This window comes from Vigna umbellata, chromosome 2, assembly GCF_029865625.1.
Source record: "Vigna umbellata cultivar VRB3 chromosome 2, Vumbellata_1.0, whole genome shotgun sequence".
Lineage (NCBI taxonomy): Eukaryota > Viridiplantae > Streptophyta > Magnoliopsida > Fabales > Fabaceae > Vigna > Vigna umbellata.
In genome coordinates, this window is record NC_142166.1 from 46,938,157 (window position 1) to 47,009,633 (window position 71,477).

Genomic DNA, 71,477 nt, shown 5'->3' on the forward strand with positions numbered 1-71,477 from the left:
ATTTGTAACAATCATTTTATTAAATATTAAATATAGATATATCTTTTTCATACTTGACAATCATTTTATTAAATATTAAATTACACATCCCTTTATTAGAAGGCGTTACAAGTTTTTTAACAATATAATATGTCAAAACTCTCTCACACAACATCAAACTTGTCTTGATTATCTCATTTATCTTCAATTGAACAAAAGGTTTAAAGATGGAAGATGGAAGAAGAGAGCTTAATTTGTTTGATTAGAGTCTTATTTGAATGATTTAAATATTAGGGTTTTAGAAAGATTCATAAATTCCAATTTTAATTGTATGAATAATTTCCTAAAAAGTTTACTTTGGTAAAAGATTTTAGTGTTTCAAAATTGCTTGAATTATCAAGTAAAATTAAAATTGGGTTCAAACTAACGGGAAAAGCTAAAATGGTAATGACTTGTTGATGTATGACCTATTAATTTTAATAATATTTTGATGAGATATATTATTTTATTAATGTATAGAATATTATATCTTTAATTTGTTCATATTAGTACAATAAGTTGTTATTATAACTATAATTTATTTAATATATTTTTATTGTACATTTTATTTAAGGATAAAATTACATAAAATTTAGTATTTCTCTTATCTAATTTATTTGTCAATTATTTTTCCTCAACATGGCAGAAAAAAATTATAACATCCCACAAAATGTTAAAAATAATAATTATCTTTGAGTAATATATCTTCAAGAAATAAATATACTGTAATGAATAATAATAAATGTATAATTGTAATTGTACAAGGCATTTAATGAATTATTTAGTTATATAATGTTTTTATTATGAAAATTAATGAACTAGTTAATTTTAATAGAATAAATAGTTCATTACTATTAAAGATTTTGGAACTTTTATTAAATTATGAATTAAAACGAAGAAGTTATGATGTAAGACAGTTTGACATCCTGTTTTATAATAAATTATAATAATCATTTGAAAAGCTCCAATAATATAAATAATAAATGCAGGACAATTAAATATAAATAAGAATATTTTTAATATACATTATATATATATATATATTATGAATTTTTTGTTATAATCTAAAGAGGATTATTTATAAATTGAATAAATTTTTAATAAAAAAAACTTTCATATATTTAAGTAAGATCTATATTAAAATGCTACTAAGTTTGCATAAATTAAGAACGAGTTTGTTTAATGTTTTCTATATCATAAAAATAAATAATTTCTATAATTTTTTCTAATCAAAATTATCAAACATGGGCAAAAAACTTTACACATAAAAATAGGAACATTTAAAAGGAAGCCTGTTAGTAATTATTTTTAAATAATTGAGATTGTTGATAACTTAATACTAAATAAAAAACAGTACCATTATATATAATATATACACTAATTAATTTGATATAAAAAAACAATTATTCTAGAATTAGAGTTACTCTTCATTTAAATTTTTATACTTTTTATTTAATAAACATTACAGGATTAAAATAACTTCCTTTCACTTGCATTAATTATATATAATAAAATATTATGAGATTTTATTAAATATTTAATGTACCAGTTACAGAAAAAACCATGTGTTCTAGTGGTCCCCACCGAGACACTTAGGAACAGAAAAGATAGATAAGTCACTGTGCTTATCATAATAAGTTATTTTTCCTTCTTGTCCACCTGCTACTGATCCTTATATATTAACCTTGGTGGTTTGGCCAACATTTCTTACACAAAGGTTTATTTTCATAAAAACCTTCAAAAAAACCTTCTCATGTTTTCTTCTTAATTTTCATCTCTTTTTTTCTCCTTTGCGCTGTGGGTGAACCTTTGCACCTTTCTGTGTTTCATTTCCGATCCCTTATTTTTTTTCTCATTTTTTTAATAGTGCATGCAAATTTTCTATAGTCAATTAGTTTGTCATTTCAATAAAAGAACTGTTCTGAGTATTTGAATTGGACAATTATCATGATTTGAGAAAAAGTTTTGATTTTTATATAATTATGATGCAGGATTGATAATATAGAAAAGATACATATTTGTAATGGAGAACTCTGCTCTAAGTAAAGATCTTGTTTTCTTAACCTTACAATTTCTCAATGAAGAGGGGTTGAAGGAAACTGCACAAAGGTGGGTTATCCTCTGTATGTAAATCCAGTTCTGAGTTTGGTTTTCACCATTGATCTTTTTACATTTTGTTTCCTTTAATTTTTTATTCTTTTATTCATAGGCTTGAATGTGAAAGTGGGCTATACTTCAACATGAAGCATTTTGAGGAGATGTTAGTTGTTGGAAAATGGAATGAAGCAGAGAGCTATCTTTCTAGATTTACAAGAATAGATGACAACATGCACTCAACCAAAATATACTTTGAAATCAGAAAACAAAAGTACCTTGAAGCATTGGACATGTAAGCTTTATACTGTCTTAGAAATTGGATGGACCTTGTCAGTTTAAGAAAAACCTCATTGGGCTAATCTTATTATTCTCAAAGAAATCCTAAGTTTTCATTTAGGGATAAATTTCCATATCTATGTTTCTTGATAATTAAATTGTAAAATAATTGTAGAGGGCTTGATTACACTCTCAATCCTTTATTTATAAAAATAAATTGATACAAGAGTACATGATCATTAGGATAATCCTAGACAAAATATAATCATGATAATTAAAGTAATTCTAGACACAATATAATCATGATAAATAGGTAACTCTAAACACAATATAATCATAATAAATATGGTAATCCTTGATACAATATAATGATGATAAGTAGGATAAATATCCTAACACTCCCCCTCAATCTGGATCATACAAATTGTATGTACAACTATAAACTGTAGAGACTAAATTGACATCACTGACTGATGGGGCCTGTAATAATTGGAAGCAACAAAATTACAGGAACTATCATCAGTGACTGACCAGGTGATGGGGCCTGCAGTGGCTGAAAGGACAAAACTGCAGGGACTGCCATCACTGACTGATGGGGCATGCAGTGACCCCTCACAGCAAATGACAGAAATGACAATGCGCCGATGACAAATCCTGAGGGTGGAAGATCGTAATGCTCTCCTTTATTCATCAAAGCATCCAAAAACAGATCTAACAAGTGACTAGTGAAATTGTTTGACTAAGATTCTGAATCTTTCCAGAAATAGACTCCTTTCATGCCATGAGGAACCTTCAACCTATGACTTTGGTGTTGAAATTCCTTGGTGTTAACCAGCTAATAGCACTGATCCTCCTTGGAGATTTGTAAATAAATGACGCAAGCCATCAGGAACATCACAGGTGCTAAATATGCAAAACACACATTATGAAAGAGGCTAAGGAACAATGCTGAAATAAAGAATTTTTTTTTTCTTTAAGTCCAGCGAGACGAATGGCAGTGGCACGATATGATTCTAACATTGGAAAGGTGACTTGTGACACACACGTGCCCGAAGCTGATTGGAAAGGAGTCGTTCGTGACGGTGCGTGTGGAGGAGAATGAGGCAGCGACCTGGGTTATGCTCCTTGAGAATGAGGCGCGTGTGGCGGTGCCTGGATGAGAACTAGCCCTCAACACCGGCGGGATTGGTCGCCGCTCAAGGAGGCGATCCCGATTGACTGGTCATCAAACTATACTAAGGCAGTGGATGGTGGCAGATGACGGTGGAAAACTGCTAAAAAAGGCATTGGAAATATATGATATTATTAGGAGAGCAGAGCAGGACTATTCATCGAGATATTTCAGAAAAGATGAAATTTTTAAGAGACAACAAAGACAGAGTAGGAAAAAAGTCAGACAACCTGCTCTGATACCAACTTGAGAATTAAACTGTAAAATAGGTTTAGAAGACTTGATTGATCCTTTCGTAATCTTTTATTTATAAAAATAAATTGATACTTAAGTAATCCTAGATACGATATAATTATGATAATTAGAGGAACCTAGACACAATATAATCATGATAAATAGGATAACTCTAGACACAATATTAATCATGATAAATAGAATAACCCTTGACATAATATAACAATGATAAATAGGATAAATACCTAACATCTCTGAACTGTTTGTTTCATCTTTCATTAGTCACGATCGTGGCAAGGCTTTAGATATTCTCCTTAAGGATGTAAAAGTCTTTTTTCCCGGGCACGAAGATCTGTTTAATGAAATGACTCAGCTTTTGACAGTCAACGATATAAGGTACAACTCAATTTTCAGTGTTCTAATTTTACATGTGAGGTTGATGTGCTTTAAGGTTAAATTTTTTCTGGGTCTGATCAGGGAGCATGCATCACTTTCAACGTATGGAGATGCAAATTCTGTGAGGAAAATTGTTGCAGATGGTATTATAAAACTCGTTGAGGAAAATCCTCAGTTCCATGGAAAATTGAAGTTTCCTACCTTTAGAAAACAGAGATTATATTATCTTCTGAACCAAAGGTTTCACTATTTTTTCCAACTTAGAGATGATAATAATATACATATAGCAATTGTGTTTGCTTGTTTCTATTCTCGACATAGGCCTGTGCTTTTCAGCTGTTGGTGTAAAATTTACTTGCTGTTCATTCTGTCAGTTTGAATTGGCAACATAAACTTTGTAAAGATCCACATGGAGTTTCTGACATGAAAACCTTTCTGATGGACCGTGTTAGCGGGTCGAGCTTGAACCCTTCACCTTTGCAATCAGAAGGCAGTGATTCAATTGAAAACTTGCAATCTGGTATGCATCTCTCAAATAGCAATTCTAACTCTTATGCTTTAATTGTCTTTGTGGCATTTTGTGCTGTATTAGCAAATCTGGGTGCTCTTGAGATTTTTTCTTGCTTAATGAAATCATTTCAATTATTGTCTATGATGGTAATAATCCATGTCCTTTCTCTAGAAACTACAATGGAGGATCATAATGTATTATCACTGCAGGGAAGACCCTCCCAGGTGTCAAAGGAGGTTAGTTGGATTTCTTTTGTTAAACACTGTTGATTATATAAAAGATATAGGAAGGTTTGAGAAAAAAAAAAAACCAAAAGCATCTCCAACAACATTGTTTTTATCCATGATTACTGTTATGACTATTGTTTTTGCTGCTTGCTAAACCTCTAATCTTGGTTTTGTTATTATTTCCAATTTTCAATTTCACTTGAAAAGCATTGTCACATAATATAATTTTTTTTTGTTTGCCCTGATTTCAACTTGGGTTTTGTAAAAGAATGGGTATGGAAAAGGCTTGGAAGATAGGAGGTCAAATTCAATTGAAGAATCTCATAAAAACTCAAAGCTTTCAAATTACTTAGATATTTGTGAGTCGTCCCCTTGTCAATTCTTGGAGCTTCCAACTCATCCCAAAATATCCAAGGTATGACCTTTTAAGGCAATGCTTTATAGGATTATTGCTAAAAGTTACACGTATTATCACTAATTTTAAAAGATAGTTGAACATGACATCCTTTATTGTATATAGCTCTATTTGAAATGTTTAACTCCCCTTTCACATAAATTTTCAAAGATAATTGCCATCAAACATAACAATTACTACCGGATCACATGGATTAATTACATTATTGTCACACATACTAAGTTGAGAATGAAAGTTTTAACAATTTTTCACAAACAGTTAGAACTTGTCGGTTCCAAAAAAAACAAGAAATTATCATTAACTTCTGTATGATAAAACAGATAGTTAGACTGACTTACACCAATGAGGGAAATGGCATTTTGGCATTGGCATCAAATGGTAATCATCTACTTTGGAAGTGGCCATGTAATAATCTTAACCCGGATGGCAAGGTAAGTGGAAACATAAAATCCATTTTATTTTATTTTTTAATTTTCCCTTTTCCCATCCTACCTTCATATCTTTAGTTTTCTTACTTTGTAGTTGAATTTATCATAAAATACAAGTAATCCATGTAGGCAACTACACAAGTTTCTCCTCACATTTGGCAACCAAGGAGTGACTTTCAATTGATGAGCAATGAACTTGCAAGTTCATATAGTGGAGACCCAATTTCTTCTTTCTCCTTATCAAAGAATGATTTATATCTCATCTCAACATCTGGGGGACCAATCTCCTTCTTCAACATGTTCTCGTTTAAGGTAAACCAAAAAGATAAAAAATTATTATATCAAAGAAATGTTCTTCATTTATATGAAATTGTTTAATCTTAATATTTTGATATTATTATGGAAGGTTTGATTCTATTTATTCAAGTATAAATGAGAGAGTTAAATAATATATAAGAATATAAAAACCTACAAACATTAAATATTATGATTTTATGTTAAAAATAATGGTAGTTATTTAATATAAGTAACTCTTATCATATCAAAGACGATCAATATTTTTAGTTTCTTTAATAAAAATCTCAACTATCCTTATATTTATAAGAGTTGTAAAAGCTATCATTATGCATAAACTTTTTCCAGAATCAAAATAATTGATTTTTCATTTTGTCATGACGTTGTATACCTCTTTTTCATCCTATGCTCATTCATGTTGTATACCTCTTTTATTATGCTCATTCATTTATAAATATTACCCATTTGTTATTTTTGTTTTTTTATTTGACATTACGCTACCATTTATAAGTTTGCTAGGACATGTTTACTATGAAACTATGATTTGTTTGATAATATATGTTATACATTGTCAAATAAATACAGAGTTTGATGACTATCATGCCACCACCACCTATGGCAACTTGTCTCGCCTTCTACCCTCGTGATTATAATATACTCGCTATTGGTTTGGATGATTTCAGTATAATTATATACAACGCTAGTACAAATAAGGTATACAAGTTTTATGTTGAGAAACATATGTTTCATGACCTTTCTACTTAAAAGAGGTTCAAGGTATAACTTTTTGTGTCTTATTTTTGTACAGATTATAAGCAAACTTGAAGGTCACACCCAAAGAGTTTCCGACCTTGCATTTTCAGTTAGTTTTGATCTCCTTGTTTCCATTGGTGTAAATGATCAGGTTAGTATATAATACCTTATTTTGAAATTATTTTTATATATTAAAAATAATTTAATAAGTGTGAAGGTAAGTCTCATATTAGATAAAAATAATAAAATTAAGAAAAAATTCCTAATCTCAATATCTTATAACATATAAGTTAGTCTTTTTTTTCTGTTGGCTTCATATTAACTTGATTTGTCATTTTTTAATTATCACTTGTAGATTTTTGTATGGAACACCAATGAATGGAAAAAACTGAAAGATGGGTACTTGAAAATATATGGACAAAGAGTGCCAGATATACCATCTGAGACACATATTCAATTTCACCTATATCAGAAGCACTTTCTTGTTGTACGAAGTGATTGTCTTGCAATGTATGAAGCAACTGATCTCAAATGTTGTAACCAGGTTTTTCCTTTTTCCCTTCACTTATGATATTGTTTTCTTCGTATAAAGCGATTTGTTTGTTACTAAATAAATGTACAAACTTTTTGTTTCATGATAGTGGGTTCCAAGAGTTGCAGGGGTTATCTGCCAAGCAACTTTTTCATCTGATGGTCAAGCTGTGTATGTCAGTTTTGTTGATGGAACTGTGGCAATACTTGATACTTTAAAGTTTCAACTACGTTGTAAGATCAGTCTCTCAACTTACATTCCTACAATTCCAAGGTATGTTTTGATGAGTTTATTTTATTCTCCGTATGTGGTTATGGAGTTATTATGTATTTTAATTGTTATAAGAGTTTAAGTGGTCACCATAATAAATTATCGATTCTGATATCAGTGTTGGTGAGAATTTTTTAAAGTTCATTAGGAAATTATATGCATCCTCAAGATGCACTTGTCTTCAAGGTGGAAATCATGAAAATGCTCCTTTAGTGTAGATATAGTTTTTCACAAATTTAAAAAGTTTGGAAAATCCTTTCACCTAATAAGAATTTTGAGATCCCCTTGTTGGTTCCTTCTAACAGTAAGCGCTTTTCCTGGTTGAACCTTCAATTCCCAATCATCTGCTGAAAATAGAGGTAATGGTTGGTTGGTGATTGTTGCAATGATCGATTTCTTCAGTGCATAAACATGGAAAACTGGGTGCATTTTGCTTCCTATATTCCATGACTGCCCAGTTTGCTTAAAGCTCAACAATGACCCAAAACGATTCTGTACTAACTTTAGTTGAAACCTCTGAATTACTACCTTCTTGAACTGGACCCAACTTGGTGAAGGTGTTTGTTCCTCCCACTGGTACCAATTCAGTGTCTAATGCTACTAATACCACACCCAGCTTCTCATAGTCATCCATTTCGTTTACCTTGAAGTACCGATCGACTTTGATAATCCATCCATAAGCATCTTCTTCAAAAAATATTGAAATCTCCAATTTTCTTCTTCTGTAATTCCCCTTCAGTGGTCAACTCTCTTTCAAAGAACTACGAGTTCTGGAATAGGGTTCAGAAACTTGTGATGAAACAGTTCGATTTTTTGGTTTCTGTCGCACTGCATTGTGCATTGTCTCGCCACTAGTTCATTGAACCTTGTTCGTACACTCCAAAAGAAAATTAATAACAATTTTTTCAACTTTTACATATTGCATACTCCTTGGCAGACATTATAATTATATTATTTGTTATTTTGTTTATTGCAGTTCAAGCATGTCTCCAATAGCTATTGCTGCACATCCACATATCCCAAGCCAATTTGTTGTGGGGCTAACAGACGGTAGAGCTTTTGTGTTTGAGCCTCGAACGTCACAAGATTGGAGCAGGTTTAGCATTTGACAATGCAACACAAGGATTGTGAGTGACAGAAGATTAATAGAATAGTAAACAATAAGAGAAAATAAAAAACAATAACATTGTTTATTGGTACTCTTCATTATCTATTGCTACTTTTTTTATTCATTTTATGTTAAATTTTCCTTAATTACATGATTGTTATATGTTTTAATTATCATGTTATTCTCTAAATTTCTCATTATTTAACTAAACTAATTAATATTAATTGTAAACATTAATTTAATCAAATCTTTGTGTTATACACAATTATGATTTCATTATCTATAAAAGTGCGTAATGAAAAAAACAAATCTTTTTCAAACTATTATTTATTTTCATCATTTTCTTTCACTTTAATTATGAAATTGTTCAGGTAAATATTTAATAGAATTTTAAAAAAATAATAATTAAAGTATTTTATTGTTATTCATATTTTTATGAATTATTAATTTTATAGGTAAAAATTATTTATGAGTGAATTTTTTTTATAATATTATATTTATTTTAGTTTAATAAGATTTATTACTTGTTTATTATTTTATTTTAGTCATGTTTACTCATATTTAACCTTAATAATAATACACTGAGTGATAAAGCAGATTAATTTAATTTTAAGTTGAAATGATTATTGGGATTAAAATTATACTGCGTGAAGTATTTTTTATGGCACAAAGTTACTCTGAACTATTAAAGGTCTTCCTTTTGTAATTTTATCCTAAAAATATTATTTTATTTGTTCTTTTTTTAGTGTATCTCTCAAATTAAGACTTAGATAATTTATCTGTAATCACAGTGATATTAATTCTAAAGTTTAAATTTTTTTTTCTAATTAGTTCCTAAAAAAATAAGTAAGTTTTGGTTTAGACGTTTTCTATATAAATTTTATTTTCTTTTTTGTGCCCAAAATTGAAAATTGTTACTTTTATTAGACTATACTAATTAATATTTGTTTGAAATGAAAAGTTAAGATTAAGACACACTGCATATAAAAATATAAGGGATGACTCTTGAAATTTGTACAGTACATATCATTCATTTGCATATTATTTAAAAAATAACTGTACGTCTCACGCTTTATACATCAAATAAAATTAATTAATAATATTAAATTTATAGTTAAATATATTTTTAGTTTTTAATTTATTTTTTAAATAAATGTATATTTATTTTTAAAATAAGTGTATATTTATTTTTTCATTGTACTTTATAAAAAGAATGTAAAATATCATTCTTAACAAATAATATGTAAAATATTTTTCATGAGCACAAAAATTTTACACTAACTATAGTATAACCTTGATATTTTTTGTGAAAAGTATTTTTGCATGACTTTAATAAAGTTTTTGGTCAAAAAAACATGTATAAATTTAGTTTAAGAATGATTGGATGTACCTAAGATTAATACATCTACACAATTTAGAATACAATTTTCTTCTTGCACCTAATAGATTTGACTAGATGACTATTTCACATTTATGGATATAATTAATAAATATTTAAATTATTTTCAAAATCAAAAATATATTTTGAATTATAATTGCAATAAAAAATATTATTTATTTATTTTAATCATAATTAAATTTTAAAAGTCAAATAATTCATAGTTATTATATTTAATATTAATGACTAATTTGTCAATTCAAATAATTTATTAATTATTTATTTTTATCCAGTTTAATAGTCCATTTAACCTAGACAATTTGATATTTTTTTTACTATTTTAATTTCATTTAGTTAATTTTTATAAAAAATTATTAAAAAAACAAATATGATATTACAAAATATTCAATATCTAAAAAAATATAATTATATAAATTTTAAAGTAAATTATCAAATATCAATTAGATATTAAAATAATGAAACTCTATCATAAAAAACTATTTATATTAAAACCATTTAGTATTAAAACAATCTAGTTTAATTATTTTTAAATCACTTAAAATGTCATTTTCTAGATTTTTATAATTGACCAAGATACATCATAATTATGCAATAAATATTAATTAATAATTAATAAAAAATAAAGAAAAGAACTTGATTTGCAAAAAAAAACATTAATAATTTGATAATAAAATTTAGAATTCCATGCAGAGAACAGTTGCCAGAGTTAACCATGACAATTAATCGACCATGAAAAAAAAAAAGATACTAAAATCTCAAACTCCAAGAGAAATAATCATACTGCAAGCAATCATGAGTGTAATTTCAATGCTAAATATCCACATATGTACATCTACTGTGTATAAATATAAATAACAGTAAACAAAATTGTATTTAGCAAATAAGGAAAAATGACAATATAAGTAAACTATAATGGCTATTACCCTGCTAATATGCTACTGAAATGATTCTCTTTGCTAACACATGAATAACTAGTTTATAGCCAAAGTATTTGCTGACATGTATGGTGAGATGCATCCCTGAACCTGAAAATAGTCATTTATTGTATAAGAAGAAACATACATTTCTTAATCATGAATTCCAGTCAGAAATAATGATAATTATCGTGTTAAATATCTGCTCGTCTATTAGCTGCCATCAGCAATAAAGAATAAACCTACTAATATAAATAACTGAACACATTCTAGCAACTACTAGAAAAGGCTGAGACAACAGAAAGAAAGAAGAATGAATGAACTTCAACATATTATCTTTCATTTCTATAATATTATGTCAAGAAGAAAGAAAAAGCATGTAAAACAATATCTTGCCTGCAACAAACAAGAGGGAATTTGAATATAACCCTGTAGCAAGAGGTTGACCTTTTCCAAGGAACTATGTGGCACAGGAGTAATGACATAGAGCACACGTTTTACTGTGTCAATGCCCCTCACAATCCCTGAAACATAAGAAATCAAGATGTGTTAAAAAATGAATTGCTTAGAATTATCAAAATGCATAACTACTCAACTAGAACAATAGCCTTTTTGATTTGTGACAGTCATATTCTTGTTTTATTCTTTCTCTTCAACATCTTTGGAAGCATGATAGCCTAGATAGGTAGAGATCTCTCCAGATATACTACAGTTTATATGTCATTGCAAAACTGAGACAGTGGTAAACTTCTCACAACCAATAGACAGATATACAAGATAAGTAAGCTAACTCACAAATGCACATTTAGTCCACAATACTTTTGTCTTAAAAAATTTGAAATTGGTTAAGTTCAATAATACTATTTCTTTCAAATAGCATTACCATTTTGTTTACAAGGCATTTGATGTTTTCAAGACTTGTAAAACATAGAATGGACATTTTCAGGTAGTTTGCTTTACTATAACAACCTTATTAGCTTTTTAATCCAAAATTTCAATGCTGCAGAAGTATTTCAGTAAAAAATTATCCGCTGTTTCAGAACAGAATATAATGAAACACTTCAAATTCAAGAAGTTAGTCAAATGACCTACCAAGGCCAAAACACCAAGGTAAATTTTCAGGTCCTTCAGAATCAACAGCTAAGCCAACAATAGTAGCATTCAAACCGAAGAATATTTCAGAGCTTGGGACCTGCAAAGATACTGGTAGATCATTAAAATTAAAAAAAAAATGGAACGAATGCATCAAAAACCAAACTCATTAAGGGCAACTCATTCACAAGACTCCACTGTTGTAGTGCCTGTGAAGGTTTAGATATATGCAAATTTAACTTCTAAATCATAAAGTAACAAGGTAATGACCACACTGAGGTGTGGTATGACTCAATCAGAACAGCTACCAAGCAAAACTTAAGCCAACCTCACAATGAAGATGCCTAATCTTTATGCTTGCAATGGGAACTTCATAAGGACAGTGAGAGGCCAAGGCATGTGCAAGTTCCTTCATAGTAGAAATATTTAAATTACTAGAAAAGCACTGTCTGAAATAAGCCATTATTCGTAAATCACGTAGGGGACCGGCATCCTTCTGAAAAAGTACCCTGGGGAACAAATAAGGATATTATATGTTACTTAAAGCATAAAAATGGTAATTAAAAGGCCAAACTAGTAGCGGCAATTGATAACTACTTTCAATCAGATTTGAACTTACGATCTATTTAATGAATCCTGATGAGCTGAATTTATCTCAATTAGGTTGATTGTTCCATCATGTTCTTCATCTAACCAGAATTCTCCAGCAGGCAGATTCTTATTTTCACTGGATGTGCTTATCTTAACTACATGTGTTGGCGAAATATAATTCAACATTTCCACTAATACATCATAACCAACACCTGAAATGCCAGAAAAACCATGGAACAAAGTACCATAATAGAGTACATATCACTACAATTCTAGGAAAGAAATAGTTTCAAGTACAAATGCAGGATTAACAAGAATCAGACTAACAGCTGAAAAAAGTGAGCTTACCTTTCACCCAGCCAGGAGTATTCACAATAAGAGGCAACTTGATACGACAAGGATTTTCTCCTTTCACAGAGATGCCATACTCCTTTTGGTAATAATCATAAATGGCAAAGACATAACTTAAGTATGTTGATGGATCTCTTTTACAAGAAACGTCACCAAAGAAAAGACACCTGTTACAGAAAAAATGACAGATAGCCAGCAAGTCCATCACATGTTTAATCATGGAATACCCAAATTGGCTGACAAATACAGGGTTGAACACAGATCCAAGGCACAAAATATGTCATCCAACTCTGTTTATAAAAAATTTCACAGCAATCAGAAATGACCCCAATCCCAACCACTCCATTCCCTAAAAAGAGCCACAGAGAATAATGCCTGAGACCCTAGACTTTTACAGCTTTCTAAGAAAAAGGAACAACCATGTACAAGACAAAATCATATGAAAAATGTCAATGTATAATATTTTTTCTATTTTTGTATGACAGAGAGATCTGTTGTCAAGATCGGTTCTACTTAATCCAGAAGCATGAAATACACATCTGTAGCAATCATCTTGACATAACTGCCAATCGGAGAATACAACATGCCAAAACTTTACACACTCCAATTCACATGAATACTGAATAGATGTTAAATCTGTCACAAATCAGCAGCCTTGTCAAATGTTTCAAAGATTCAAAGTAACATAACAAAAATTAAAAAAACACAGTTTCAGCTCCCAAATTATTGAGATGAGATAGCACCATACCTCTCTGGTGTTTTCAGGCATGGAACTGTCAAATCTAAAATAATTAAAAAAAATGAATAATTTTGAAATAAATTGTAAAATACTTTTTTTTGCAAAAATTAAGATAGGGAATCACAAACCAACCTGGAGTTACTTTGTGAACAATGGTTAGTGATAGAAAAGCAGGAGGAGTAAACTCAGGTTGGCCAACATCAGTATCCAGATAAGCTACTTTGGTGTATTTGTGCAAGAGCATATTTAGGAGATAGCGGGAAAAGGTCGTCTTCCCACAATTTTTGGCACCACATATAAAAACAATAGGAGGTGTTGAACTGCAAGAAATGGATTCTGCAGCCTCTGACCATTGTTCCGGAATGTATATGTTCTGTGAAGGAGAAGAATCCATCTCTTTCTCTCTGTAAAATTGCAAGACAGCTTTTATTGATTAGGAAGTTCCTTTTTTGCCAGTGAGACATGCAAATTTCTAAATGGCACAATCTCAAAATTAATTTTAAAACCAACATTCCTCAAAAAAAATTTACAACACTTTCTTCTCTAAAATTAGTTTTAAAAGAAATAAGAGTGAAATATGGCATGCGTTGATTTCTTAGACAAGATTCAATCCTAAAAGTGGTTTTAATATAACTTCACAAAATCGCCAACAAAACTAATTTTAAATCAAATTCACATTTCAAACTCCCTGATATCCAAACAGATGCTCAATGTGAGCCTAAGAGTCAGATGACTTGCAAAATATCTAGCTGTCCACCTTAAAACTACATGGAATTAGGGCATTTGGTAGAAGAAAAGGTTTTTCAAAGAAATTATTTTTTTCATATTTTTTATTCGATTCAGCCAAAAATTAAATTAACAAGTCACTGCACATCACCTTACAAGCATCTATACTTATTCCAAATCTTAACAAAAAAATAAAAAAGAAACCTATGAAACCAAAACGAACCTCTATTCACAAAAGGGCTAAGCTAAGTGTTGACACATGGTAATTTATATAACTGACTGCCAAGAAAAATAAAAGAAACCAAGAAAGCTCTATGCAACAAGTCTTTCGAAAGTTGCAAGGCTAATCTAAATTCTAAACACAAGATGATTCACGAAAATCACAAAGTTTACATCAAAATCACTTTTTGCATAATCTTAAGTTGTTCCATTAAGAAGAAATAAAAACAAAATAACTTTCACCAAATTTTAAAATTAATTAATGCATAAGAGAGTCAAATCAATCCCGAATAGTAAATGTGCTTCACAGGAAAAATCAGTTTAAAAAAAAAAAACTAACCTCAATCGGAGGAGCAACGTCAGCCACAAAGGTTGCGGGAAGGAGAAGGGACTGGGCAGAGAAGAAAAAAGGTAAGAGAAAAAATTAGGGCAAAATTAAAAACCATAAAAACAATTCAGATATTTCGTATACGGAATTGGAGTGTAGTTAGAAAATAGGTGGGTGCAGGAAGCAAAAACGGAATTAGGAACCCATCATTAATTTGTTATTTTATTTAAGGATTAATACGTCATTTGGTCCTATTTTAAGTGTTTGGTTCTCATCCTACTTTTAGGAAAAGTTCAGTAAGACTCATATTTTGTTAAAAAATGTTCAATCTGGTCTTTTTCGCTCACGCTGATAAATCGGTGTAGTGGTCAAACCTAAGTAACCTGTGTAGTTTGATGAATGCGTGGCTAAAAAAATTAAATGCAGAGAGAGAAACATAAATGGTTGTTTGAAGAATTAAATGCAGAGAGAAAGGTAAATGACTTTTAACGGTTGAAGAGAGATATTGATGTATTGATTAGAGAGAGAATATTTCTCTGGACACTAACTATCTAACAATGCACCAGTTTTATACACCCACCTCCAAATTACACCCTATACCACTCTATATACTATTCAACTCGATAATAACTCGAAAATGATATAGTTTTCGAAATCCATAAAACTAGATATTTCAATGTTAGGACGACATCAATATAACTAAAACAAAGAATCATTGCTTATTAACAACAAAACCGTGACCATTAGGTAACATCTGCACCTTTCTCTTCAATCTTTATATCTTCAAAGAAAACTCATTTAGCTTCCGTAAACCTATTTTATAGACTCAAAATTTAAAATTTGCATAACGAAAACCTTAGCATGTAACCCTTCACCATACCATTCTTATAATTCACCCATGCAACCCCAGAATATCATTTGCGTACTTTACCTATCAACAAGGTACATAGCAGCACATATACAACAACAATTTCATGCATTTGGTATTAATCATATTATGATTTCCCTTCCAAGGTAGGTACCACGAAAACCATTAAATGCCAATATCAAAAACTCCTTCTAACTCTCTAGATTCCAACGTCTACTTTATACAGAAAGAAAATATAATATTTCTCTTCATCTTACCGTGGTCTCATCCAACTAATGCAGGTGATGTTTCGTTTTACCTGCATCACTGGGTTTATGCTTGAACTATGGATTTTTTTTATAACTGTACAGTGATTTGTTAGCTGTTAATATTCATTTTTTTTTTTCAAACTTTCAGATATTATTGTGTCTGGTTCTAGAGATGGATCCTTTCGTATTTGGGACTTGAGATGCAAGTCCACTGCTAAGAGTAGGCGGAGAGAAGTTAACATATGGTAAGTGACTTTTTTCTTTTTAATTTGAAAAACTAATGAAATTACTCGTTTAGTTATTAGTCCTTAATGAACTTTATATTTTATTTAAAATTAATTTGTTATCATTTCATTGCTAGTTCAATGGGTGGTGTCAACGGAGCACATGTTTCATCTCAAGCACGACGAACTAGAAGGGGAAAGGTTAGTTTCTGAGGATCTAGGTTCCTTTGTATATTGCAAACTAAATTTTTCCAACAATTCTTAATTGTCAGGCTGTTTCCATGAGCATTACGTCTGTTCTTTGTCTCAAGGACCAGGTTTCCGTAGCAACTGCTGGTGCAGTGGATAGGTTAGTTGGAAAATTCATATTAGTGAACATTTGATTTTCCAGTGTTTTTACCTGAATTGATAGGTTTGACTAATGAATTGATTTATTTCAGCGTGTTGAAGTTTTGGGATACCAGAAATTTGAAAAATAGTGTTACTCAGACGTGTCCATGTCCTCAGTCAACTGAAAAGGTTGATTGAAACTTTGCTCTAAAGGGAAAATATATTTTTCTTATACTTTCTGTGAGTTACCAATTAATGGTGTTGGATAAATTGGATCATGATTCTTGAGTGTAGTAAAAGATTATAGCCTCAACTTAGAATAATTACTACAACACCTTAAAGTTAAAATGTAAATGTGGTAGGAAATGTCATGTGTATTATGTCTTTTATGTTGCTAGGATATTTATCCTATTTTATCATCGTATCAAGAATTATCTTATTTATCATGATTATATTCTATTCAAGATTATTCTATTTATCATGTATTTTTCTATCAATTTATTTTATAAATAGAAAATTATGAGAGAGATTAATCAAGCTTTCTAGAATTATTTTAGAGTTTAATTCTAAATTATTTTAGAGTTTAATTCTGAGGTTGATAAAAGATTATAGCCTTAGAATAATCACTACAGTACCCTTAAAGTTAAAATGTAAATGTGGTAGGAAATTTCAGGTGTATTACGCCTTTCATGTCATTAGAACAATTTTATATATTGAAAAACTTAAATGATATTGTCTAGAGTCTCATGACAGTCTTCTTCGTTGTCATTTCAGCAAAGTTTGCACGGAATATGTAGTTTGTCACAAGATGAAAGTGGACTTTTTCTTTCGGCTTCCTGCATGGATAACCGGTATCATCTTCTTTCTTCTAAGTTAAGAATATATAGCAAAATATAAAATCTACCGTTTCTTTTTGCAGAATTTATTTGTACAACACCCTTCAACTTGAAAAAGGGCTTGTAAAATCTTTTTCTGGGTGCCGAATTGAATCATTTTTTGTAAAGGTGAGAATTGCACTTGTCCAAATCTTCTGCATTCAGTTTCTGTCCTAACTCCTAACTGTCTGATGTGTGCAATTTCAGTCCGTAATTAACGTTGATGCGTCAAACATTGTCAGTGGTTCTAGTGATGGAAACGCATATGTTTGGAAGGTTTCATTCTTATAAATTACAATGAGATATTAGGTTTGATGCATATGTTGCAGTTTGGATATAATTTCACTGAACTTTCAAAATTCAGGTTGACAAGCCTCTGGAAGATCCTACTATTTTGAAAACTCACGATGGTGAACTTACAGCAGTTAACTGGTAATTTGGAAACCTGTTGTGGTTTTATTTCTCTTTTACATTAGTTTTTAATACTGTTTATTTGACAGGTGTAGCTCCGAATTTGGCAAATTCGCAACTTGTTCTGATGACTTTACAGTAAGCGAATCCAACTGTTTTCTTATTAATTTAACTTCAAATTTATTTGACTTTAATCCAGACATTGCATTTTATCTGCAATGTCTTTCAGTTTAGTTGTGTCTATTAACCATTTGTTTAAAGAGACCTCAAATTGTTTCTTTCATCATTCCAATTTCCCTCAATATGCCATTTTCAGGTTCGGATATGGAATAAAAACAGTTACGTCTCTAGAATACAATGTGCATCTACACAATGTGCATCTGCGGTCCCGATAAGAGGAATGGCAATTCCTAGTACAGAGTGCTAAATAATGGCAAAAGATACTCTAAAACAGACGAAGATGCTTTCTTACCCAATCATAAACTACATCCAATTTCCTCACCCACTCCAATCACATCACCTAAAGTGAACTTCTTATCTGAAGGCCACACGAACCAACTTCCCTCCTCGGGATTTGATCCTAATGCAGCTTCTCAAAAAGCCCCTGAATCTACTTTGAAGAGTCCCTCATCTGTATACTAAGTAAAACATTTACTAAAACTACTTTTAAAAAGGTGGAAAGGAAGTTCTACATCAGCTGAAACAGGAGAACACATTACATTTAAACGAACTCATATCACTATCAACAATTTTTCAGAACATAGATACAAGAAAATTTGTATACTTTACACGTGGAGAACACGATACTGTGAAAACTAAGACACTTCATGTGAAATGTGTTAAATTCTGAGTGACATAGTGACACACCGCAACTTAATATAACATTACTGATTAATGTATAGCTCTTGTTTCACAAGGGAATAGCATCCTATAAGACCTGTTGGTTCCACTAAGAATTGTTCATGAAATGTACCGATTCTTTTGGTAGCAATATCGATTCCAAGATCCTTGAAGTTTGGCAACCCCTCTACTTGAATACCATCTCCACATATGGGAACTGGTTTCCAATTATAAAGGATCCTGAAACTCTGATTGCCACTCCATCTTCACCGTGAGCACGGCATTGAAGCTTCTCAACATGCACCAACTTTTCAGGAGGCTACTCACCAACCAGTGTGGCTCTAATACTTGATAGAGATGTAAAGATGTTACTTGGACCACAATGTTGTTTTTCAGAGAAACTATAAAAAGTACAAGTATAATGTTGTTAGTGGTTAAGGTTTTGAAAATCTTTTTATGTATTGAGGTGTGATTTGCAATAGGTTCAATATAGTGTAATTACATGTTTTTGGCAAGTAAAATATGTTCGTAATATATATATATATATATATATATATATATATATATATATATATATATATATTTGAATTAATAAAAAAATTGTATATTTTCTCATTCTCTTATCTTCTACTTACTTTTTGAAACATTTTTTATTTTTTATAAGCTCAAATCATCTTATTAAGTAGATCCAAGATTTTTTTTTTTTAAGTTTATTAGTTGTAAAAAAAAATTAAAACACCAATTTATTTCCATCTTAATGGGATGGGATCTAATTTTACTTACAAAAAGATAAATTAAACTCTAAATTAACATAAGTGTTAATGTAGAACTAAAAAAACTATTATATTATAAAAATAAAATTATAGCGGCCGAAGGATACACTACTAACAAATTCAATTTTGAACTAAATTAATCATACATTATAACCATATTAATTAAAGTGAATTTATGTATAAAATATTTAAAGTGCATAAGAGGAGGCTATATATAGAATTGGACGAAAAATAAGATAAAAATGAATAATATAATGTGGTACTTGACATCCATAAATTGTTACATTCCACCACTTAATCACTCACCAAGGACACATTACAATATTAATCACAAGCCTTTACCTATGAAAAAAATCTGTATGTGTATATATTTTTGGTGCAAGCTGAACAAATCAAATCATCCAATATACTGGTACACCTTAAAGAATGAAACCCTCCAGCAAATCTCTTCAAGTATAAAAACAAAATAAATATATATAACCAGCTTTTCTAGTCTCAAATCCCAACTAGTATAACACTGGCATCAGAAAAAATAATCCAATCATAGCACCGAACATGAGCTAAATATGCAGAACAAAAATCCCTGCATAAAAAGAGTCAAGAAAACCCCTTTAGGCCAACCACATCGGTAAAAGGTAATTGAGAAAAAAGACAGAAAAAAAACACAGTTGAAGGTGTGTAATAATGTAATTTTATAACAATAAAAAACAGAATACAAAAATTCCAGAACACTCTTATGTAACCCAAATATTAATATTTAACAGTTACCATAACAGAAGCTTTTCGTTATGATTTATGTCATCTTAAGTAATTGGCTTCTGTCCTAAGTTACGGATTTATTTTTAGTACCATTCCAAAAGGTCTCTTAATAAAGGAATCTTATGTGTATATAAACTCATGTCCATCTCTTGTTTTATGTAACGTGGGACTTTGTTTGTACCTAATAAAGGTCACCCCCAAAGATTTACTATTGTTAGTTAATAATACATATAAACATTAGCTACATTAACCATTGTGCATGTTTCTATGTTATTATACAAGTTTGTATAAATCCTACTAGGTAAGAACATATTCCCGCTCAATTCTAGTATTGCACTTTTCGAAGGTCAATCAAAACAATACTTTGTCTCTTGCATGTGATAGCCTAAGTTCCTCAAACAGAGTCCATAAAACTGCGGAAGCAGTAGGTAGAATTGATTTTATTGCTCAGAACTTCACATATAACAGGGATGGATGAACCCTTCGGCATAAAAGCATGGCTTGAAATGAAATAAAAAGCCGATTAGAAAGAGACTGTGAGGAGGGAACCTAACATGGATAAATCATTAGTTCTGCAGGAACTGCGTCAGCATTTGAAATCCCCTAGTTTTTTTATTTCTTTTTTCCCGCTTAACAAACTCTCTCTGTTTGTTTGGTATTGTTTCTTTAATTCTGATGTATCGATTACCACAGTATCAAAATTCATTGGCAATGCCCTTTGATCTCCAAAGTTCTTTCTGCAAGAAGGATTCTCCTTTCCTCAGAAGTTGTTCACAATAACTTTTTCCTGACGCATTAGATGAATTTGTTTCTCAATTCTCACAGCAAACTCAACAGAAACTAACGTATGATAATAATTTTCTCTGTAATACCTAGTGTCATGGTAATCTACAGACAAATCTAAAAGTTTTGCTGAGGGTCAAACAAACACACTATTAAAAAGACTTTAAATTTAACTAAACTTTCCAAAATTGACTTGTAAGATAAGGTTTATATCTACTGTATACTTGTTTTATCTCTAGTTAATGGTGAGACCTCTAACAGAAACATTTAAACATCTTAAATAGTAGAAAGTCATTCAACATCAGAATTATGGTGGCGGGAAACTGGCACCTATTATTATTTGTCATGGTTATTCAGCCAACCCATCTAGATACCTTCTAGTTTGTTGGCAATTATAAAAGATTAAGGTTTGGTTTACGCAGGCAAATTGATATACATGAAAAAGAAACTAAAATTCCTAAGATCTTTTCTACCATAAACAGAAATAACCTCAGTAGTGTTTTGAATATGCAAATCATGAACAACAATTTATTCCCCCTCTACCCCATTCGAAACATAAATAGATGATGCCAGCAGAAAACATCTAGCCGGCTAGTCCAGCCTACCGTTGGAAGAAGATCTTCTGTAAGAGGAGCTCGGAAAACCAACTTATAGAACATGTATGGTCTCACTTACCCGTCTTAGCAGGGGATGAAGACAGCTTCAAAAATACCAAGACAAAAGAAATCATGCCTCTGAAGAATTTTTAACTAAAGAAGAAAACTTAAAACTGCTCCAATATGGAATGGAGTTTAGGAACACGCCGACGAAACAATGGTTCAAGTCGAAATGATGGATCACCAAACTGCCACCCCTGAGCATCGTACATCTCATTCCATGCCTGTACTATCTCTTCAATTTTGAACCCTGTCATTAAGAAGAATGGATTGTTAGCTATCTATAATCCTAAATTATTTATTTTAAAGGAAAATAACATTTGTCATCTCATACCTTCAAGCGCTGTTTCATTTGAGCAGTGATTCTTTACAATGAAAGCAATATCTGTTCCAGAAGTTCCAGCTAGTTCAAATTTTTCAACAGCAACCTCCAAACATTCCTCCCATGTGGGAAGGCCAAGCTTATATTCCACAACAGAACGTTCATACAACAAGGTTCCCCATAGAAGGTGTATCTGAGATCTCATCTTTGCAGCTTGCTTTGAAGCTTCATCATCAGAAACATCTTTGAAAAGATCATCCAAGCCCATTTTCTCTAACTGTTCTTTATATTTATCTGATTTGGATATTCCATTCAAACGCTGCTCCTCAACCTCCTCCCACATCAAGATGCCTTTCTCCATGCTATCCTCTGCCTTGTTATAAAGTTGTAGAACCTCCTCAGAAAAGCCAGCATTTGAGTCCTTGCATGCCAATGCATAACACCAGCACAGCCTTGCTTGCTCAAACTGCTGATGCCCAAGAGCAAGATATCCTTCGTAGAAGTCAGGTTTGATTTTCAAGGCTTCTTCATATCTCAATTCTGCTTTCTCGTACTCCTTTCGTGCCAACTCATATGCAGCTTTTATATGCTCCAAGGAAGATTCTCTAGCCCCATCCTCCGAAAAGAAACCTTGGTTCCTTGCCCTGGACATCTGAACACTTCCCCAGTTAAACAGTGCCAAGGCAGCCATCTCTTGAAATTTATCAGCAGCAATTCCAAAAAGTTCTTGAGCATCATTGCTTGCTACCGTATCTTCCATCGCTTCTCCGTACAGCTTCATTGCAAACTCATGAGTGTCTAGATAAGAATCAGACTCAAACCCTACATGGTTCTTGAACAGCCTTGCAAACTGGAGAAGCCAGTCCTCCACAGTAATCATCCTTTTTGCAGCATCTTCATCTCTGCCTTCTTCCGTACCCCTATTCTCAACACCATCATTTTGATTTTCACCATCCCTTTGCACTTCATTCCCATTGGTTGTTGTTCCATCATAAGAAGGTTCTTGATCTGGACTGACCTCAGTAATATAAAGCCTAAACGATGCCTTCTCAGGAGCAGACTTTTCAGCTAACCTTAGTTCATCTGTAGTAGTGATAGTAACCAAATCACCTTCTTTATCCTTATACTTGACAAGAACTCCCTTCAAACCTGGAAACCGATTCCTGGCTATATCCCTCACCAACTTCGCGCTACAATTCACGGGTAACTGAGCCCACCTTATATCTTCTCCAAACACCAACTTCACGCTCCTTGTGATCGTGACAGTTTTTTCTTCCTCCACAGGTTTGATTTCCACCACCTTTTTTTCTTGCTCAGTTGTTTTTGAATCTAACTCTTTTACTTGCTCAATTGTTTTTGAATCCAACTCTTGTACTTGCTCAATTGTTTTTGAATCCAACTCTTGTACTTGCTCAATTGTTTTTGAATCCAACTCTTTTACTTGCTCAATTGTTTTTGAAACCACCTTGCCTTCTTGCCCTATTGTTCTGGAAACCACCTTGCCTTCTTGCCCAATTGGTTTGGAAACCACCTTTTTATCCTCAACAATCACACCCAGCTTTTCCTCCACAACCACCTTGTCCTCAATTTTTTTACCTCTCTTCTTCTTCAGTTTTTGCGAAGAAGGAGAAGGAGAATGATAAACGGTGGTATCAAAAGCCACCCTTTTATCATCAACAGGGACCCCCTTTTCTTCCGTTGACTTCGTGAGACTCTCGAGAAGCTCCAAAGCGGTGAGGTTATTTGGCTCCATGCTCAAAACAAGATTAACATCCCTTAGCGCCAAATCCAAGCGATTAAGCTCACGATAGCATGTGGCTCTTTTCAGAAGAGCTTTGCTGTACCTTGGAGACACTTCCAGCGCCAAATTGCATTCGTGAATGGCTCGAGGGTATTCCCCGAGACCCAATTGCATGTAACACGTGGCCATGTTGGTATGAAGGTGTGCGACATCTATGTGGTTCTTCGGAAGCAGCTTCAGTGCCTTCTCGTACTTGAGCATGGCGCCTTCGTGATCCTTCTTCTGAAACAACTTGTTACCTTCTTCTCTGAACTCTTGTGACATGTTAATGAACATTGCTGTATCTTCATCGAAAGCCTTGGAGGACTTGGCAGGTTTGGCATGTGAATTTGCAGTAGCCGGAGTAGCGATACCCTTCTTCTTCCCTGAGGGCTTTCCCATTAAGAACCAAAGGGATAGTCCCAATCAAGATTTCAGAAAGAGAAATGAATGAAGGAAGAAAGGAAGAAAATACAGGTAGATGAAAAAGGAGAACTGAATTGAACGGTTGGTTTTGGGGGGAATGAATATCTTGTGCAGAGAAAATTGCGAAGAACACAACTACAGTGATTGCGGCACTACCTACAGGTTAAGCCAACTTTTATTGCATAAGCACTTATGTCTAGGGCTTAGTTTGGCCAAGTCAACTCTTCCACAAGGATAAAAGTTTCTTCGGTTAGGAATATACTTGGAGGTACATGAAAAAAAAAAAACTATTAAGTTTATTTAATTGAAAATAGATTTTGGTTTTAAATGAAAAATAAATTTTAAACTATCATTGGAATACTTATACATACTCGTAGACAAATAAATGCATAGACGAGGGAGTTATTTTAACTAGTTATAATGTTGGTAACAAAAAATATCTCAATTGATATGAATATGGATATTTAACCCTTTTTTATTTAATTTGGACATACAAAATTTCTTTGATTCATTTCATATTTTAAATTGCTTAAACCATTTTAAATTGTCTAATATTATCTCTTGAAATTTATAAATTATAATCTTTTTTCTTATTTAGAATTAAAAAATATATATGTTATTTTATTATTTAGATTCTTGATAATATTATATACTTATGGATAAATTTTAATTTTTATAAATAAATATTTCGAGTACAAATAGATAGAAATAAATGCAGTTAAATTTACATTCATTACCCTCACCAAAAAAAAATAGTTTCTAATATTGAGCAATTAAAATACGATGGAAGAAAAGTATTTTGACAAGGGCCTTTTTCTATATACAAACACATTACAGCTCTTTCCAATAATAAAATATTTAATTAAATTATTTAATAAAATGATAGTGATAACTATAATTGTAGATTAGTTGAATAAAATTGTATGCTTATCAACTATGATGAATGTACCTAATTACTATGTAGTAAAAGTGGAAAGAACAAGTATTTATTTATTTTAAGTTTTAATGTTCCAACATTCATTATTAAAGCATTTCTTTTTTTAAATAATCAAAGTTGGACAATTGTATATTTCTTTTTTTATTGTATTTTTTTAATTTTATAATAATTATCTAAAAATATACTACTAATAATTTATAAAATGTTATAGAATACTAGCCATATTCATTCAACCAATATTTTTTATTATTTCACTTTATTTTAATTCTCGTAATTTTGAATTAATTGTCTTTTTCAACTTTGTTGGCTATTTATGTTATTTGAGTGTTTATGTTTTCTTTTGCATTTATATGTTTTTTTCCTACTCAATCAAGTAGAAAAAAAAATATTTCTTTCCAACTATTCATTTTCTTTCATTCTAGTTTCGAAAACCAAACAAAATGTTAGTTGAGTTTAGGTAGTTAGACAGAAGACACCTGATTTGTAACTGTGGTTGTTTGTTGTAATGAAAATCATTTTCCAAATTAATTATCCAAAAACAAATTTTCTTACATTAAGAATAACAGTTTACACTGCTGAGGTGTGTTTCTGTCTAAGAACTAACAGTTCTGGATATCACAGGGTGACTATTTACGTGACATGTTGATTTTCAAAACGAGAATTCCGATTTCACTGCCTACTCTGTTGTATTGACTTGAGGATACGTGTAACCTGAATCAAAACCAGGAAAACAACCGTGAAGATGGAGAGGTGTCCGTACATTTCCAGCAGCATGACAAAAAACCCACGATTCCTGTCTCCATGGTTTGAGCGATGTCTCTTTCTCGATGTTGCAGCACTCTAACAAACTCCTCTGTACTCAAACTTCCATCCCTATTTGCGTCAAACAAATGGAAAACAATCTCAACCACATTGTCCGAGAGAGACAAACCGCAAACCTGTAATTCAACAATCAAACACCATAAGAAGTTGGCATATCGAAATTAGAAATACACTTTTAGCTATAACAAAACAATTTCATAACAACGATTCAATGGTTTCAAAATCCTGCCCTCCATCAGGAGATATCTTATCATTGATGAGAATACGAAGGACTTAAAAGTTACCCCTATAATCATCATCTTTATTAAAATGAGAAAGAGATCAAAAGTTTGTACATGTGATGCAGCCCGCTGAAAATCATCTCTTGTTATCAGGCCTTGTACGTCTGAAAAACTGAAAATGGCCAACGAAAATGGTAATAACTTTTTCCGCAGCTCGGAAAAGTTTTTGAACTCCTCAAATGTTATGCGTACATCCTTAAGCCGTGGGTCTTTGCTCAATTCATCAACCAGTTCAAGCAACCTGCCTAGATGACTCAAGTCAGCAGAAGAAACAATGGAGCGTGCAAAGTCCTTGGCCGATATAGTTTTTCGAGATTTATAATTATAATGAGCAAACTCCAACCTCACAATCTACACACATAATATTATAATTAGCTTGCAAGCGTAATAATTCTAGTGTCAATAAAGAAATGAAACTCATCTGAAAACAAAATTAAAGGCTTAATAACACATTTGATCATTATAATCATTATTAGCTTTTTAGTCCTTCCACTTAGAAACTAGTTTAGTAAATACACGTACACTTGTTTTGGTTCTTGTACATAAACTTTTAATTCATTTTTGTTCTTACAATTTTGAAAGGCTGGAAGTATATATGTAAGGACTAAATAATGCAAGCATGAGATAATGAGTAATTAAACCAAAACTAAATGTGGAAAAGGTGTATTGCAGGAGTTTAAATCCATAAATAGAGGAGAATGAATTTCAAGTTATCCTGTTAAATCACAAGCGCATATGTAAGGCAAAAAGCAACTAGAGACGTACTTCATCATGCAAGTCTCTTATAAACTGAACGAATTTATCATGCTTTAGGCGTCCCCTTCCATCTTTACCAAATAAGTATTCCACCAACCCTCCATTCTCTACAGAAGCATTGCTCTTTCGGCCAGTTCGTCTTCCATCCCCATGGTGAACACCCAATCTGGTATGCGATCGCATTGATTGCATGACTTTCTTGAATTCTTCCTTGTCTATCTCTCTGGAAATAGAGAAAAATAATTAAGGTCACCAGGAGTGAAGAACAAGAAGGGAAGAATTATCACCCTCAAGAACATCAAATCAAATTTAAGATGCAGCCAGAATTATGACACTGTAATAGTATAGTTTTTTATCTCTTTGATTCGATGCCATGAATAACAGTCTATTAACAATTATATGATGCTTAACAAATGACAGTCAACCAGTGTGTTTAGAACTAATCATATGGTTAAAAATGTCATATCTGTAGCTTGTGCAAGAAATAATCACAGTTTACAACATACCAAGTTACAATATGTAAGGTCTATAAAATATGATTGGTAATTCATTGTGTGTGTATTTTAAGTATAATCCAATTCTATAAAACAAATTAATGGATGATCATGGTAATCTCATTAGAATAAACTCTGACTCGTTACTTTAATATGATGTTAAAAAATAGACTTTAAACTTAATTCAATTTCACAAAACTATCTTGTAAGATGAAATTTATCTAATACTTATATATTTAAAGTTAACCTTGTATCTACTTGTATATTTGAAGTTAACCTTATATCTAATAAACGTGAGACTTTCAATAGAATGAAATAAGGTAGCATGAACACTGACCCGTCATTATCTCTGTCAAACATTTTAAATGCTGCCGAGAAGCTTGATTCTGGGAGGCTAAGCAGAGTTACGAAAAACATATACCTGTTCCAGTTAAAATGAGACCATTATGAAGACAGAAAAATAGACGGAGGGTAATAATTCGTTTACTACCTGCTCTATGAACTAAAAAAAGGTTCAGGTCTTCGATAAGCACAAAAACTGTAATGAATACAGATTAGAGAACTCACTCTTTAAAGGATATAAGTCCATCGTTGTCTACATCAAAAAGCATAAAAAAATCCGAAGAGGGACACCACAAATGGCCAGGATCTCTTTCACCTTTCAAGTATCCCTCTCTTACTAGGTTGGATTCTGATGGAGGAAAAACAGGAACAACTGCCCGCATTAGGTCCGAAGGCTTCATGAGTATCTCTCCTTCTGGGGTACGACAAGATGCAAAGTATTCAAAAACCTTAATACAGAAGAGTGGAGTTTGTCAATGTAAAGATTTTTCTTAACAAGGGTCTTACACTCTTGATGTTTGTTCGTTTCAATGTTTGTAAAACTGATTTTAATTGAAACTAGAGTGGAGCCATTTATGTTTTAGATTTTTCACTTCAGAAGCAAGTCAACACTCAAAATCAGCATAAAATTGTCTATTCAACACAAAAAATCATCCAAAGTGCACGTTTGGTTTAATGTATATGATTAAGCAGAAATTACAAATAGTAGTTTCCACGCTTTTTTATTCTATTAATGTGAACATGCCACCTCATGCAAGTATTTTGTGTGAAAACAAAGACAAGAAAAATTGTTTGACCTCAAAATCAATTTTAGATTATGAATCTATTCTCTACAATGGGTCTAAGTCAAACACGTAAACATAATTTGAATAACAAACACAAATCTTAACCTACTTAACTTGAAGGAAAGCTGTTAACTTAACTCTCATTACTCCAGGGACAAACTTAGTCTATTCCTCAAAAGATCCCATTTTAGAAGGTTTTCTCAAGTGAGTGTCAAAAGAAAATTCCAATTTCCAAAACTATCTCTCAAGTAATTTTACTGTATAATTTTAATTAACTCTTACAAACAATATCTCTTAAAAAAAATATCGTACAAATATAAAATTATATATTTTATTAAATAATATAATATATTATAATTTTATTATATTTAAATTAATATTTTTATATAATATTTATTATTATGTTATTAAATAAAATATATAATATATAGTTTAATGTAAATATTGATTATAATTTATTTATCAATTTTTTTAAAAAGAAAATGTATCAATTTGTTTAGTAATTTTATAATTACTAAATATTATATATATATATATATATATATATATATATATATATATATATATATATAGCTTTGTTAACTTATGTAATATCAAATTTAAAAATATATTTATATGTTATGGATTGTAAGTCTTAAAGATATTTGAATAATTTTTTATTTATATTTAGTTAACATAAATTTATGTTTTTGTTTTAAACTTTCAAAATTTAAAATTGAAATGTTTTATTTAGTTTAAATTCAGAGATAAATTTTTTCACATTGACTGACTTGTATATTTTAATAATATGTTTAGTAAGAAAAATTAGATATGTTTAATCAAATATTTCAATGTGTAAATTTTTATATAAATCAACAACCAATTTCATTGACATTTCTTTAAAATTAAAGTTTGATTAAAATGTTTGTACATATTTTTTTCACAAATTAAAAGTATTTATTTATTTTATTTAAGATATATATTTTTCTAAAAATAAGATTAATAGAATGATCCTTATTCACTTCACTTTTTGTGGATATCTTGAATGGTGAGTCTTTTTAATAGAAGACGTTTTATTCTGAGTTTTTCTGATAAGAACACACATGGATTTGGACATGTGAAAGGCCAAATTGAGATGTACAACTTGAAGTGTTAAAGTATTATTTCAAAGAGAAAAACATATCCGGAATTATCAAAATTCCAAAAAAAAAAGAAAAATCAAACTATTTATCTTGAATTCACTATGCATAAATGGTTTTATACAACAATGCAGGTAATGCAATTAGGCAATTGGTCATGCTAGCTATATACCTTTTCGGGTGAACTATGCAACCGCAGGCGCTTCTCATAGTAGAAGAAAACCTTGGCTCTGTACGCATCTGCAATAAAACAGAAAGAACGTTTAATCTTTCAGTACTAGCCGTATGATTAAACGAAAACATTTGCGGGAGAGTGTAAATCATTTGGAAAACAGAAAAGGTACCTCGAACAAGCAAACCATTAGCAGTTTCAGGAACGGGTGATCTTCCAAAGAATGGCAGTGAAGAACCGCGAGGGATATTGTTCAAGAAAACGGAATGGAAGGGTGAAGTGGGTGAGTTGTAGCAATAGAAAAGAGCAAGAGCAGAGGCTACGCCTGCAATAATGGCTGAACCCGAAGCCCAACTGGGATTGCGACGAGGACTGGGAGAAGATGAAGACTGCGAAGAGGAAGAACTCAGCGTACGGAAGCGTTGGGTGAACGGAGAGAACCTCCGGAGAGTGGAAAAGGAATGCATGACGTTCTCAGAGGAGAAAAACAGGGGAACACGGAGAATGCTTTTGCTTTGGTTTACTTCTTTTTCTTCTTTTTGTAACGCCTAGCCAAGGTGGCAAGTCAAGAATCACAGCTAAAACAGATCCTCTCCAATTAACTTTACCTCCATACAAGAGTTAACTAATCACAACCATTCATCGGTTACTGCACAGCAAACAGATAATAAGAGATAAGAAAGAAAACTCAATCAACGGTAGAGATCTTGGGGATAAGAATGCCCTACTGTAGAGAGACAGCAGAGAACATTTTTTGTTATCTGTTTTCTGTTGGTCCAGAGACCGTTATGACTAAGCCCACTGGACTAAGGTTTGTAAGCAACATGATCCACAAGGAAGATGGAAATAAGCCCAAAACGCTAGTCATGCCTGTATGGTATTTGTCTAAAAAGAAAATAAAAAAAAATAAAGTATTGTTTTGGTTCAGAAATCCATATCAGCCCAATTTTATGTTTTATTATTGAAGATTTTCGTTAATGTCTTAATTTGAAATTTGAAAAAATATAGGTGTGCATATAATTGAGGGAAGGGTAAAGAATTAGTAAATAGTCGTTGTTTTTTAGTCACACTGAGCTTAACTTTTTAAGATAAAGTTCTGGATTCAAATTTTATAGATGAAAAAGTAAAATATATAATTTAAAGAAAAAAAGCACACTAAAGATAGTAACGTAGATCTTCTACTATAAATTAAGTATGAAAAAAGTTCACAAAATACTTCATTTTGTCAAAAAAAAGTAAATTCTTCATGTTTATAACCTAATTATAAAAAAGTTTTAGATTAAAGTTAAACACAAAGTTTGAAATATTAGATCCTATTAGTGATATTATAGTTTAATATCTCTTGTATATTATTTTACTACAATCTCTTCCAATAACCTAGGTATAAATATGTATGTATTCACTGTTAAACTTTTTTTAATACTCATTTTCATTTTCTTACTCGTAAATTTCTTGTTTGTTTACCAATTTTAGTACGAGAACATTATTCGTGTAGTTATTTTACTTATTGTGAGGAGTTGAATTACGAGACATTTACATTTATGATAAGAACGCGTTTTAGATCTTATTTTTATTAAGATCTTTCGTTCTAAACTTCATAAATTCCGCTGTGAAACCTAAAACATATTTAAAATAAAGCATCTTCCAAAGCTAAGCGTTAAAACATGTAACATTTAATCTGTTTTAAACTGTTGGTTTTAAGAAAAGACATTACTTTCTTTAAGGAAAAAGAGAGAGAGAGAGAGAGGAGAGATAGAGAGAGAGAGAGAGACAAACTTGATAAACTCGGTTTCCTTTTGTGGCCCTAACCTTATTAATTTACATTGTTTTGGCACCAACCAAATCTGCCACGTTGGCCGATTGGAGCTGGCAAAGATGGCCAAGTTGACATTCCATCATCCACACAGCTCATCATCAAAAGCACAGATAACAGACTTCACCAAGCATTTTGGACCGTATCTCCTGATAACGCCCGCAGCAGGGGTACTCTATTCTCAAAAGTCAAAAATCATTTTTAAAAACTATATTTTATATCTAATTTAATTTCACAAATATTTATATATAGTATAAATTGATTTTATCATTTTAAAAAACTTCTAACAATTAAACTAATGCACTTTTTAGTGGGTAGTGTTTGTATGAAGCTTGAATTTCTGGGTGGGACCGTTATAATAGTGTGCATTACAGCAAAGTGCAAGGAAGGAAGCACACAAGTTGTGGTGGTATCTAGCCAGTAATCAGGGGCCACAATAGGTTTAGCCTTTATGACCAAAGATGCCAATTGTCCCTCTCACATTCCTTCCTTTTACATTTCTCTTATTGCTTTCACCAATGTCACTTCTTCTTTAAAATAACTCTTACAAAACCTAATTTATAAAATAAAGTTTATATACGTACCATGAAATACCGATAAGAGTTAATGGTCATTTATAGGTTGTTAACATATATATTAGTATGTATTAATAAGTCAAACTTTATGTTTTACAGATATTAATAATTGATTATTGGGTTTGATTGCCTAAAAATATATTGAGTTAAGAGTGTTATTCTCTCCATCACCACAACATGCTCCGTACATCTCTCCAACTTTTTTTATTTCCAAAACTAATCTTATATAAATATTTATTTTTTACTTTTACCTATTTTAATCTAAAACCCTAACCTCATTCTCATTCCCTTTTTCATTGACGCAGTATCCCCCACACCCCCACAGCCTCACATAACTTTCCTTTCTCCTTTTCACTGTCTTATTCCTTTCCTCCTCTTAGCTTTCTTATTTTTTTTATTTCTGCTTCCTCTTCTATTGCTTCTATTGTCACTTACTCATGTGAAATGACTAACTCTACTATCATACATGACAACACATATTGTCAAAATCCTAGTCTAAGTCAAATTTTTACAGGACAAATATGAGGTGTCCCCGAAAGCGATATCAGAGTTATTTGTGGTTCTCATTCCATCTCCTTTACAATATTTGGCTCCTCACTGTGGAAAAGGTACTCATGGCACAATGATGAGGATCCCCAGTCCTCTTTTATAATGTCTTGGGTGAAAGTTGAACTGGATGCTCCAATGAACACACTGGACATGGCACATATAGTCTTGTCCAACACAGCTTTCACCTTAAGAAAACAATATCCACAAGACAATTTAGCAGAGGAATTTACAAGGCACACACCACACATAAGGATACAAACTAAACAATTAAGAGATGCAGCATGATGAATGGAAAAATCATAAAATTAGAAATAATATTAACCCGATGTTAAAAGCGATAAGAGAAAAGAAGGTAATGAATGTCATTGACATATAATGCATTGTATTCAGACTTTAGGGTCTCCTTCAATGTGATGCATGTACAACAAAGAGTCACATTTTTCTGCCGAATTCTGGGGTGGGCGTTTGACAAGTGGAGCGTGTTTGCCCTCTCTCACAAGCAGTGACTGAAGCAGCCGAATTTCACTCTCTGCAGCATCTGTAGAGAGGTAAATGAGGGGTGCATTGGCTCTTTCAACCACACGCAAGATACAATCTGCTGCTTGAGGAATAGGATAAAAGCAACTTGGTTTTTTACCATTACTGTAAACAAGAAACAAAATGTATCATCATACATCACAATCACAATCATATCGCACACAATTATTTATTTACTTACGCTTTCAAGATAAATGGTGATTAAGGAAGCCAGGCAAGGCGACGTAGGTACCAGAAGTTGAAGAAATTGTGTCTTCGGAAATGCAATGCAAGGAAGTTCTTGCCGAGGAAGGTTTGGATAAAACGTTGAGCGGTGAGGAAAATGAGACGATTAGGTTGAATCAGAGTCTTGCATCGATGAGCCAATGAGCCACCTGCTTGCATCACTTATTCCTCCTCCACATTTGCATACAATACATCCCCAATGGCTAAAACATCCTCCTTTTCCTCCTATGAAAACCTTGACACAACATCTTCCACGCTCCTCGTTCTGGGCTTCCTCGCTTCTTCATCCCACGCAGTCGCAGGCCTATTCGTAGACAAAAGCCCCAACGATTTCAACTTCCTCAAATGCTCCTCGTCCAGACAACAGGGTTGAGGCAGCGAAAAATAACACAAGAATTTACCCTCGTGCTTGCCATTGATCCTCATGCTAGAAAACTCTTGGAAGGAGATCACAGCTTTGACTTCACCTCCAATGCATTTATTCATGTGCTCCACATCCAATACTCTCTCGTACTCATAATCCACATTGGAGCTGGGAATAACCAGGACCCGGTTAAGGAGAGCCACGAAGAACATGTGCTTCTACAAGCACATCAGATGGTTAGACATTTGCCCCGAGACGCACACTGCAACCAAAATTTATTGGCCTTAGACCTCCACTCGATGGTCCTCCTTTCTTGCAGGTTCTGATCCACTGTTCCACACGAGGCGTTCCGAAAATAGAGAGAGGTGGCAGGGGTGTAGGCATTGATGTTGAATCTGTGAATTGAGGAAAATCTGGTTAGATAGAAGGGATTTGAGAGTGGGAGTTTGGGAAAGAGAGGGAGAATGGCGAAGAGGTATTTCTTCTGAAAAGGGAAGTTGAAGTTGGAAGTGATTCGTGAAGTGAGGGGTTGAAAGTGAAAGGAAGAGGAAGACGTAGGCGCATTCCTATCCTTCCGATGGATAAACTCTTCTACTTCGCCAGAAGATGAATCCCTTTCCATTACTGCCTGGCAGTGACAGATCACCGGAGGAGGAGGAGGATGATTGTTGTGTTAGTGTCATGGTGGAAGTCGAAGGAAGGAAGAAAATAACGTCTTGTCTTGTTAACGAAAACGAGAGTGGATATTAACATGAACATATCTCTTATCCTTCGACAGAGGTAATATTACACGGATGTTGATATCCATTTAAAAATAAAACGGATACTAACATTCGTTTAAGAATAAAACGGATACTAACATCCGTTTAAGAATAAAACAGATACTAACATCCGTTTTATGAATTATGTTGGTGAAATTTAAAAGTAATCACAAAAAATAAATATTATAAAAGGGCAAAAGAGGAATGTGGAGGTGTAGGGAAGACTCTGTGGTGGTGGAGGGAGTAACACTCCTGAGTTAATGGTTAATCAATGTGTTTGGTTACCACAAGCCCTATAAATATACGATTGACTGACGTGAAAGTAAAATAACATTGATATATCCTACTTAAATAGAGACCTCTTTATAAAACATATTTGATTTGAGCGTTAGAATGTTTTCTGCAGGTCAAAAACTCATCGGAATGGATTGTTGATTGTGTTCTTGGAGAAGATTGGAAAATTGAAAGATAGCAAAACAAAGAAGGACGACTGACCCTCGAACACCTTCGAATCGAAACATTTGGCGCCTCTTACAATATATATATATATATATATATATATATATATATATATATATATATATATATATATATATATATATATATATATATATATATATATCCTTGTATATTATAAATATATTTTATTTTTATATATTGTCTTGTATATTTCTAAACTTTTTCAATGACAAAGAACAAAGGTGCTCAAAATTCAAAATGATATTTCGTATGGAGCAGTGTCTTCTTCTCTCCAACTTTGGCAGGAAAATAATAACCATTGCTATGGTCATTCTTTTTTTATGAACATGCAATGTATATTTCATATTTATTTGGGTATGATTGGATTTTTAAAGGAATTTTATATCTGGATGAGGCCAGGACCTTGAATACATGTTACAATGACTGTGGTACATGTGATGCTGCTCAATAATGTGAAATTGAATATGTTTTTGGTTGGAAATTAATTGAAAGTTTAAGTTTTAAATTGAATATATGTGAAAAAGTAAAATATTATATAAAAATAAAAGATCATTAATTTATTGTCTTACGATTTTTTAAGTATTGTGTTGGAAATTCATATTGACTAGAGATAAAATTGTATTAATTTTTATGTGATTAGGTTTATATTTTTCATTGATATTTTAATCTTCTTACTGAATTTCTTCTATAATAGATCCAATAATAATATAAAAACTGATATTTTTTAAATTATTATTTTGAAAGAAATGATAATTAAATTATTATTTAAGAAATATGCATTTCTGAAGTTTTGACTGTGTAGATATTTTTGTGTTATGGATGAACCTTTCATTTTGTTTTTACTTTTTGTGAAGATTCCGTGTTGCTTTACAATCTTAGTAGAATTCTGAAAATCCTAACCATACATTGTTATCAATGGATACATCATCAGAATAAATGCACAACAAAATGAGTTATGTAAGAAATGTGGAGATGTTTTGAAGAAGTGTGGAATTCGAGTGTGTCACTCTCAACCGACTAAAATAAATTCTGCGTCACTCTTTTTGTTCTGTCTGAATTCATTTAGCAACTATATTGATGGTGGCATGCCCTTAGTCTTAGCCAATGAAAATATCAGGACAACTGAACCACAAAATAGACACGAATTTTCCTACGCCTTCTGAAAATTCTTAAATTATATTTAAAATTTTCACTATGTTTTTTAAAATATGATATTTCAAAGATGAAAATAGAAATATAATATTATATAAATATTACAAAAGAAGTAGATGTATATTGTTTACAAACCACCAGTGGTTGTGGTACATGAATATCTTCAACAAATCACATAAATATGTGTCTTTTCCGCATTTTTTGTTGTTGTAGGGAAATTGATATTTTAATGCTAAAAAGCTTGTTCTCGTAATAAAACAAAAATAAAAATAAAATTGTGGTGTGGGTTAATAGCTACCGCATCCTAGAATTAAGAATACGAATTCCTATTCATAAATTACGAATGATCTTTTACATGAAATGACGATAAGTTATTCGTATTCAAAAATTAAAAATCATAAATTAAATCAACTATTTGAATTAAATAAAAAATATGAAATCGTGAAAAGATGGATTACCAAAACTGAAATCGGAGGTTTTCTCCCTTGATTTGTAAGAAATAAATAAAAACTTCATTTTCATATTTGCTGTTTTTCCTTTGGTCTGAAGCAGGTCGGTCACCGTAAAGAAGGAAATATGAATCTTGCTTGAGATGTGTTGTGGTGAAACTAGAAAATAAATTTAACAACTATTGGAATGATTATGAAATTCAAAAAAGCAAAAACTAAGCAATCAAAAGTGATGTTTAATTTATTTATTTTCAAAAAATAGATGAACAAAGAAACTATTTGTGAGTAAGTAAGAAATAGCAAGTAGATAAATAAAATAGAGTCCATATTTGATATTATTTTATTTATAATAGTAATTAGACCGAATAGGTTTAGTCTAATTTAAGATGTATAATTTTGTTATTTGAAAAAATTGAATAATGTGAAAGATGTGATGATTAAAGTGTGTAAAGTAAGAGGCGTTTGGATATGGGTTGGGTCTTTTTCAAAAGCATATAGTAGCTATTTGTCAGTGGATGAAATATACGATACTCTAACAATTATTTCGTGCCCCACAAGTACACCAATATTTAGGAAGTGAAAGGATAAATGGGTCTACCAAAACTGTTCGTCCCATTCTATTTTATCACACACTCAATTCAAATTAAATAAATTTATACAATTTTTAATGTCCTGACTTTTAATTATATTACTCACAATTGTTTTAAATCAATGCATTGGATTATATTATTCAATCAACAACTAAATTTACAACTTTCATCAATAATAAGAAAGGAAACAAAGCCATTCCATATATATATATATATATATGGCCTTCCCATTTACTTTTCCTCTGTGGCTGGTACATTACTAATTCGGGTATGTTTGGTAGATTGGAGGGAGAAAGATAGACAGAAAATTTATTAGTGGGTTTCATAAAATAGATTTTATTTGTAAGCTTAAATATTAATTTTCTTTCTTCTTTTAGTGTGATTTTAGTTTTATTTTTAATGAAGTTCTAATTTTGATTAATTTAGTCTTTTTAATTTTTTATTAATTTTAATTCTAAATTTTATATAATATCGTTTTAATATTTAATGATACGTAAATTGTGTATGACAAGTGTTGTGAATTTTTATTTATTTTTTTTTGTTTTATTTATTTTTTTAATTTTGTTAGCTTTTTCTAATTTTATTTAATCTTAGAAAAACCGATTTAGATGCCAAATCGATATTATATTACATGACATTGGTAATGTTATTGTTAGTGTTAGTATCAGGATTAACGACAATGTAATGTCATGTATTTTTCAATTTTTATTAATTTTGTTCATCTATAATAAATTTATATTAAATTTAATTTTTATATAAGTATTATATTGATGTAACATTTTACTAAATATTTTTAAAATTATTATAAACTAGCTTTAATTATATTATTAAAATATAATTATTTGATTTTTATTACATATAAAAAAATAGAATTAAAATTGGTTTATGAATAATGAAGATTTTTTTTTAATTTAAAATTAACTTTAACTCTAATTTTTTTAACTAAGTCTAATCCTATTTTAAATCAACTCTTAACATAAATATAATAATTATATTCTAATAATATAGTCATTGGTTTAAAAGATACTATTATAAAATTTATACAAAAATTAAATTTAATCTCAACACAAACATAAAATTAAATAAAACCAATAAAAATTGAAACTCAACAAAATTAGCATTGACGTGTCATTAATCTAATTTATAATATTATGTTAACTTGTAAACTTAAAAAATTAAATAAATAATATATTGATACATGTATTAAATGTTAGCATATATTTTAATTATTTAAATCATATTAAAATAATATATTGAGTTGAATAAAATTAAGAAAAATAGAGATTTGATTAAAAAAATAGTATTTTTGTTTGCCCTTTTATTTATTTTTCACAGATTTTAGTTTACTGAATAGTTAAACATTAATTATATATCCACTATTTTCATTCCTTTTATTTATTTCCTTAAAACTAAAGTAAGCATGAATGAACGTGTGATCTAATCTATACCCATAACGCGTGAGGTGTAAGCAACTTTGGTGTTGTGAGCTGTGCCTTTCCTTGTTAAAAAATTACCATTACCATTCCAGATGGCCAGAATGACCACGTTACAACGTCACTGCCACTGAATAACTTTCAGTTTTTTTAGTCAACTATCAATAAATATTTTGTAATAATATATGCTTGAAAACACTAATCTTCAACAAAAAGAATATTCGCCAATATTACAGTGGTAACTTTTTAATTGGGTGGTTCAAAATTTTTTTACCTGACTATCTCCATATTAAATGCCATAATATCAATGATTGTTAATTAAAAGCCGTTTTCAAAATTGATTTAAAAGTAAATGCCAACATTATAGTGCATTATTGTGAAAGCTGGAGTCGAATTAAAAAGCACCCCCACATGGCCAGCTGGCACTGCTTCATAAACAAGTTCCATCATCTTCAACTTTCCTGACCAAACCTTCTTAAATTTAATAAAAGTTACCAACTTTCAGTTTTTCTTTATTTTTTATATTGAGATTTTTACCTTTAACTTGAACAAAAATTATTCCTTTATTCATTTTTATATTTATTTTTCTTATTTTTGTCCGATTTCACAGATTTCACCGAGGATTGTTAATCATTTTAAATTTCATTTAAATAGATTTTTAATATAACTTTTTTTTAATATTCTACTCCTTGTCCTGTTACCGAATTCATAGAATTGGTCATCCTTTGTGCTAGGGTTTATTTCTAGATACTTCTGTCAAAAACTTCAGCCTCTTCACGCCAACTTCGGACACAAGAATTCAAATATTCCCAAATTCCAAAGTCCAGCTACACAACCAACCTTCAATTAAATAAATTAGATATAAACAAACAAATCATATAAAGTTAGTAACATAAATAGTAAAGAAAATAAATAAATAAATAAATAAATAATAAAGACTGAAAGTGAATACCTGACACAGCACGTAAAGCAACTGGACCAACGTAACAGACGGTCAACGGCATCACGGGTAACGGAACGGTTCCTAACGGTGGAACAACCCAGGAGCCAAATGGAAACGGTGGCCATTGACGGAAAATTAACGAACACTGCAGACAGAACCACTGATATGGGTCACGCAATTGATCAACGGAGTCCACATCACCAATTAACTTACGTTAATTTTAGGATTTAATTTAATTAATTTAATTGGAAGATTTTATACCTCGAATTAAGCCTTATGTGTGAATTTCATGATGTATGTTTTCTGAAATTTAACCATGGAAAAGGCAAAAATGAAAATTGGTCCAAAACTCTGCTTCCATAGCAAAAGTTATGTACAATAGCAATTGTGTGTGTGCGTCCAGTGAAATAGATCTATGGGGAAATGCGCCAAGGAGACAATTCACCAATCTGCTACTCCAGACGACGAAATCAAAACTCGCCGGAGAGGACTCGCCGCTACCTCCCAACCGCTTCGCCGGAATCCAACTCTGGCGGCAGATCAGGGCGCTAGGGGTAGTTAAACCACCGCAATAGCAGTAAAATGGAGAACGAACCTGTAAAATTAAATTGAAAAAAAAATCAAGGATCCTGGGCCTTGGACATGACAGAGAGACGGCTGGGCCTGGGCTCGAAGGCCGCTCTCCTCCTTTGCTGATGAGAACTGGGCCGAATAAGCGCGGTTAGGGCACGTTTCACCCACTCACCCTCCACGCCTCCGATCCTCACAAGCGAGTTCTTCATCGCGGATCTGCGCATATTGAGGCGATTAGAGGGGTAGGAATCCGCGTGGTGGTTGTTGCTGGCAGTGTTCTTGTGTAGGCTGCATCGGAAAGAGCCAGGGTGTGTAGTAGGGGAACACATGCAGGTTTTCTTGTGGCCAGAGATGGGACGGCTGTTCTTGGTGATGATCTGGTTGGAGATGGAGCGGTTGGGGGAGATGGAACGGGGGTCGATCGAGAAGCGTACGGAAGATGAAGGAGGCGTGGGTGAGTATAGATTAACACGTGTAGGGGAAGCGGCACGGTGATGAGAGTGGTGGTTTGTGTGGGAGTTTTGGTGACGAGTGTTGGTGAAGAAGGTGGAGGAAGGAGAGGAGAAGGTGGAGCCTGTGGAGGAAGCAAAGGCTGAAGAAGGTGAAGAGAAAGGGGTTTTGGATGTGGTGTAGGAACAGAATCTGGTGGAGGGTGAGAGAGAGCGTAGAACGGGTCCACTTGACTTTGTTCTGGAAGATGAGGAAGCCATTGAAAGAGGGAATAAGGAAAGGATAGAAAAAGTAAGAGAGAGAGGGAAGAGGATTGGTCTCTAAGGACCCCTATGGGGAATTGGTTTGGCAAACCTAGCGAGTCTCGGAGGCCGGTTTTAAAGATGGGGAGTCTGTGAGGGTGAAGAGTTATTAGCCTCCAAGGGAAGGGGTTTTTTCGACCTATCTGTTCTAGTTAATTAACTTAACCAGGGTTGAGTGGGGGTTAGTTCTGTGAGAAGTAGAACAGAATGAGGGTTATGCTTAGGATCGGAATCCAACGGCTGGTGTGATGCGGACTTCTGATAACGATGGCAGGTTGAGCCGTTGGTCGAGTAAGGTTCCTAGAAAAGCGCAAAGGCTGACACGTATTGAATTATAGGGAAACGGTCGAAGGCGAATGTACCAGAAAGCCACTCCTCCCTTGTCGGTAATTATTGTGTCATTCGCTTCGCCACTTTTTTTTCCTTTGAAGATTTCACGTATGTTACCGCGAGTGGGTCCTTCACTCTAGACTCTCCCATCAAAATTTTATCTGCGTCCAGAATAAAAAAATGCTTTTCAATCAGAAAAATGTATTTAATAAATTTTTAATATTTATTTATTTTTAGCAGCCCAAGACGTTAGTTAGTAAGACTCGTATATAATACTGATAATTAATTAAAAACTATTAAAATATGTTTTCAGAATTACTATAAAAGTTAACAATTTTATTATGAAATTTTTTACTTAGACTAAAATTATATTTTTATTAATATATTTATATCTTTATCAAATTCATATGATTGGTGAAATATGGGATATTTTTATGTCCACAGAACTAATATTTTGTTGATAAGATATTTAGAATGATTATTCTATAAGTTCAGATTTTATCGTATATGGTTAATCCTAGTTAAAAATACACAAAAAAGCTGCAATTTAACCTAGTAACTTAACTTACTGTTTATGAAAAAATTATTTCAAATAGTCAAGGCATATAATTGTGATAATACACCTTTATAAGATATTTTATTCTTCATCTCTGATTTCATTTTGTAAACAATTTAGTTTACATCAAATAAAAAATAATATAATATTTTTTATACTTTCTTTCATTACTTAGTATACCTCTTTGAAATATAATTATGGAAAAAGAATGTAAATTCAAACTCTAAATACTAAAATATACTTTTATATAACATTATGAAATTATGTATAAAATTAATCTCATTTATATATAATATACACGTTTATGAATTAAATTTAAAATACAAATTAAAAAATAATAATAATAAAGTAACATAAAATAAATAATTAAAGATAAAAAATAAATATAAGATATCTAATACTCTTAAATTGGTGGATATAAATTGTATGTGTTAAAAATTTCTTACAAATATAATCAATTATTGGTTTTCGTAAAGACTTCATAAAAATATTTTCTAATTGGTTGCTTGACTTAACGAACTCAACCTTGATATCTCCATATTCTCATAGTAAAATAAGTTCATCAGTGGCTAATGTCAAGGAGATTCAATATACACATATCTCCACACTCGTAAGATATTGTCCGCTTTGGTACCATTCCAAAAGGTTTCTTAACAATAGAGATATCTTATGTGTATATAAACTCATGTTCAGATCTTTTTTTATCCGATGTGAAACTTTGTTTGGACCAACAGCTAAATGGGGTGTGTGTTTTCTTTCACCTAAATTTAAATATAAATTCATCCAAATAAATAATGTATTAATTCAGAAACTCAGTTACTATTACTTAATTGTATTAAACATATTTTAATTTTTTTATATTTTTTATTAAATAATGATATAATAATAATAAATGTTATTAGTAGAATTTCAATTGATAAAGGAATGTTTTCAAATAAGAATTCCATTATTGATTATGTGAATTTTGGTATGACAATCATGATGGAAGAGAAATATTCATCTTTTATGTATGTTTAAAGCCTCTTATTATTATTTTTTTTTAGGAATGAATAATGTATGGCAATGTTATAGTAAAAAACAAGCATATATATATATATATATATATATATATATATATATATATATATATATATATATATATATATATAGGTACAGTTGGTATATTGTAGGATTGTGTACCGGGTTTTAGTAGACAAAAATATCCTTATATATCATGGATTCTAACTTTTAAGGTTAAGGGTGTTTAATAATTTTCATTTTTAAAACTGAAAAAGAAAAAAAAAAGAAACCCTCAAACCCTTACTCATCTCCCTCATTCGTATCAATCATTTTTCTTTCACCTTTCACTCCAACATTTTCTCTGTCATCCCTATTGTAGCCTTGAAAAAATCATAAAGATTTGTCGTTAAACAATTTGCCTTTGTAAAGAGTTGAGTCATTGACATATTCACTTTCAGGCAAAAAATTCATTCAAGATCTCTTCAATTTCATCATCCTCACTAACCTCTCTAACTTCATGCATATGTTGAATCATCATCTCTAAAAAAACCCTCTCCGCCAATTACCAATTCCTTCGGATGTTATGCTTGTGAAAATTAGATAAAATTATATACGACAAAAATTATAAAATGAAAACTCATTATAAAATCATTTTTTGTAAGAAATTGTTTAATAACGAGTGTTTCGGATTTTTTCCAGGCCAATTACCAATTCCTTTGATGTCATTATACTTGTGAAAATTAGATAAAATTAGATAAGACAAAAATTATAAAATGAAAACTCATTATAAAATCATTTTTTTTATGAAATTGTTTAACAACAATGATTTTTTATTTTTTGCAAGTCAATTACCAATTAACTTATGCTTGTGAAAATTGGATAAAATTAGATAAGACAAAAATTATAAAATGAAAACTCATTATAAAATCATTTTTTGTAACATTGTTTAACGTCAATGTTTTTTATTTTTTTCAGTTGGATTACAAAGAAAATGTTGGAGTGAAAGAGATGAAAGAGAAAGGGTTTCTGGCTTTCTTTCTTTTTTTGGTTTTGAGAATGAAAATTATTAAAATACTCTTAACCTTAAGACTTATGAGCTTAGATATAAGGATATTTTTGTCTACTATAAAATCCGGTACACATTGTTAAAATGTACCAAGTGAAAAACAGGCGTACACGCGTTTGTGTACCGGATTTTAGTAGACAAAAATATCCTTATATACTCATGATTCTAAGTTTTAAGGTTAGGGGTATTTTAATAATTTTCATTCTCAAAATAAATAAAAAAAAACCCCAAACCCTTAGTCACCTTTCTCAATCCTCTCAACCCTTTCTCTTTCTCTTTCTCTGTCATCACTACTGTAGCTCCAGAAATGTCGTTAAACAATTTGCCTTTGTAAAGAGTTGAGTCATTGACATATTTACCTTCAAGCAAAGGTTCATTCAAGATCTCTTAATTTCACCATCTTTACTAACCTATATAATTTCATCATCTGTATATTTTGAATCCTCACCTCTAAATAAAATTAAATAAAATTAAATAAAATTAAATAAAATTATATACGACAAAAATTATAAAATGAAAACTCATTATAAAATCATTTTTTGTAAGAAATTGTTTAACAATGAGTGTTTTTTATTTTTTCCCGGTCAATTATCAATTCCTTGTTATTATGCTTGTGAAAATTAGATAAAACAAAAATTATAAAATTAAAATCATTTTTTTTGTAAGAAATTATTTAACAGTGAGTATTTCTGATTTTTTACATATCAATTATCAATTCCTTTATGCTTGTGAAAATTGCATAAAATCATATAAGACAAAAATGAAAACTCATTATAAAATCTTTTTTTCTAAGATTGTTTAAGAGCCCGTGTTTCTGTTTTTTTTTCAGTTGAAATAGTTGAGAAGAATGAGGGACATGAACAAGAATTTAAGATTTCTATTCTTTTTAGTTTTGAGAATAAAAATTATTAAAATATCATAACCTTAACTTAAAATCTTTAATATATAAAGTTATAGGAAAAAAAAGTAAACAATAGGTATAAGATTAGGTCGATACGAATCTAATCTTACTTGGAAGAATAAGAAAATAGCCACTGTGTGCACATAATATTTAGTTGTTGTAGTAAGAAAAAATAGAGAAAACTTTATTTCAACGTAAACGTGTCTATTCAGAACAAATAAGTAGAATGGGCTGTTATAAAAAGTCTTAAAATCTCTTTAATTAATAAAATAACTAGTTAAAAAAAAGTATAGCTCACGCTAAGGCGTGTACGGCAACTTTAAATTTATATCAGACCTTTAAATGTAGACACGTAAATTTATATTAGACCTTTAAAATCCACATAACTTTTTGCTGTTTTTAAAAATAATTAATCGAAACAACTAGCATGAAATATCCAGAACAATTTTCAATAATGTAATAATGATTTATGAGATATACAACATATATCATAAACATAACTTGATTATATTTTATCAAATCAAACTTTTTTCCCTTAAATATTAAATTTAGAGTCAATATTTCGTATGCTTATTTTATGTTTTCTTGTGAACTCTTTATTATTTTATTCTTATATATATATATATATATATATATATATATATATATATATATGAATAAATAAATACCCAAAATTTAATAGCTTTTTAGGCTATATAACGAGTTTACTTAATATATCTTCTTTCATTTTTTTAAAGTGAAAAATAATTAAACATTGAATGAATGATAATGATATAGAAATAAAAAAACAATCAGTATTGTTTTAAACTTCAAAAATTATGTATAAATAAAAACGAAAATTATCTAAAACTTAATAATTTAATTATAACAAAAAAAAAAGAAAAAAGAAAACAGTAGCGAACAATAAAAAAGCATTAATAACAATATTGGTTGATGAGTATGTAACCATATAACTGAGTTTGTGTTTGAATTTAAGAGGATATGACCTTCTCCACCCTCAAACAAGTGTTCCTAGCTGTTTTGTTAGACTAATTCAGATTGGTCGGTCTTCAAATTCAAATTTTCAACTATTTGACTTCTTACTTTATGCCAAATTTTTAACACCACGTTCTGAAAAAACATAGCATATGACTTTTTTCTATATTTATAACACGGAAGATACTATTTTTTTTTTAAAAAAAAAGAGATACTAACAATTTATATTTTCTAAAAAAATTCACATGAATGGCTTCGTTTGTTCAAATAAAGTAAAAAGTGACGGGTAGGAAAAAAAAATCTTATTTGATTGTAAAAAATGGTAAAGAAATATCTTTTTTATTAAGTTTATATATTTTATTTTTCACTCACCTCACCAGATAAAATAAGATAATTTTCCATATTCATATATTAAATATATTTCAAAAATAATATTACTTTATTAAGATAATTATGTAATCTTCACACCGTTATCTATAACCACTTTAATTGAGATATTTATAACTTAAAACTCTTAATTTCGCAATTTTAACTCAAAACAACAATATATATATATATATATATATATATTCACAAATGTAATCAATGATGAATCTGCCTTAAGAATTCAATATTTGAAATTTCTTCAAAGTTCAAATCTAGAAAATACAACACGATGATTATTATATTAAAATTGTCACAAATAAATTAAAATAAACTTTATTTTAAATTATTCAACAAAATATTATTGAAAATGACTTTTCTAACTTGTAAATTGTAGTCGATCAATTTTCAATTAAGACTTGATAGTCATTTAAAACTTAGACTCTTAGAACAAATAAATTAGTTAAATACAACAAAAGTTGAATGCAGCATTAACTAAGTTGAACAAATAACTCGAACTACTCTCATAGAAAGTGATGAAAAACCTTAAAAAAAATATTTTTAGAACAACAAACATTTACTTTAATTATGATACTCTTCTTGTAAAAGTAATCGTTTTTCTTCTAACTATGATAAAGTAAAATTTAGTTCTGAACTATGAGGTTCAAAGAAATACAGAGAGAGAGAAAACACAATAAAAACTTAAAAGAAAATAAAAAACATGCATAGATTTAAATGAGATCTTTTCAATTAAGTCCAATATTTAAAAAACAATATATATATATATATATATATATATATATATATATATATAATTTTATAATAAAAAGTTATTATAAATATATATTAAAATATAAAAAAAATCTTAATTTGAAAATATTAATTTTAGTAAAATTATTTTGTTTATAAAACTAAACTAAAAATATAGAAGTAATTTTCTAACGACACTATTACTAATTTTAATTAATTAATTAATTTAATTTGAAAATCATAATTTTTCTTTATTTTCTCGTTAACTTTCTTTACAAGCAAACAAATGTCCTTCGTTTAACTTTATGTACCATTATTCTTTTATTATGTGTATGTGCAAATGCAGTGTGTGATGAGAATTTATTATTAAATCTTATATAGTAATAGTTATAGTCGCGTGAACGGAGATATACAAATACCAATATTATATATCATCACAAATAACAAATAAACATATTTTAAGTTAATAATATACATATTGTGTGTAAGAATATGAAATTGGGGTTTTGATATTGATTTGAGATTTTCATTTTGTTATACTATATATATAAAGGTTTAAAGATTTTGAAAATGATGTTATATATATATATATATATATATATATATATATATATATATATATATATATATGATAATAGGAGTTGACTAATTTTAGGTGGTACTTGAGTTTATTAAGTCCATTAAAATTTAATTGTATGTATGATTATTTGGTATATATATATATATATATATATATATATATATATATATATATATATAACAATAGAATAACTCATAAAATTCTTTTAGAGTAATAAAATTTTCTTTTGTTTGGTTACGTGAGAATTCAATATTAACATTATTTTTTAATACTACAAATATAATTGAGGGTTTTGTAAGAGCTAATACACTTCTAGCAAGGAGTCTAATAGAAAAATGATGAAGAACTTCTTGGTCTAAAAAGTATTATATCTTAGTGTTATCGAAATACTACTGTATCTTGCTAATTATACTCGACCTGATATAATATTTGTTGTAAATTTGTTAAGTAAGATATAGTTATTCATATACAGAAAAGACATTAGATTGGAGGAAAACATATACTTCGTTGTCTTAAGTATATTATGAATATGCATTTATTTTATCCAAATTATTTAAAATCATATCTAGTGGATTATGCAAATGGAAGTTATTTATCTAATCCTCACAATGGTTGATTATAAAAAAGATATTTTTTTACATGTAGTAGCACAACCATTTCATGGAAATTTGTGAAGAAAACTACAACAACATCGTCAAATCATGCAAAAAATTTAGCATTACACAAGATAAGTCATTAATGTGTTTGGTTAAGGCCTATAATCAACATGTGTGACAAACTTGTGGTTTATCCTTTGAAAAATTTGAATTAACAATCATATATGAAGATAATAGTGCATTGTTCAATTGAGAAGGTGATATAAAAATCCAAAAAATTGGTTCATGTGAAAATTTGTCAGATTTTTTTGCAAAGTATTTGTGAAGAAAAACTTTTGAACTATTGATTCACGAGATTGGACTCTATTATCTTAATGATGTAAGTTCACATGAGGAGAGAAATAGAATATGTGATAAACGATGATGTACTATTTCTCCTTTACTAAGTTTTTATCCAAAAAGTTTTTTGTAATAATGTTTTAACGAAACACATTTTCTGATCTAGATATATAGACACTACACAAAGAGTGTTAAAATATATGATTGTCTATTAATTTATTACACTTGATTGATTGTTTGATTGGTTTGTTACAATAACTCATATGATTGATTTAACTATTTATATTAATTTGTATTCTTTGAGATATAAATACAATTTCTATAATAATCTCTTCTTCCTCTATTATAAATTTTATTTTATAACAAAATTATTATTTCCCTTGAATCCACTTTTTATCCCTTAAAAATCATTGTTTCTTATGTGTAGCATTTAATAATATTATTACTCACATATAACATTTTCTTAAGTAATTAAATGATATATCAATTTCAAATCAATATTGATTAATTTTAAGGAATGAAAAATTGAATTTCTAGTTGTATTTCTATTTAAAAAAAACCGTCCTTTCGTGAAATTATAGCAGTCAAAAAGCAATTCTGAGTTTTTTCTTAGTTTAACGTTACAAGGAAATATCCCTAAAAACGCGTTTAGTAAAATCGCGTAACTTTTGTGAAGGACAACTTTTGGCTACGAAGCCCCCTCATCATAATGGTCCACTTGGTGCCTAATAAAAATAATGACTAAGAAATTGGAAAACGTTATAAAATAATTAAAAAATTAAGAAAGTACAATTTAGTGATTACATATGATGTGTGAGCTATTGTAATATTTCCAATGTTTTCGATATCTGAAGATAGCAAAAAAAAAAAAAGATAATTAAATAAGTCATGATGACCACCTAAAACCTTAAACATTCAGTAGTAAAATCTGATCGTTTTTCATAATTTTATAAACACATGGTTTTACAATTCAAAAAAATGACATGATAGACAAAATTTAGTCAAAAAGCATCAATAAAAATTAACCACTCATTGTCAAATGTACAATAAAATGGTCCAAAATAGTGAAAACTTCTAAAATAACTTTTTAACCTCGTCGTGTTTTCTTTACCTTTTCTTGTTAATTTTCTATCACATTTTTCTTTCATTTATTGCAACTTCAACTAATAGCCAAACACAACCTAAGGAGGTAAACTTATGTTGACATTATTATACTATTAATTTTACCCACTGTCTTGTAAGTATATAATATTTTAGATTTTTATTTTTTTTGTGTTTCAAATTTGTACTCTTTACTACATTAAGAATTACAATTTGGTAAATATAAGCAGCGCTTTAGGATATTAATGGTTGTTAAAATCGTCAATCATACCTTTTTGTTTATTATTTTGATTAGTAAAAATATGAAAAAAGGATTTAAATTGTAAAAGGAAAAAAATAATACGAATAACATATTTTAAATTTTACAGGAGCACAACATATATTTAACCCTACTTTTTCTTTTAATCAAATATGGCCTAATAACAATCATGCGGGTTGAGTCTGGCTTATGTTTTGAACAGGCAAAAGGTTTACTTATCTTTACATAAGCGTGACCTCTTCATCATAATATTATGAAAAAAGAAATTATTAAAATATAATATTTAATGTTATTAATATATGCTCACATTAATTTTTCATCAAAATTTATTTATTAATCCTTTAAATATTATAAGACAACCAACCAATTCAAAGTTATTAGTTTTTAAAGAAAACATAAATTATCTGTGTTGATAAAAAAATCCATTTTAATTATAACAAAATTCACTAAAATCATTTTAGCATCAATCCAAGGGGATTAGAAAAAAAGTATTGTAACTAATGTGTTTTCATTAATTGAAGGAATTTTCCTTATAAGAAAATAATTATGAGTTTCGTTTAGAGTAAGTATAAATCTTCCACCTATCTAGTTAAAAGAGTTAGTATGTGTATTTGAACTGACAAATTAAAGTTTGTATGAATATTTAAGAATTTTTTTAGAAAATCATATCCTCTCGATCTTTATAGAAGATTTAGTTTGTGTTTTTTTAATCACAATTAAGGAATGACATTTCAGAAATATATTTTCTTATTAATAGCGGATTCAGAGGTATATATAGAAAACATAAGAATTATATAAATTTGAATATAAGGTTATATTAGCAACCGAGGCTAGAAATTAATTAAGATTAGATGTCGACTGTAAAAAGCCATACATTTAACATTTTACATTAACCATATTCAGACAAATTATACATTGCTTTTTTGTTCTTTTCTTACATTAAGTAAGTGTTTTGTCTTGCAGAGGTGTTCTTGTTCTTTTCTTAGCCTACTTTATTTTCAGTGGGTTCGGTTTGGGTCCAAATGGAAGAGTATTTGCTAACTTATCCAGAAAATGAAAGAGAACCAGCTCAAACTTCAGTCAAATTGGGTGAGCAGTATTCCCTATTCTCTAATCGGCTTTTTGTATATTTGCAGGAACATGTTGGGCTAACTTTTTCCCGTGACTGCATCCGAACAAAACACTGTCCAACATCTAAGAGCTGTGACATTTTGGTCTCATGATTTTGCCCTCACAAGAACAAACAATGTGCTCTATCCTTATGTTTGTGCCTTGCATGATGTCTGATTCCTCCTCTCGCTTCCTCCTTTTCATCATGCCACGTAAAATAATGACATTTCATTAAAAAGCTAGCGTGTCATACAAAGAAGCTACAACATTATACACCCAACACCGGAAAAAGCTAAACACTGTTCAAACATGTCCATCCACCAACTGGCAATGGAAGACCAACATCATTATCAACTAGTTTGCTAATTATACTTGTCTCCTTCAGGGATTTGGGCCAATGCCAGTGCTTGTCCTGGTGGTGGTGCACGTGTTGGAGTCAAGTTCTTTAACTCTTTTCTATGCAGACGATGCCTACGCTCTCTTCCATACACGATCCAGAAGATCAAAGAGAACATGACAGCAAAAGAGACCATTACCAATCCAACATATATCCATCTACTGTAACGCCGTAGACCAGGACAATGGTCTGTAGATATAACGCTCAGAGTTTCACGAACGAAGGTGCAATCTTGTAGCTCAACCAGGGAGGGGGCATCATTATACAAATTGTTGGCAACATTTATTCCAGCGGAGACTTGGTTGTAGAAGGTGGGGGTCAAACGCCCCTGCGTCATGCATATCTCAGATGGCGAAACCTGGCACACGAAACTGCCATACACCTGCATCACACACCAACTAATATTAGCATTAATGCAACTACATATTCAAGACTTAAACTTGAGGTCTTTGATTACACGGGAACAATTCTAAATTGATTGATCCATGCACATGATGGTGAGACTTTCTCTTTTTCATGATTCAATCAAGCCTTGCTAGAAAATAAAACAACACATAAAAATGAAAAAGAATTGTAATTTAAAATCAGTTTGATTTTCTTTATTTTATTTGGTCTTGGCACGGGAAAGCAGTGTTTGTATGTTATATGAAAGTGGTTCAATTAATGTACCTGTGTTGCATTGCTCAGGGTCACTTCACCAGGATCACATTGTCTATCAGTCATGTCAGGATGGAAGGGATTGCAGAGGAGCGGCATGAGGGGACCAGATTGATTATAGTAGAGTGGAGTGAAATTGGGAGCGAAATTTATGTTGGAGGCGTTGGTGATAACCTGGTTCACCAAATTCACTAGCTCAGAAGTTACTTCTTTGCTTCGCAAAAATGTTTCTTGTGCAGTAGCATTGTCCACACAGGGCAGAATATCGTCCATTGCCGTGTGTGCAATGGGATACTGGATCCATTCATTCACAGCTACACAACTGTCTGCTGTTGCACTACCAAAACAAAAAGGAATTAGCTCCACACTAAAGATGCCGAATTCCACATCTGAAAAATACAAATAAATAACAGAAAGGTAACATGCTCATTATAAACATCGCATTCCGTAAAAGGTTCATCAGGGTTAGACCACAATGTCAAGTTGAACTATGGGCATGATTGGATAATGATAACAATGTGATTATTCAAGCAAGAACAGAAATCCTGTTACTAATTGGTGTCTGTCAGTGTTGCTCAATTTTCAGGTATTTTGCTTGCTGTTTAGTCAACTGTAGCCAGTTGATATCGGTTATTTTCATACGCAAGCTTCGTGTAAAAGGTGCATTCCATAGTCCAAATTTGTGATAAGTGCTAATTTCAGATTGAGAAGAAAATTGAAGTTTCAAAAAGAAAATTCAGCAAGAACAACGATCGAAGATTCTCCACTATCAAGGAAGAGAAAAAGGAGAACCGAACCAGAGAGCAGCGATGGTGGCAGATAAAACAAGCACTAGAAAGGATCTCTGATATCATGAGAAAAGGATAAATTTCAAAGAAAAAAATTGAGAGAAATGAGCAAAGTGCTCTCAATCTGAAATTAATCACTTATGAAACGTTAAATAGACAATGCAGCTTTTATACGAAGCTTAAATGCAACTTATAACAATTGCCTAAAGAAACAGCCAAAAAGAAAAAAGAGATGAAAAATTAATTAACAAGTATATGATAAAATCATTGAATAATATATTTTGACTATTTTAGGGAGGGGTAATTGGAACTTACTTATGGAGAACAAGGAACGAACCACATAATATAAGGGCACCAGTAACAAGAACCCATCCTGCCATTACCAAGCTGCAATTATTTATGCCAAGTGTTTCACGAGAAAACATAGTGTTAAGTGGAGTTATGCTTGCTATCAAAGAATCGCAAGAAAGGTATGTAACATTGGGTGGTACACAGTATATATTACTTACATATACACAAGGAGCTGTATGCCAAAAATTGAGAATACTGTAGTAACAGGTAAAAAGAAGAAAATGAATTCCATAGCAAGTAAGAATTTGAACATCTAAATTGGGGGCACAGAAGAGACATACAAAATCCAAGAAATGTCAAGACTAACATAACAGCAGCTATTATGATCAGCGCCAACCTCCTGCATCATTGTTACATTCTGTTACAGAGTAAAACTAAAGCAAGAAAAAAATATCTGGAGCGGAAAACATTAGAATCAATCATTACGCAGAATCTAAGAGATCTTGTATGTTGTCTGAGTTCTCCTTTGTCTTGTCAGCAAGGGTGCCTGCAGAGTTATTGATATCTGTTTCTGCCGCATCAATGTCAGTTTGAACATTTGTCGGGAGAAAAATTCGATCGATTCCAACCTGTTTAGCCTGATTAAGATTATCTGACACGTTCCTAAGCTTATCCACAGTGGAATCAGCTTGATGTACCACGTACTGCAATGTGGACGACATGCTGTGATGGAAACTTCCTTGGCCGATGTAGAGAACTGCACATCCGATCCTGTTAACACAGAAAAGTGCAATCTGTGATAAAGATCCAACAAAACCTGAAGCAAGCAAAAACATAAGGAGAGAGATGTGTACACACACTGCTGTAAATGTGAATAACATCAGGAGAATAAGAGAAAGGGCATAGCATGTTGGTGAATAACCATAAGGTTCTCTTTTACGACAGAAGTAACAAACACCAATAGTGAATAAGCACAAGCCAAACCCCAAGAACCAAACTGCTGCAATACTGAACATAGGAACTGCAGTATATGCCACAGACTGCATTCAATAAAAAAAATAGTTAGTGGATTTTGCCTTTTTAAATTCAACATTGCAAACCAAACAGCCTGGTAAGATTAAAGTGCTGAAAATGGAAAGAGACAAAATAAAAGAAAAGAAAAGCATAACAACATAAAACAGTCAGAATTCACCAAATTATTACCCAACTGTATATAATCCAGCCAAATCAAATTCAAACAATTACATTTGAAGCATAGTACAGGACCATTCAATTTCTTCGTCCAGTAAAACTAAATAAAGCATATATGACCAACCATGGAGATAAACATTGGTTTTCCTTAAAAATACATGCAAAGGAATATTTAAATGTATATTTAAAAACGCACATCTAGTGGCTCCAATTTTACACAAACCCGGATACTACTCAACACTTCTAGTGCATCACTTTTTATGCTTTTTGTCTTTTTTAACAATGAGTTCCACCTAAGGTCGGCCAATAAAAAGTTGCTTTGGTCATTGATATAACCATCAATTTTTTATCAGAAAACATCACCAGAGGCTGCAGAGATCCTACTCTTAAATTTTATCCCATGTATGTATATGTATTGGAGTAATACTTACAGTTGCATCTATATCAATCAAAGTATAAAATAGGCAACACAAATGTGTGCACCAAAAGCATCTCCCTTTTATTGTTACACAGATACTTTCAGATACAACCATCATTCTCCGTTACCTACTTTTCCAACAATTCTATATTTCATAGTTTGGGCAGATAAACTAGAATGATAGCTGAAGATAGGTGATGTCAATCCCAGAGCCTCAATAGAAGCACAGATTCTGAGCCTAACAGCAGAATTAACGAAATACAGTTCTCAGTAGCACACTATAAAACCATTATTACAGTACACAGGAGTAACGGTTTGAAGAGCTTACAGCCCAATAATGGTTGTCAGTGATATTCCATCCATATAAGTACTTGTTGAAGCTATTAAGAGGGTCTTTTCTTCGTGTTCTCTCAGCAGCTAAGGGAACGGGCGAGTTCTCGAACGGTGCAGCATCGTACACATGCAACCCAGAAAAGCCTACAACATCCTTTCCCTCATTTTCTGGCCCTGCAAAAAACAAAAATGGTCATGCTTTGCTTTCTAATGAAACATCTTCAAGAGTGAGAGAGTAGCCACAATCATATGAAACACTGTCCTGCATTGTCATAGTGGTGACCTATGTCCCCCACCGAACTCAGTGAAAAAAGTGACAACATTTGTTTAAATTAGAGGCTTGTTTGGCTTCCAAGATTTTAGGGTCTCCTAAACAGTGAATAAAAAGCCAAAGGGAGAGAGTTGTGAGAGAAATACCTGAAGCTTGGTGCGACAACAGAAAGGAATCGGACAAGAAAACTGTGAGCAGAAAACAAAAATGCAGTGCCCTGTAACTTAGCATTGTGTGAGAGGAACCAACATGAACTTATGATGTTCTTGTGTTCTTCACTACTCTGAGTGTGTGTGGAGAGAGAAGAATAGTTAACCGTTAGAAAAGAAAATATCGTGTTTGGGAGACCGGCGGGTTGCTCAGGACATTAACCTCGTTAATGCCCCACCATTATCATATGCCGTAAAAATAGTAATCAAATAATAGTATATTCAGAATAACAATATATTATAATGTATGGTGCTGTAATTTTTCGTAAATACCTTACAACATACAGTTCTTTACTGTCACCAACACCTCAACATTAACCTACGCAATATAATGAAAAATAAACAGCAAAATTACTTTCAACTCACACAAAAGTATGTTCTTTTTTCAAATTTAAAGTAAAGAGTTGCTCTGCAAGGAAAGCTTAATGCACCTCATTAGTGTATCATCTATGAGACCACCAATCTTAGCCATTGAAGATAAAAGCTCCGAAGTTTTTCTAAACTAGCAAGTGTCTCGTCTTTTATCCTATAATCCCAAAAGAATAACAATGTATTAAGGTACATAATTAAGCATTGTGAAATAGTTGAAGGAATTATTGATGATTAAAGCTATATTTGTGAAAATGTAAAAAATATTATAAGGTGAGAGAGGTGGAGTGAAATGGTGAGAAAGTGGAAGATGATAGGAGGATGAGATGTAAACCATTGATTGGGCTCTTTCCCCAACGTAGTTCTCAATACTCTTCTTATGCCTGCTTTTGACTTTAAGCCAAGTGTGGACCACCATCTCAGTCCCTTTTTCCCTCCTTTTCATGCTTCAACTCTGAAATACAAACCCATTCTATCACTTTCAAAAAACTTTCTCCCTCTTACCTACTACTACGTTCTCACACTTACCCTTTAAATTTTAAACGATGAATTAAAGCAATGGAATTTAGAAGAAGTCCCATATGAAACAGAAATAACCTCGGTAGTGTTCTCAATATGCAAATCATGAAGAAAAGGAAATGTCAAAGGGTTCACACCTTCCTCTCTACTCACTTCTGATCACAGCAAAAATTGGTTATTATAATGTCTGATAAAATTTACACAACCTCAAATCCCACCCTGGAGCTATGAAACAAACAAACAATGTCAAAAAGTTCAGGCTATCAAGGATTCCCCACTGTCACACACTCAACCTAAATGGGGATTGTTATTTCCAATTACCCTTTTTATAAATTTTTTATTATTACTCATATCTAATTTCTATGCAAGTGTTTTTTTCACATCACTTTCTTAAAATAAAAATCACAGCTTCCTTCGATTAAACAAGACCAATTTAAAATTATTAGTGTATACAAATTTTATGAGATTAATTTAGATTTAAATTTTACTTTTTAATATAATATTACAATTATAGTTAAAATTTATCGAAATTTGTGTTAATTAGATATATTATTTCATTTTTTATCCAACAACCGCTCTCAAATCATTAATTAACATCTAGTTCCATATACGAGTTATATATATTACGACGTAAAAATAATATATTAAAATGTTTGTTAAATTTAAATTTAAAACTTATTAACCTTATAAAATATTTAGAATAGTTACATCTTTCATATTAGTTTGAGTAAATTAGATGAAGAAAAACATTTGCTAATTTTCTTTAGATGATGACGTAGTTTCTTTTCATAAATTCTGTTTGATAAAAAGTATCAATATAACGACATGAATTTACTTTTGTATATTAAGATTATAACGTGACACTTTATGTTTATCACTCTAACAATGATCACTGAATCAATCTCAATGAATAAATAAGATGAATCATTTAGTAATATATATTTCTCCTATGAATATAATTATTTGATATTAATACGTGATCGTCTTAAACGCATACTAGACACACATTTTCTACACTAATAATTCAGCGTCTATATATTCATTATGAAAAAAAATGATAATTATATAATATGAATGCTTTTAAATCTTTTTTTAAATAAAATTATCTTTATTTTTTCTAAATTTTAAATTAATCGTTTCGGTGCCATTATTTATATCCAAGTACATTAAAGTAAAACTAACACGGAATGAGCTGTTTAATAACAAAAATACAAAATTGCCGACATAACAATTTCGCACATCATGTTTAAATATTTGATGATTTCCTTCTCCTTATAAAATTTACTTTTATAACGACTTAAGTTAACTTATAAGTTTTTCATAAATTTAAATATTTTTAATTAACTTTTTATTATATCTTTTACTTTGTTGACTATTTGAAAATATATATATATATATATATATATATATATATATATATATATATATATATATATATATATATATATTATTTAGGTAATGTGGTCTTTATCTTATTTAATTATTTTAATGGGTTAAGAAATGTGAAGTTTTATACTTAACGTAACATATAGATTATATAAAACGACGAGTAAATTTTATTATTTTAATTAAAAACGTGTTAGAAAGTAATAAATTGTGAACATCACCTTGCGATGATAGTATTGAAAGCTATTAAAAAAAAGACATCGACGAAACCCATCACTTTGATTGTTGTAAGTAATAGTGTGATTAGTGTTCTTATATACACTATTAATTAAAACAATAAATTTCACTTATTATTTATATTAATATAATATTATTTTATATTAATTACAAAATTTGATATTTTTTAACATGTGATAAGTGAATAAAACGATCTGATAAGATAATAATTACATAAAATAAAATAAAATAAATAATAGAAAATAAATTAAAAATATATAATTTAATTTTAGTAAACAAAAAAAAAAACTCAATTAAAAATTACAAAAACTGAAAACTTAATTAAATATATGCCAATATAAATATTAATTTAGTAACAAGATAACATCAGCTAATTCATAATTGTTTTAACTATTTTCTCAATTAGGTATAGTGCTATCAAAATGGGTTAGAACTTAAGTTAATTCCTGTAGATGTATATTTGTCGGCTGTCTACCTAAATTGGAAGTGATTATAGATGCTATAACAAAACTTCATTAGAAAATATCTTGAGAAATCACTAGTAAAAAAGAAGCTTTTTTAACGCGCTATATATGTCTTGATTTTACTGAAACCGAAGCGTATAAAAGCACAATGGCATTTTTGTAGTTTTAGAGAACTTATATACCTCGGTTTATAGGAAACTAAATCGTAAAACGTCTACTGCCTCGGTTAAGTCAGAAACCGAGGCATAAAGTCGCACCAGCGTGCACTTAAATCATGTGATAGAAGCTAACATAATTTTTGAATAAGGTCTACTGCTTCGGGTGTTAGTAGAACCGAAGCAGAAAAGCTTTCCAACATCAATTACGCGCCAACCGAGACATATAACGCGTATATGTTTTCAAAATTTTAATTATTTTCTGACACTTTAGGTATCGGGTATGCTTGAAACGGAGGTCGTATGCCTCTATTACCTCAGGTAAATCTGTAACCGAGGTAGTATAGCGTTTTATAACCCCATAGTTCTCACTGTTCCTCTTCTTCTCTCTCGCTCAAATCTCCTTCTCACTGTTCCTCTTCTTCTCTCTTGCTCTCTTTGCTTTCAATGTTCTCCAATCACCCTGAAATAGCCACCACTCCGCCTCTCCGTCGTCACCACTCTGTCGCTGTTCTCGCGCAAGATTCAGCCTCACATTGCCTCCCGCTGTGTCGTCCCCTGCTTTTCGCGCAACCGCTTCGCTGCCTCGCCGTCACGCTCCCTCCTCATCGTCGCCATTGTCGTCGCGCTCCCTCGCAGCGCCTCCGCCTCCGTCGATGCAACCTAAAACCTAGACGAAGGGAAGGTTCTGCATCCAACCTCTCCTTCAACGTCGTCACTTCGTTATTGTCGCCCAAAGCCTATGGCTGCATCCAACCTGCTCCCGTGGAAGCCTATTCCTCCGTCTCCGCCCCCAAAGCCCATGGCTGCATCCTTATCTTGACCCGTCCCACCCCCAAACCCGTCACGCCTCCCACCCTGCAACCCCAACTCCACCACCAATCGACACCCAATCCGATCCATCAAACCCAGGACCAGTCGGAACCGCCACCGGACGCGATCTCACTCCGCCACCAGACGCGATCTCGCTCTACCCCCTCAGTCGAACTGGCACCGCTTCCTCGTTCTCGTCTCTCCCTGTTCAATTTTTTTTTACTTGGACTATGTATGAATGATTGGATTATTATGTGTTTTGCTGGATTAGAATTTTCATTGGCCTTTTCAGAGTTTTGCTACTGGTTCATGAGAGGCGTTGCGATTCTTGAGAGGCTCCTTGCGGTTCTTGAGGGTGTGCCTTCTTACGGTTCCCATCGAGGGCAGGGAGGGGGATTCAGCGGGAAAAGTTGCGGCGGTGTTTTCAGCGGGGTTCTTTGAGCTTGGGATTTGGGTTTGAGGGTGAAGTGCACGGGCATGACCATCGAAGGAAGAAGGGAAAAGTGCTACCTTGCTTACTGACCGGAGAACTGAACAACGTGGTGATTAGGAAGGAAAGCTTGAAGGTAGCAGTGGTCAATAAGCAATGTTAAGAGATGAGGATGGTTGTTTACCAGCTTTGGAAACATCAGCAAGATCATTCCATAGTGAATTAGTATCCTAAAGGTTGACAAAATAAAAAAAAATATGTTACTGCCTCGGTTACCTAAAAATTGAGGCATAATCTCATCCTTCTTCACTCAGTTCATAACCGAGGCATAAAACTTACCCATTTTTACCTCGCCTATATATGCCTCGTTGTAGAACCGGTGCCTATAAGCAAAAGTTATCGGTGCCATTTGCTCTTACTGCACTAGTGAATATATGAAGATCCAATGAGTTTTCAACGAGAGAATAGATGTTTTACCACCAACCATAAGTTTCATATTAGATACAGTACTTGTACTGGCAATTATGGTCAAGAATTTTCTATCAACTGCCATCTCTTTTATAGATAGATATTGTCTGACACATTTTTTTAAAGTACAATAATAAAAAGCTCACTACAAGTTCGGGCCGGGTTAGGTTTGAAAAAATGAAATTTTTTTATACAAGCCAATTTTCAACCTGTCTCACTTAGAACCGACTCACACGGGTTGAACACGTGGTGAGTCAGGTTGACTCACCAACCCACCTAATTTAATTTAATTCTTTATAATTTTTGTTTCAATATTATTATTTAACATTTGTTTATTGTATTGTAAATGAGAATAAAGAAAAATATGTTTTAAAGACAACAAAATATCATAAATTTATCCATTGAAAACTCTAATATTACATATGTACAAGTGACACAAAAATTATCAATATTATAAACTTATTTATTAGCTTTTTGGGTTTGATTTTGGATTATATTTGAGTTGTATGTTAATTTTTTATTTTGAATTGTTTTTTGAATTTAACATTTTAGAGTAAAATTATTTAAATTTGAATTAAAAAATATTATATTTTTTTAATTAAAAAACTTTAATTAAGTGAACTAGGGAGTCAATCCGTTTAATCCACCTGATAGACCGAGCCCGATTCGGACTTTTTTGATTTATTAATAAATAAGCCGAATTAAATTGACCCATAATAAGCCGGATCAGATTAGACTAAATAATCTGTTTTGACATGTACTTGCTATGTAATAACGTCATATGGACAACGGAATACATGTTGAAAGAAATATAGAAAATTAAATATGGCATGGAAAAATACGAAATACATGTCAATGAATCCTATTTTATACTCATAATGTGTAAACGAGAATGTATAATCTACTGAGTGGGAAGAGAGTCTTATTTTTAAGTTTTTCTCTCCGGAATATACAAAATAACAATTCATGCTGTCTTGCCTCAACAAGTGGTGAAGGGAGGTGCAAGCAGAGGTAGGCGGTGTAGAGGAGAAATGTTAGTGTGCAGGAAGCAAAGGATATATATATATATATATATATATATATATATATATATATATATATATATATATATATATATATATATATATATATATATATATATATATATATATAGAGAGAGAGAGAGAGAGAGAGAGAGAGAGAGAGAGAGAGAGAGAGGTGCGACGTAAATGTAATTTTTAAATTAATGCTTGAGTAAATATTGACTTAAGGGTAAAATGGGGATATTTGGAATTTATGGGGTACAGGCAAAAGAAAATGTGGTACAGGAAGCAGCAGCCATAAATAAGGTTCGAAACTCTGACCAAGAAGAGAGAGGGATTTGGTTCTTAAACTTCATCAGGAATCAAGATTCCGTCATTAGAAGTAATTATGAGTTTATTACGTATGAGGACAAAAAATGATCAGATTCTGTTTCCCCTAATTTGTGAATAATTAAGAAATCTTCATTATTTGGAGAAATCTCTATCTTTCAATAAAACTATATGAAAATGGTTGGTCAAGAAAAGAGGAGCAGAATCATTTAGCAGTGCAATACCTCGGAAACTCATCCAAACCAAGAACATTGACCAATAGAAAAAAAATAAAATCTAAGAGTGCTTTCCCAATATAATTTGACATATTCTTTATGTTCAGACAATCAATAGCAGCTTATGTAATTTCTGTCTCTTATACTAATTGGCTGATGGTTTTTTATGAAAATATATTAATCAAATATATTTACTGATAGAGATACAGCTGGAAGTTCTGTTTGTTTAAACTAGTAATATTTTATATTTTGACATAAATATATAATACTTTTTTCTTTTGAATTTTATTTATTTAATAAAACAATCATTTTTAATGCTTAATTTATTGTCATACATTCTTGAATTTGTCAACTTCTTGTTTATTTTTTTCATTTGATAATATGTAAAAAAAGTTGCCAATCGAAAAATTAAAGTGGTTGACCACAATTATATTAAAGAACAATAATTATAAACAATGTAAGTAAATTTAATAAAATGTAACAAACAAATAAAAAGAGTCAGAGGAATACGGATTATAAATTAACGAAAATAAGTTGTAGAATTGTAAATAACATTGAAAAAATTAATGTACTACAAATTTAGGAATCATATAGGAATACAGGTGGCCTTTCTTGTTATTACAGGTTGGAGTTTCTAATTGTCGTGTGTTAAAAGTTCAAAACGTCATTATGAAAAAATGGTCAAAGTACAAATTTTAATTAGTGAATTGATATTCATTAATGATCATAAATAAGTTGTTTAGTTAAGCACTCAACCTATAATGCCATGAGTAAAGAGATCTCCTTCGATATTGTCAACTTCAATTAATATTAATAAATAAACTTATGAAGAAGCATAGTATAATCAACATGCTAATAAAATCTATATTTGGCAATAACCTTTTGTATTTCTTGCGCAGCTCTTCGTGTGTATCGACGTCACATGTACATATCTATATTTTGACGAAACTATGTTGGGAAAGTATTGGGCAAATTCCAATTTTAGTATTTTACTAAATGATTAATATTATTTTATTCTTATTTGTTTTGACTTTTACTAACTATTCTTAAGAAAAGAACTTCAGAGCTAATAAAAAATAAATATTCTCTCTATACGAAAAAAATATTTATATCTTAAGTGTAAAAGGAAATAAAACAATTCAGTATTACAGGTAATATAAATCAAGGATTTTATTTAGCTAATTATCTCACATTCCACTTGTTGTTTTAATGTAACTTCCCACCAACGTACCAAATTCATCTGAAGTTGCTAAGTATTTTCCATTGATCATACGAAAAGTATCTTATTAGTGAGGTAAACTAATAATATTTTATGAGATGTAGGTATAATTCATATGCCTATATAAAGCATTCCTTCTCATTCTCATGGTTTATCCATCTTTTCCAGTCTTAAACATCAGTGTGAGAAAAGCATATAAACATGTATAGAGTAGCAAAGGCATCGGAGTATCTTGTGATAACTGGAGTTGGAATCACAGACATAAAGCTTGCAAAGAAAGCATGGATTCTCCCAGGGCAGTCATGCAGCGTCTTCGACCTCTCTCCTGTGAACTACACTTTCGAGGTTCAAGCCATGAGCGCAGAGAAGCTCCCTTTCATTCTCCCCGCTGTCTTCACCATCGGTCCCAGAGTCGACAACCACGACAGCCTTCTCAAATACGCCAAACTTCTCTCTTCCCACGACAAGCTCTCGCACCACGTTAAGGAGCTAGTCCAGGGCATTATCGAGGGAGAGACACGTGTCCTTGCGGCATCCATGACCATGGAGGATGTTTTCAGAGGCACCAAGTCGTTTAAACAGGAAGTGTTTGACAAGGTTCAGTTGGAGCTCAACCAATTTGGGCTTCTCATCTACAATGCCAACGTGAAGCAACTGGTGGACGTGGTTGGCCACGAGTACTTCTCTTATTTGGGTCAGAAGACTCAGATGGAGGCTGCCAACCAAGCCAAGGTTGACGTGGCAGAGGCAAGGATGAAGGGAGAGGTTGGAGCCAAGTCGAGGGAGGGGCAGACGTTGCAGAACGCTGCGAGGATCGATGCGGAGACAAAGATAATATCGACGCAGAGGCATGGAGAGGGAGTGAAGGAGGAGATAAAGGTGAAGACGGAGGTGAAGGTGTTTGAGAATGAGCGAGAGGCGGTGGTGGCGGAGGCTAATTCTGAGCTTGCGAAGAAAAAGGCCGTGTGGGCACAAACGGCGCAGGTGGCAGAAGTGGAGGCCACAAAAGCAGTCGCACTAAGGGAAGCCGAGTTGCAGAGAGAGGTTGAGAGGATGAACGCTCTCACAAGGACAGAGAAGCTTAAAGCCGAGTTCCTCAGTAAAGCAAGTGTTGAATACGAAACCAAGGTAAGCTTAGTTCACTTTTGTATAAGTTTCTTCAAAGCATGCTTTCTACTTGCTTCAATGTTATTGAAAATTTGAAGGGTGTGAAAAGAATTTAGTGTTAAAATTAGGTACAAGAGGCAAATTGGGAGCTGTACAAGAAGCAAAAAGCTGCAGAAGCAATACTGTTTGAGAAGGAGAAAGAGGCAGAAGCACAAAAAGCACTGGCAGAGGCAGCATATTTCAGTCGACAACAAGCAGCGGAGGCAGAACTATTTGCAAAGAAAAAGGAGGCAGAAGGACTTGTGGCAATTGGACAAGCCCAAGGGGTATACTTGAGAACACTTCTTGATGCACTGGGAGGCAACTACAGTAATCTAAGGGACTACTTGATGATAAATAATGGCATGTTTCAAGAGATTGCCAAGACTAATGCAGAAGCCATTCGAGGACTTGAGCCAAAGATTAGTATTTGGACTAATGGCGGAAATGGAAGTGATGTCGGTGGTGGAATGAAGGATGTAGCTAATGTGTACAAGATGTTACCACCTTTGTTTAACACAGTGCATGAGCAAACTGGTATGCTGCCACCCGCTTGGATGGGAACCCTGTCTGACAAAAGTTCTTAAACCCTCACATGTTGTTCTTGGATGCGTGTTTTGTTAAGAATTTACAACATTTTTTACTGTCATTTTAATACTGTTACTTTTAAATGTGTAAACAAATACAACTTTTATGTGTGTGGTGATATTCAAATGATAAAATTCATTTTAGTTACCTGGTTTTAACATTTTTAAGAACAAATTTGTTCTTAAAACTTTGAAGACGAATATCTGAAGTGAAGACTCACATTTATGAGTTTGAACTCTAGTGACATGTTGAAGTGCAACAACTAATAAAAATGAAAAGATAAGAGAAAAACCCTATTGTGTAGTTGCAATATAATAAGCATAAAATTAGAATGAGATAGTTTGGATGATTGTAAAATAAATGAAAAAGGAGAGAAGTAACATGACATTATTTATGATTAATACTTTATTTATATTTATAATGTTATTTTTTAATAAATCATTATAATACAAAAACACTATTATATATGAATGTATATTATTCATAATTAATTTGTGTCGTTTTTTTAAATTAATAATTCAGGTTATACTTACTTTCTCTAAGATAAATATAAGTTAATGATGTATGTTAATTATTGAGATATTATTATTATAATTATTTATTTTATTATTTAGAAGATATATTATTAACTTTTTTATGGATATAATTCTAGACATTATTTACTTAACATAATTATAGACATAATTTTGCTTTAACTTTAGGTAAAGGTATTGGTGGCTTGATGAATAAAGGAAGATAAGAAGGATATTGAAAATATTTTAATTGAACTAATGCTAAACTATTAATTTATATAAAAAGGATAATTTTAAAATATTATATTAAATTATTATATTAGTTTCGTTTTTAAAAATAAAATCAGTCTTATATATCACAATTTTAACATGATTTATTTTATTAAAAAAAATCAAGATAGAATATTTGTTAATAATAATTCAGATAATTGAGATACTTAAAAAAATTAAACTAATTTAATTTAGTTTATTTTAACCACATAAATTTTCGTTGAATTTTTTTCCATTTATAGGGAGACATGAAATTCCAAAGTCTGCTGTCATCTAATACATGTGGCATCTTCTCATTGTTGCTATTTGAAAGGGAACCAAAAGGCAATATTTTAAAAGAGCAACAAAGTTACACCCTAATCATAAAAATTAAAGTGTTGAAAAATCGTTCTACCATCCATTTACCCCACAAAAGGGTTACAGATTCAGCAAAAAAATTATTTGTAAATACATAAAGACTGTTTATCAAGGCATTCAAGTTTCCTCTCCTTGAAGCACAAACGATTTTTCTATGTGCATGCATGTACTTACATAACCTGGCGTCTGCAAGAGATATTCTAGCTGAGAGTGAGACTGCAATAGTTCATAAATAGTCACAGGTCCTTTAGTACAAGAAACAGTAGCACATAAAACGGCCAATTTGGATTGCAGGCAAGCACTTACAGCTTGCATTAACCAAGCAATTTCAGAATCCTTAAGAACAGAACCCACTCTCTCCAAACCCTTTTTCAGTTCCTCAAGAGTGATCTGTCCGCTATTATCTGTGTCTATCATCCTGAACATTTCTTTCAGTCCTGCAATTTCTTCCTCAGAAAAACTTTCAGCAATTACCTGATAAGGGATAATACAGCAAGTCAAACCACTGCTTGAATGGAGCAATTATCTTCAACTGGCAAAATGTTCAATATTATCGACATTATTCAAATTCAAATGTCCGAGGCTTAATCAGCTAGACTATTTTTGTCAATATATATAGTGAATGATAACGTTATAAGGAAAATTAATAAAATAAGCTAGTTCTCGACCACCTGCAATGTATTTCTATTCTCAAATAAATAGTGGATACTCACTCGAATGGCTATTTTTTGAGCTTATTCATTGCAGAGAACTGCTTCAAACGACTCAAGACAGCAGAGTCAAGTGGCTTATCAGGAGCAACGCCTCCGACTTGCACCCATGGATGGCCTGCATATCATCAACATTAGCTTGTGTATTTGTATATTTAAAAATGAAGATGAATATGCTTCAATTTTGAAACAAAATAAATTACGGTTCGTATTGAAAATAATCAGATGAATGATTATTGTGTCCTGAAATTGAATTGAATAAATAGATCATGATGCTTCACCTTGTGTCACTTCGAGCAACCATTATCAGTGCCTCAGCATAAAATTATACGTCTTGAAACCTTTTTCCTTTGCTAATATACTTAATATAGTGGTTATTTCCATAAATTTTTCACAACACATAAAGTTTGAAAGTTATAGTTTACTCGTATTTATTTTATTATAATAATATTGTCAAGCAGTTTTAATATCATTTTTTATAGAAAAAATGTAGTGATTCAGTCATAAAATCTTTAATATATTTCTAATTTCAAAATTATATTTATGCAGTACAGAGTTAGAAATAAAACAGAGGCATTCCAAAAGAAAGCACCATATGTGAAGTAGGGTCCTATTTCATCTGAAATCAAAATCAGAAAATCTCCACTGACAAGGCAAACTTCAAAATTTTGGTTTAACTTCTGAATATTGTGGTAATGTCTATTCGGTAGGAGCAATTTGAAATTCATGGCCCGAATATTTCTCATTCAAAAAAGGGAGGGGAGGAAAAATCGGACAGGTCAACTTACGTAGTGGATTTCTCTCAACTAACGAGCTAGCATTTTGGTTGGACTTTCCACTCGTACTGAAGTGCAAACAGAATTTTTGAAACTTTTCTAATTTGACTTGTCACCAAATAAAAAGGCAATCAATTTTGTCAAAATAAAGTTGTTATGAGACAGACAAAAATGGATGGCTTTTACCTTTCATCAATATCTTCAACTTCGGAATGTGCCCTTCTACTGATGTCTGGTCAAATATACGAGCATTAAGTTTTTGTATCAAGTACATTTAACACTTTCTATTATCGTTCAACAAAACTTTCCAGTTCATCTGCGCTATGTAAAACCAAGACTAGCATTAGTCCAATTAGCAAAAGTGTGCTAGATTCAAAAATACAAAATATTATAGAATCTTTGAAAAACTAGACCTTAAGCCACTGAAGTACATTATCTAGACTAGTGGAACGTTGTGTGTCTGTATGGTACTTTGAGAATACTCGTCCAATAAATCAACAGATTCTCCTCCTAACAGCTTTGTCCCCAACTCTTTTCTTGGCTTAGGAGAAAGTCCTTTCGCTAACATCTCCTCATCGTACTTCCTAGCCATATCTATCAACCCCTTGTCTACAAGAGAATCTATCAAGGCATTGTAAGCTGCTGCATCAGGACTACACCCGAGTTGCTCCATTCTATTCCATATCATAAAAACCGGGCGAAGAAACCCCCACCTACCAAACTTGTTCAGGAGCATGACATAGGTGTCCATGCTGGGCCTAACCCCACTCTCTATCATGTCATCAAACATAGCAAGTATCTGTTTAGGCTTCTCCATAGAGGCAAAAAAACAATGGTAAGAAATGGCAGTGGGGTGGCAACCATCTCGAGCCATGGTTCGAAGCAAGGTAAGTGCCTCCTTGTGTCTGTAGCAATCACATAAAAGCCTAATCAAAGTGTTGTAAGTGACAATAGTGGGGTTAATACCCAACTCCTTCATTTCACGGAAAACACTAATTGAGAAATCAACCCCTTGGGAAAGACCAATGGCTCGAATGAGAATGTTATAAACCACAACATCTAATTGGAAACCCTTCCTCTTAACCTCTTTGAACAATTTGACAGCCTTCCAAGGTTTTCCCGCTTTGCACAGAATATCCATGTAAATTGAATATGAGTGCAAGTCCTTTTGAACCCCTTTTCTATCCATCTCCTCCCAGAACTCGTTGCATTTGCTCCACCAACCCAATTTGAACCACCCACGAAGAACCATGTTGTGGATCTTCGTGTTTCCAATTGCGTCGATGGGCGTGTCTTTGGAGAAGACAAGGTCTTGTGCCTCAAGGACGTGCTTGTACTCGCAGAGGGCGTCTATGAGGTGGGAGAAAGAGGTGTGATCCTTGAGGTTGAACTCTTGGAGGCGGTGGAAGGTGTCGATGGCATCTTGGACAAGATGGGCAGAAACATAGCGCTTAAAGATGACACGGAATGTGGTGTGGTTTGGGGGAGAAGAGGGGCGGGAGTGCATGCGGCGAATGAGGTGCCAACAGAGGTCGAACTCGAAGAACTTGGCCAGGATGTCGAGCATGAGGTTGAAAGTGTCAGTGGAGTGGCGAAAGTTGCAGTGGGAGTGAGATTCCTCAACCCAATCGAAGAACTCCAAGGCTCGCTTCCAATCATTGTTGAAGGAGAGCAGCGTTTGGCGAACGGTGGCCTCATCGGGAGGTGGTGGGGTAGGAAAAGGCCTCTCTGTGACGGTGGTTGTGGATAAGGTTTGAAATTGAAAAGGTGGAAGTAGATTTGAACGTGATGAAACCAAAATCAAACGACGCATTTTTCTCACTGCACTTCCCTCTCAATAAAAAAAACCTCTTATTTGGACTACAACTGTGTTATACTCTATCAGAAGGGAACAGCAAGACCGTTGCTTTTGAAACCTCCTCTTTTGCTAAGTTTTCGAACTCTTCCAAAGTGTTCACAGTTAAAAATCTCTAGCCTTTTGCACTTGGAACTGTCAAAATGCTAACATTGCAGCCTTCACCAGTTTCACACAACCAGGTTGGTCACAATCTTCTGCTAGAACGCAGAGCTGTGTAGCATGCTTCTCAATGATGTTGGCACTTTCTTGAAGACCTCTTGCAAGACAATTGTAAGCCAGAGATTTTCTCAGCACAAGTCATGATGTCTGTGGGCTCACCAGGAATGGAAGCAGGTGCCTGGCTGCAACAGCTACCTCTTCACTACATAGTAAAAGTATTCTAAACAATCAGTAGAAACCATACAAGAATCTTAAACTCACCGAGGAAAAGCTACCAGAAAAAAGAAGCAGAGCAATACACATAATATTAGAATCATGCGAACAAGTTTTACCAACAGCATCTACAAGAATTATTTTCATACTAATATATAATATATTATACATTTAGTTTTCCTCACCTCCTTAATTTCTAATCAAGACTAAGGGGGCGGCGCTCTCATTCAATTCTCCGCAAATCGAGTTAAATTGATTAGCAGTGCTACACAAGCAGTCCTTTCACGTTCCTCTAACCCATTTTAATTTTTCAAAAATAACTTCCAATGATAAATGCCGCAACAAAACGCCAAAACTGCCCGGAACTATAGTAGACCATTGTAGATATTTCACTTCATTCATTTTTAACACAAACATGTTAGGAGTGCATCCAGTGGAAATTGGAACAAATACTCCATCCAGCTTCAACATCAAAACCCAACTCCAATTAATTAATTTAAACAGCATGAACTATTTCAGTTTTAACCATCAATGCGTTAAAATCGAAAATCGAAACTACCAAATTGAACCTCAAGGCAAGACACAACTAAGACAGACATTGTAATTAGTATGTATATCCTCACTACCAAACTTACCATTCGGAAAAAAACCATTCTCAGACAACAATAACATGATAGGTATTTCTATTAAATATTGAAAAAAAAAATCTCAAGGGGCAGAGAGTAGCATCCATAAACCAACTAAGAAGATCGCTAAGGAAAAATTGAACATACCCGACAACTTTCCTTGTTGAACATACCATTTCAGTTTCTAACCCTGTCAAAGTTTCTTTGAAGTTTTCACCCAAAAGTGTATCAACAGACTTATTTCATTCAAGTTAATTAACCCGTAATTTTCTCCAAAATAACTTCTGTCCAACTAATTTCCTCTTCACAAAATCGCCAGTTTAAAGCGTGTACAATTAACCCCCAATTTAATCAAAGTATTTAACTGAACCAACCAATAGATATTTTGTATATTAAACACTTCAAAAAAAAACTTCATTCACTGGAACTAATCAAAAACCCTCTGTCCAAATTAAAACTTACCCCTTAATTCATTCAAAACAAGATTCTGGAAAATTACCAGACTTCCCAAAATTTTAACAGTTAAGTTCTATTAAAAACTCATTTACATTATTAACATATTAATAGTGTCAAAACAGACATTGTAGACGTGCAAAACTATGACCAATCAATATTAACAGGAACCAAGGAAAAACAAATACTCCAATCCAGAATCAAAAACCAGAGTTTACAGACAAACTGGTCAACCATACTAGGACAAGTCCTAGTGCAAAGAAAGCATATTGAATTTTTTCATAATAAAGGAATGGTATCTAATCTTGGCTGTTTTCCCCCTTACACTCACGGTTCCAGACAAAACCAACATTATAAATTCCTAATTCATATAATCCCCACATTCCAGGCTCTCTTATCATCAGAACAACAACCA

The 71,477-nt window shown here is 31.7% G+C and overlaps 9 protein-coding genes and 1 pseudogene across 9 annotated transcripts in view; 3 read left to right on the forward strand and 7 right to left on the reverse strand.

The window, feature by feature from the left end:
* Positions 1–2,012: 2,012 nt before the first annotated feature.
* Positions 2,013–8,879, forward strand: LOC148204133 (topless-related protein 1-like). Its single transcript, XM_088108023.1, has 14 exons — positions 2,013–2,127; positions 2,228–2,407; positions 4,079–4,192; positions 4,274–4,432; positions 4,567–4,712; positions 4,875–4,939; positions 5,199–5,345; positions 5,666–5,776; positions 5,903–6,085; positions 6,653–6,781; positions 6,876–6,971; positions 7,176–7,364; positions 7,462–7,625; positions 8,599–8,879. Exons 1-14 carry the CDS (start codon positions 2,042–2,044, stop codon positions 8,729–8,731), a joined length of 1,902 nt encoding a protein of 633 aa, XP_087964149.1. The 5' UTR covers positions 2,013–2,041; the 3' UTR covers positions 8,732–8,879.
* Positions 8,880–10,907: 2,028 nt separating this feature from the next.
* Positions 10,908–15,226, reverse strand: LOC148204134 (Pre-mRNA cleavage complex II protein family). Its single transcript, XM_088107147.1, has 9 exons — positions 15,102–15,226; positions 13,949–14,220; positions 13,826–13,859; positions 13,075–13,244; positions 12,755–12,938; positions 12,464–12,644; positions 12,136–12,235; positions 11,440–11,567; positions 10,908–11,154 (listed from the first exon to the last, which is right to left on the reverse strand). The coding sequence occupies exons 2-9, from the start codon at positions 14,208–14,210 to the stop codon at positions 11,101–11,103; spliced, it is 1,113 nt and encodes a 370-aa protein (XP_087963273.1). The 5' UTR covers positions 14,211–14,220; positions 15,102–15,226; the 3' UTR covers positions 10,908–11,100.
* Positions 15,227–16,126: 900 nt separating this feature from the next.
* Positions 16,127–19,396, forward strand: LOC124828841 (uncharacterized). Its single transcript, XM_088107852.1, is given in 12 exon segments — positions 16,127–16,238; positions 16,354–16,450; positions 16,567–16,630; positions 16,702–16,778; positions 16,870–16,948; positions 17,534–17,610; positions 17,679–17,763; positions 17,842–17,910; positions 17,999–18,066; positions 18,135–18,183; positions 18,362–18,467; positions 18,470–19,396. Coding segments are annotated over 12 exon segments (1,101 nt in total). The 3' UTR covers positions 18,688–19,396.
* A 494-nt stretch (positions 19,397–19,890) lies between these two features.
* Positions 19,891–24,559, reverse strand: LOC124828837 (protein PHOX1-like). The gene is made up of 3 exons (XM_088107146.1): positions 22,191–24,559; positions 21,876–22,106; positions 19,891–20,241 (listed from the first exon to the last, which is right to left on the reverse strand). Exons 1-2 carry the CDS (start codon positions 24,358–24,360, stop codon positions 21,964–21,966), a joined length of 2,313 nt encoding a protein of 770 aa, XP_087963272.1. The 5' UTR covers positions 24,361–24,559; the 3' UTR covers positions 19,891–20,241; positions 21,876–21,963.
* A 1,317-nt stretch (positions 24,560–25,876) lies between these two features.
* LOC124828840 (calcium uptake protein, mitochondrial-like) lies at positions 25,877–30,582 on the reverse strand. Its single transcript, XM_047302228.2, has 7 exons — positions 30,264–30,582; positions 30,092–30,159; positions 28,242–28,465; positions 28,012–28,095; positions 27,190–27,403; positions 26,479–26,775; positions 25,877–26,259 (listed from the first exon to the last, which is right to left on the reverse strand). The coding sequence occupies exons 1-7, from the start codon at positions 30,556–30,558 to the stop codon at positions 26,038–26,040; spliced, it is 1,404 nt and encodes a 467-aa protein (XP_047158184.1). The 5' UTR covers positions 30,559–30,582; the 3' UTR covers positions 25,877–26,037.
* A 1,327-nt stretch (positions 30,583–31,909) lies between these two features.
* On the reverse strand, positions 31,910–34,866 carry LOC124828838 (O-fucosyltransferase 36-like; annotated as a pseudogene).
* A 5,434-nt stretch (positions 34,867–40,300) lies between these two features.
* Positions 40,301–41,340, reverse strand: LOC124828836 (serine-rich protein-like protein). The gene has a single exon (XM_047302222.2). It carries the CDS (start codon positions 41,243–41,245, stop codon positions 40,583–40,585), a length of 663 nt encoding a protein of 220 aa, XP_047158178.1. The 5' UTR covers positions 41,246–41,340; the 3' UTR covers positions 40,301–40,582.
* Positions 41,341–51,418: 10,078 nt separating this feature from the next.
* Positions 51,419–55,951, reverse strand: LOC124828835 (uncharacterized). Its single transcript, XM_047302221.2, has 9 exons — positions 55,705–55,951; positions 55,283–55,461; positions 54,204–54,385; positions 53,832–54,116; positions 53,687–53,745; positions 53,564–53,600; positions 53,370–53,441; positions 52,279–52,603; positions 51,419–51,991 (listed from the first exon to the last, which is right to left on the reverse strand). The coding sequence occupies exons 1-9, from the start codon at positions 55,787–55,789 to the stop codon at positions 51,575–51,577; spliced, it is 1,641 nt and encodes a 546-aa protein (XP_047158177.1). The 5' UTR covers positions 55,790–55,951; the 3' UTR covers positions 51,419–51,574.
* Positions 55,952–63,543: 7,592 nt separating this feature from the next.
* LOC124828834 (flotillin-like protein 4) lies at positions 63,544–65,275 on the forward strand. Its single transcript, XM_047302220.2, has 2 exons — positions 63,544–64,522; positions 64,630–65,275. The coding sequence occupies exons 1-2, from the start codon at positions 63,596–63,598 to the stop codon at positions 65,125–65,127; spliced, it is 1,425 nt and encodes a 474-aa protein (XP_047158176.1). The 5' UTR covers positions 63,544–63,595; the 3' UTR covers positions 65,128–65,275.
* Positions 65,276–66,222: 947 nt separating this feature from the next.
* Positions 66,223–71,477, reverse strand: part of LOC124828833 (pentatricopeptide repeat-containing protein At1g80550, mitochondrial-like) — a 5,798-nt gene continuing 543 nt past the window's right edge. Inside the window, exons 2-5 of the mRNA XM_088107148.1 lie at positions 68,167–69,972; positions 67,940–68,069; positions 66,981–67,095; positions 66,223–66,741 (exon numbers count right to left, since the gene is read on the reverse strand). Of these exons, the coding sequence (XP_087963274.1) occupies positions 68,190–69,566 (1,377 nt within the window). The 5' untranslated portion in view covers positions 69,567–69,972 and the 3' untranslated portion in view covers positions 66,223–66,741; positions 66,981–67,095; positions 67,940–68,069; positions 68,167–68,189. The remainder of the gene's footprint in view (positions 66,742–66,980; positions 67,096–67,939; positions 68,070–68,166; positions 69,973–71,477) is intronic.

Bases quoted from the DNA above. Each gene is read 5' to 3' on its own strand.
- LOC124828837 (XM_088107146.1), bottom strand. From the start codon at position 24,360: ATGGGAAAGCCCTCAGGGAAGAAGAAGGGTATCGCTACTCCGGCTACT. The intron at 22,107-22,190 runs GTATGAGATGAC...TCTTAATGACAG, and splicing joins AAATGAAACAGCGCTTGAAG to GGTTCAAAATTGAAGAGATA.
- LOC124828840 (XM_047302228.2), bottom strand. From the start codon at position 30,558: ATGCATTCCTTTTCCACTCTCCGGAGGTTCTCTCCGTTCACCCAACGC. The intron at 28,466-30,091 runs GTATATAGCTAG...TTCTGTATTAAG, and splicing joins TGCATAGTTCACCCGAAAAG to GTTTTTGAATACTTTGCATC. The intron at 28,096-28,241 runs GTGAGTTCTCTA...TAACTGGAACAG, and splicing joins GGACTTATATCCTTTAAAGA to GTATATGTTTTTCGTAACTC.
- LOC148204133 (XM_088108023.1), top strand. From the start codon at position 2,042: ATGGAGAACTCTGCTCTAAGTAAAGATCTTGTTTTCTTAACCTTACAA. The intron at 4,193-4,273 runs GTACAACTCAAT...GGGTCTGATCAG, and splicing joins TTGACAGTCAACGATATAAG to GGAGCATGCATCACTTTCAA. The intron at 6,782-6,875 runs GTATACAAGTTT...ATTTTTGTACAG, and splicing joins ACAACGCTAGTACAAATAAG to ATTATAAGCAAACTTGAAGG.
- LOC124828836 (XM_047302222.2), bottom strand. From the start codon at position 41,245: ATGGCTTCCTCATCTTCCAGAACAAAGTCAAGTGGACCCGTTCTACGC.
- LOC124828835 (XM_047302221.2), bottom strand. From the start codon at position 55,789: ATGCTAAGTTACAGGGCACTGCATTTTTGTTTTCTGCTCACAGTTTTC. The intron at 54,386-55,282 runs GTAAGCTCTTCA...TATTGAATGCAG, and splicing joins CTGACAACCATTATTGGGCT to TCTGTGGCATATACTGCAGT. The intron at 53,746-53,831 runs GTAATGATTGAT...ACAATGATGCAG, and splicing joins CAAGATCTCTTAGATTCTGC to GAGGTTGGCGCTGATCATAA.
- LOC124828834 (XM_047302220.2), top strand. From the start codon at position 63,596: ATGTATAGAGTAGCAAAGGCATCGGAGTATCTTGTGATAACTGGAGTT. The intron at 64,523-64,629 runs GTAAGCTTAGTT...TGTTAAAATTAG, and splicing joins GTGTTGAATACGAAACCAAG to GTACAAGAGGCAAATTGGGA.
- LOC148204134 (XM_088107147.1), bottom strand. From the start codon at position 14,210: ATGGATTCTTCTCCTTCACAGAACATATACATTCCGGAACAATGGTCA. The intron at 13,860-13,948 runs GTTGGTTTGTGA...TAATTATTTTAG, and splicing joins TGTTCACAAAGTAACTCCAG to ATTTGACAGTTCCATGCCTG. The intron at 11,568-12,135 runs GTAGGTCATTTG...CTTATGTTTCAG, and splicing joins ACCTTGGTGTTTTGGCCTTG to GGATTGTGAGGGGCATTGAC.